The following is a 72,089-nucleotide window of genomic DNA, read 5'->3' as shown; positions in this document are numbered from 1 at the left end:
GAAAATATTAGACCCTTAAGAAACTTTGGATTGGCCATGTCACTATCAACATTGAATTCAAGATATCTAAGAACTTCACTGTCAAGATCATGCTCACTGTATAAATCATCAGATTTTTCATTATCTGATTCTATTTCAGGGTTCACACTCACATTCTCAGGCCCAAAATTATCCATTTACCTCTAAACCCTAATTCTTATATTATATGTGTACTCTTCCTGTTCTTCGCAATCATAATCGTTGTCACTGACCTCAAATTCTTCTATATCTTCAGAGAGTTCTTCCTCCACTTCAACTTCTTCATCTACTTCTTTTTCATAATTTTCATTATCTTTTGCAACTTTAGTACCTTTATCAGCCTATACTCTATCTTTAGCAACTTGTTCATTCTTTACTCCATCTTTTTCAGAACCTTCAGTACCTTCAGCAGACTCTACTCCATCTTTTTTACTACCTTCAGCATTCTCTACTCCATCTTGTTTATCTTCACAAACTTATTCTTCATCCATTGAAACTAGTGCATCTTCAACTTGTTAACTGTTTTGTTCCAAAAAAATATGCATGTATCTACTGTGATGTATACTGTTTATGAACATTATACAATCTACATCAGTCATTAATGTCCTAACAGAAGCAGTAGATAAGGCCTTGGCACTCTTCAAAAAACATTAAAAGAACCATCTAAACCTAGAGCATGGACCATATCATATACAACAAACATCGAAAATGTGTCAATATCAACCAAATCGATGTATGCTATACTTTTTGAAGTATACTTCATTATGGGTGAAGATACAAAATGTCCACCATAATGAATAACACATGTAAATTTTTCTGTTCCATGACCTACAAAGTAAAAAAATCAACCATATCAGTTAATATGTTCCCAAGCTATCAATAAATAACATACTGCATTTGAAATTGTAATTACTGCATTTACAAAACATTTAAAATGTCCACCCTAAAATATATTGTTTTGTTACAATCAAAACCTAAAAAAGCATAAAAACTAATGAACTGTAAAAAACATAAAAATATATATAAAAGCATATTTCATATACATACATACAAAAGCACTCAATCCCAATGAACCATAAAAAACATATTTCATATACATACAGAAAAACCCACTACCCCACTGAATCAACTATAAAGCTATAAAAAACAGTACCCTAACAAATATCCATGGGAAAACCCTTTAAAACCCCTCACTACAACAAAATAGAGTTTTAACGACATTTTTAGTCCTCTAGTGACGTTTTTAAGCGCTGCTAAAAACACTTGCGGTGATAAAAAAACGCTACAAGAAGCGCCGCCATACCAGCACCGATAAAGTTAGCGGCGTTTGAGAACAAAAAATGCCACAATAGGTCAAGATCTATCGAGGCGTTTTTGGAATAAACGTCGCAAAAGATTGATATATATAGCGGCGTTTTTAAAAATAACGCCGCAAAAAGTCGATAACTATAGCGGCATTTAAGTCATAATATATAGCAACGTTTTTTGAACAAACGCCGCAAAAATAGACCTATAACGGCATTTTTGGATACAAACGCCGCAAAAGATTAGACCTATAGCGGCATTTTTGGATACAAACACCGCAAAAGGTCAGACCTATAGCGGCGTTTTTGAATACAAACGCCGCAAGAAATAGACCTATAGCGGCGTTTTTAGATACAAACGCCGCAAAAGATCAGACCTATAGAGGTCAGACCTATACCACTTCAGAAAAATGTAACAAAATTCTTATTTGCCATCAGGCTCTAGGGAAGCTGCCTCCACGAACCTACCAATCATTATATGTTAGACTTTTGCTCAGTTTTAGCATGTGTGACTACTCGATCTAACAACAACAATATGCCAAAAAAATCAAATTGAAAATGTACAGACTATTCTTTTATGCCTGGACTGGATCATTGCCCGATTTGCAACAGTTTTTTTATTGATCAATGTTCAAACTTCCATTTCAAAAAGAGTGTGCCACATTAATCCCAGTGGGAGGAAAAGGAAAAATTGATAAGAAAAAACAACCTGTATATAAGAACATATTATCCCCATACCGTATTCTAAGATAGAATATAGCTCTCGATAAACTTTTACACTTTACGAGCTAGCGTCCTCTGCTTTGTTGCATGCTGAAAAACTTTTTCTTCAACAGGCAATCCCTTCCTCCGCCTAACATCATTAATGAGCTTTCTTGCTGTATTTGGAAGAACACTAGAACCATCACCAAATTCTTCTATCACCTCGATAAAGTATTTCTGAAAAAAAGATAGTTAAGTCAATGACAGTAGCAATATGGTAAAAAAGGATTCCATGAAAACAATATATTAGTGTCTAGAAATGCATTGCAAGTATAAAGAATAATTAATATATGAATAGAACAATAGACACTCACATTATCTTCATCAACCACCTCCCATAACAGTTAATGGAACTAGCTAGGGTCCCAACTCAATCTCTTAGGCTTTTGCATTTCTTCTGCAACAGTTTGAGCATACAAATCATGGATTGACATGAGAGAAATATACAATATCTCAACCTATAAAGAGTAGGGCAAAGAGTAAAGCAGACAATATACAAAATAAAGGGGTTTGAAATTCACCTGATGACTTTCAAATTAGGGATTTTATGAACATCCAGGAGCAGGGTCATCCACTGCAAGAATAATAGACTGTTGAGACACCCGTCTAGATTTACCCCTATCTCATAAATTTGGTTACTGCATGTTCCATGAAATCCAGTACACTGAAACTATAAAGCAGGATGTTATGGAATATGCAAAAGCAAAAAGTAATGAAAAGGGCCATATATGTTGGCCAAAACAAAATCAATTTTGTTATGATCAACATGTGAATACATTGATTATACAACCGGACTGAATTAAAAGGGTGAATGTAGAGATTATCAGAATTTTGAGCAAGTAATGTGTAACTGACAAGGGAATCTAGACGATAAGAAATATCGATCTGAATGATGAATGTCGTGCACAGCAGAAAGTTGAAACCTTGGAAACAATTCTGAGAATAAACGAAATGAGCAAAGTGACTCCTAATAGATGTACTGAAAACTATAGTAGTTAAGTGACCATCCAAGAGTTCATCTGATTAGATTTAAAGTTCAATCATACAAGTAATTAAATAAAGAACCATCCAAGAACAATAATTAAATTATCAAAATCTACATTACCATTTATTTATCAGAAAAAGCACAAGTCGCTATCAGCAACTCTAAAAAACCACTCACACCAAACACAAGGAAAAGTGCATCAAACAAACAAGAAAAATGCATAGATGTCTATAATCTTCATTACCCAGCACGGTATATGAAACCTAGATCAAGAATGAACCACAAAGATGTCAAATACTGATACCAAGAAGAAAGTTGAAGGAAAATTACTTTGAATGTTATTTTTACAATACTCGAAGATTCAGCCATACTTAAAATTTGCTTGACATAGTAATGGAGGGGAAGAATGTCGAAAGTATTAAAAGACTAATTTCAGTAATTTTACTTTTCAAACATATGCAAAAGGGGAAAAAATGGGGATTGTAATCAATGGAAAAGGCCAGGATTATACAAACATAAGTAATGATGAAACTTTCCACTAGATCACCTAAGGAATAATAGAACATTTACCCGTAGCTCATTATATGCAGTAAAATATTGATGATACTTTCCACTAGATCCTCCAAAGGCTTCTTGCCACGCGTCTATCAATATAAGTATCTTTTACCTAACATTCAAGTCAGGCTGCGCAATAAACCAGAAGGAAGAGTACAAGTACTAAGTTCCAGAAAGGGCCAGCAAGAAAAAATCATCAAAGTTTAGAGGAAAATAAGTCACCTTTTCCTTAACTATTTTAACCATTTCACGCAAGATATCACGCTCAACAATCTGCTGAAAAACATGCTCACCACAATCAGCAATTCTAGAGAATCTAAACAACTCCCACCAACTTGAATTTCTTTTCATAGATAGATTCAACTATATTGAAACAAATGAAAAAGAATAAATGGAAAATCTAAAGACCCATTTTGTGTGGAACATTGCACGTTTTTGAAATCTAAAGCCTCGTGCTTTTTCTTCTTAGAACACTTTTTCTTCAAAGAGGGTACTGCTTCAACAAAAGGGTTCTTTTTCAGCATGCTATCCACTCGCAATATCTTCTCTTTTCTTCTCAGTCTTCTTCTTCACAGAAAGATCTGCTGAAACACAGAAAACCCATTTAAGGGAATTGAATTTCAATGAGAAAAAGGTGGACATAAAGAGTAAAAACAAAACCTTTAGACTTGTCTATGACGAAAAGGGATTAAGTGGGAGCAGAGGTAAGAGAACCACCAGAAAGAGCATCTTTCGTGGATTTGTCGAAGAACTCATCGATGTCTATGGTGCTTATGTTAGCTCTCCATCACAAAGGGTAGAGAAAATGGGGTGAGAGCGGCGGAAAGAAACAGGTAAAGGAAGAAACGATGGAAAAAGGGTTAATGGGTCTAGGTTTGATATAAATTAATTTTTTTGCGGCATTTGTTTTGTAAAAACGCCACTAAAAGTTCAAGTCTGTAACGGTTTTTTTATACAAACACCGTTTAATTACTATTTCATGGCAGCATTTGTCGGCAAAACACCACTATAAACGTATCCTATTGTGATGTTTGAATATAAACGCCGTTAAAGTATTATTTTGCGACGTTTGTATAAAACAATTGACGTTTATTTAAAAAAACACCTCATTTTGTGGCGTTTGAATTACAAACGCTGCTATATATTTAAAGTCTATAACGTTTACTCTCCATACGCCGCTAAAAACACAAGTACAGAACAGTTTTATTGTAGCCTCTTTTTTGAAGCCATCAAAAGGAAACCCACAAATATACATTAAAAATTTAAGAAAATCTAAAAAACGAAACCAAAAAAATTACCATAAATCATTCGATTGTCCCTTGGTTTGCAAAGACGCCGTTCAAGCATCTTTGAGTGCACCTTAGTTTATGAGCAAACCCTTTTCCTTGAGAGAATCCAAAAAATGAAACCCTAAAATCAAAACCCACATAAAGAGAATCCACACCGAGAAGAACCCACACACAAAAGAACTAACAAAAAGAAAAGGAAGAGAACCCTTCGATTTTTCAGAGAGAAAAGGGCTTTTGCTTCAGAGATTTTGATTTTTTTTTTAGTTTTGGTTTCACGAATCCCTTGGTTTTCCATTAAATTGCTTTTAATTCATTTTATAATTGCAATTGTTTTCATTAATTTAATATGCCAGATTTAGAGAATCAATTAGATATGACACAAGTGACATATTACATCATTCGATTAGTTGATAAAATTTATTTTAATTTATTAAAAGTGTAATTAAATTGAAAGAATATATAAATGATAAATATTAAATATGTGATTATATCAAAATATTATATCATTTAATTTGTTAATTAGTAATAATAGTTAATACGTAATAATCACATCTTAAATAAATAAAAATAAAAATATCACTATATTTTAATTAAATAAAAATAAATATAATCATATCTTATATATTTTAAAATTAATTGTCAAACATAAATATTATAGTTAACACTAAAATTCAAATTGCGACAGCCGACGTTATGTCTTCTCCCGTTCTCAAGACTTAACTTCTGATACAATCAAGTAATTCCACAGCAGAAAACAAACGGACAGTTATTAAAATTTATGCTACATAATTTATTAATAATTTATAAATTACATAAATAATATTTCTATCAACATTTATAAATATATGTAAATAATATAAATATATCTGGAATGAACAAGATCCGCGGCCTATATGTCCCTTCATGTTTTAATCATAACATCTTTGATTTTATTTATTTGGGGTATCTTTACAATAATAAAATTAAAATAAAATATTTAAAAACCATTATCATTATTAAATTAATAAAAAAAAGACAAATATATCGTTTTTATAAATAAAATACTCCTACCCCACTATTTTTGTACTTTTTATAAATAAAAGTTCGTGATTTTCTATAACGCGGCGATATTTTTGATATATCATCGTCCACTATTTTTTTTCGATCATGCACCATTCAGACTATCTTTCTTGATTTATCATCCTTTGCAGAAAGACGCGCCCCTTACAGAGCGCTTTACGCTGATGTGGTGTCACGTGGGGTAAGGCACGCCCCCTGCAGCGCGTCTTATGCTGACGTGGTATACACGTGTATAAAGGAGGTATAGCGCGGTGCAGGGGCCGCGCCGTACTCCAGAATTTGCCACGCGTCACAAAGGCGTGCCCCCTATGACGCGCCCTCTGCGACGCGCCTTAGCTATAATTACCCACCTACCCGACGTTTCACACCCCAATCTCTCCCTATAAATACCCTCATCCTCAATCAATTTCATCACACTAAATTCTCTCAACTTCTCTCAACTTCTCTCAAATACTCTTATAATCTTTGTCTAAGGTATATTTTATTATATTTTAAATATTTTGTATTTAATTTATTTAATATTTTACGTAATTAATTTTTTTGCAGATATAAAATGGAAGACGATCTACTTCGCTTGGATGGAAATCATATATCTCGACACTTTGTTGATACGGTAACATTTTAAAGTTTTAATTTAATTAAAATTATTAGTAATAATTTGTTGATTTATGTAATGCATGATTATTAGATTAAAAATTAATTTTTGTAATTATTTAATTTTAGGAGAAGGACCGTGTATTAGATCCTTTTATTAGGAATCTTAAGTTAGTGATACATAGTCATGTCTTGCCGTATTTAGTAGATGCTGGATTCGGTTACAGAGGTAGATATCATGGTCACTGTAAGATAGAACCAGACCTTATTTCTGCCTTAGTAGAGCGTTGGAGGCCGGAGACCCACACATTCCATCTTCCGTGAGGAGAGTGCATGATTACACTTGAGAATGTTACTATGCACCTGGGGCTTCCGGTGGATGGAGATGTGATATCGGGGATCGCGCAGGGTTCCTGGACTACTTTGTGTCGGGATAATCTATGACGTGTCCCAGAAAGTTTTAACGGTGGTCGGATACCGTTAAATTGGTTAGATGCCAATTTTCGGGAGTTGAGCGAGGACGCCTCTGATGATGAAGTTAAAATGTATGCACGGGCATGCATACTGCAGCTGATAGGAGGGTTGCTGATGCCGGATAAATCGCTCAACTAAGTTCATTGTATGTGGTTGCGACATCTTGTCGACTTTCGTCTGGCCGGATCATTCAGTTGGGGCTCGGCAGTTTTGGCTTTATTATACAGGGAGATGTGTCGAGCCATTGACTACAGGAGAAATGCTATCGGCGGATGTCTCCTCCTACTGTAGTCTTGGGCATGGTATCGATTGTCCTTTTTATGTCCCGTTGTCAAGAACCCATTCGTATTTCCGCTACTCTTGAGGTAATTATAAAATTGATTTCGTATATTATTCATTTTATATAGCGTATAAAAAAATTCTTTGAAATAGGTGGTCTACTAATAGGAAAAATCATCAGGAGCTACCTGATGATTTAGAGAAAATTAGGGTGCTAATCGATCAGAAGGCTGACACACAAGTATGAATTTTAATGTTTAAAAATCGATTTTAGATTATAGTTATATAAGTATATTATTATTTTGATAAAAATTATATATATTTGTTTTAGTTTGAATGGGTGTCATATTCTAATAATGATGTAAGGACCGTGATCCCACCTGAGTTGAGGGGCCCATCAGATGTTTTGATAGCGATGGTCCCTTTGATCTGTTATGCGATCGTCGAGTGGCACTCCACTGATCGCGTGCTCCGATGATTTGGTTATTTTCAATCAATTCCGGAAGTACCTCGCAATATGGACGAGTTGCATAGCACAGATAGACGCAACAAGACCGATACAGATTGGCTGGTGAGGCATCATGAGTGGGTCGTGTTGTGGGAGGATCGACATCGACGCCTTCCCCGTAGAGAGCCCATTTATGTTGATCACTTGACGGTTGGTGATGATTATTATGAGTGGTTCAACAGAAACGGGAAACTGTTTCTGCTTCCCGAGGATGCACGAGGGCGGACTTTTTCACGACGTCGACAGAGACGTTCACCGACACATCACCATCATCCCTCGACTCAGCACCATCATCCCCTGACTCGTGGACGGAGAGCAGGTGCTTCCGGTTCATCCTCAGCTGCACCAGTAGGACCTTCACAGCAACCACCGTCTACAACGACTTACATACCGCATCCATATGTTATGCCGCTGCCATTCCCTTACCCGATGTCGACACCGCCACCATCACCTGGTTTTATGACACCGCCGCCGTCACCTTCACAGAGTTATATGACCCCTCCTAGAGGCTATTATGGGTCTATGTTTGTATATCTGACTTGGGGTTCATATGCCCACATTTTGACAGGTTCAACCTCATCACCCATAGCCGCATCACAGACACCTCCTGTACAGTTTTCACACACAGTGATGTCTGGGTTTTATGAGTTTTCCATTGATACGAAGAAATCCTCCTCGAGACCGAAAGCCACCGCCCTGCGGAACACATTCGCGTCACAGGCATCGATAGATTTTGTTTTTTATTATATTTGTATTTAGTACTTTTTACTATAGTTGTTTATTGGACTTTTTTATTATAATTTTTTATTATTTATCATTTAATACTTACTTTAATTCGTTAATATGGTTGGATTTATTTAAATTTATTTTGTTAAATTTGTTGGACTTTTTGTTAATTTATTTTAATTTATTGTAATTTGGTTATCATTTACCATTTAATACTTATTGTATCGTTAATATCAGTTATTCGTTAATATAACGCCAACGTCCAATCTCGTATAATTGTATATTTTTTTAATCTTCATCTGCGGTTATCGAATAACATTAACTTGAAGTAAATGCAAATTAAATTACAATAATTTTTAATTGATAAACAACTACATCATTTCCTCATCAATTGTTACTTGATGACAATAGAAGTGGACATGTTTTTCTAGTGTGTCCTGGGTTTCTACAATGCCTACATCTTCTGTCTTGTCTAGATCTTTCTCGAATATCCATATCGCAATGAATTCGATTGGATTTTGGACGACCACGCTCCCTCAATAAACTCAGATTTGGTACAATCAGAAGCCAATCTTGAACCTCATCCGGGTCTTTGTCATTACCTATGGGGGAACTCAAATTCGTATACCTTAAAAACTTCAGATGGTAGGTATACATGATCCATAAAATGGTTATAGTCTTGACGTGTATGCGAGCAAGCTGCTATCACATGAGAACATGGATATTTCAGAGCTTGAAAAAACCCGCAGTCGCATGTTCTATCCCTTAGATTTACTCTTAACGACACAACTTCAATCTCTTGAAGAGGTCGCTGCAACTCTGTGACACGAAACATTTCATGCCTTCTAGAGAAGCTTGTTACAGACATCCCATTTAATGCAACAATTTTTTTTCTGTAGATTTGCAACTAATCTAGGGTGATAGACATGACCGCATTCCATACAGGTTTGAGCTTGTCCCCCGAGCTTCGCAAAAAGTGCCCCAAACGAAAATATATAGTCTTTACCAAAGCCGCTATAGGTAAGTGACGTGCACCCTTTAAGGTTGAATTGATTGCCTCTGCCAAATTAGTCGTCATGTGTCCATATCGATATCCACCATCATATGCGTTCGTCCATATTTTTTTATCGATGAGGCTGATGTAATCGTATCCTTCCTCGTTCTTCGCCCGCAAATCTTGAAGCATTGATTCAAACGTTCGAGGAAGTAGTTCGTAACCTGATCAAAAAATGTATAACTTACTAACCTGATCAAAAGGATTGAAAGAAAACAAACTACATCAGTTTCACTTACCCATGCACACAAGTAATTGACGTTCATCATTCTTCTTGTATCTTCCATGGTAGTTCGCAGCAATGTGTCGGAGACAATATCTATGTTTAACAAAGGGTGGTTACCACATTGGACCCAAAGACTCCATTGCTGCTTTGATCCCAGCTCCGCGATCTGAAATGACACAGATGTTTTCCCTCGTGATAACATGTGCAAGTAAATTTCGGAGGAAAAAAACCCAAGAATCTGTATCTTCTCCTTCGACAAGAGCAAAAACAACTGGAAGAATGTTGCGATTGCCATCTTGGACAACTGTCAATAATAAAACTTGCTTGTACTTTCCATACAAGAAAGTCCCGTCGATATGGACCACAGGCTTGTAGTATTTGACAACATTAACGCACTGTAGGTAAGTCCAAAAAACCCGGTAGAATTGGTATCGATCGCGGAGAACTTGATCATTATGGTATGCATAAGAGGTTTTGAAGTCCACAATTGTCCCATGATTCAACCTCTGCACCAGCCTGAAAGTTCGTTGTAAGATGTATCTCATTCGCCATGAAGTTTGACAATGGCATTTTGTTTTGTCAACCAAGCTTTTTTATAGGAGACAGTGTACCCATACTGTGATTGTATAGCTGAAATCAACACAGCAACAACTATATGAGAGCTTGCTTTTACCATGGGCATGATGGCTTGGCATATACTTCCGAGTCTAAGTTGGGATGATCTTGATTGACCCCTCCATCACGACATGTGTGAGGACCGTTGTATAATGTTTGTTACTATATGTTGTTTTTCCTCTTCCTCTTCGATACGTGAACCATCCAATTGCATCCGTTTTCGCGTCGGACACAGTAGCATACATATTTTTCTGTCGTGGAGCGGTTGACTCTCGATTGAAAATAATTACGGATATTTTAATTTTTTATAGCCATCATCGCTTCTTCTTTGCTTGAAAACTCCATGCCTAAATATAACTCATCATTATTTATTGATGAGTAATATCCATAATCACCGAGATGAGGCATATCCGCAAATTATGGTGCATACATTACACCATAATCAACTTCATACATGTGTGCTGGAAGGTCAGTTTGTGTCACATTTGCTGGAACTTCATCCACATTGTCGTAACCGGTTTTCGTCCGGGTACGAAATATTTATTTGGCGGGAAAATTGATGTGAATAAATGGTTTTTGAAAATAATTTGGGAGTCGCCATCGGCCTTTTGGGTCAGGTAGGTCGAATACCTAAAAATTATTTTTTTTAAAAGAGTTTTAAGAAAACATCAATTAAAAAAATGAACTGATCTGCGTTTATAACCAAAAATTGGTTCTTTTTAATAAAAAGGGATTCGTGGTCGGTTACGTTTAGGGAAGGATTAGCACCCCTACAACGCCCAAAATTGGTACTTTTTAATTATAAATTGTCTTTATTATTAAAAATTTAAAAATTCAAAATATATTTAATTTATAATCCTATTATTTCAAAATTATATAAAAAATATTTAAAAATATCAGAAAAGGACTTCTAGGTGCCTTAAGACAGCTCTTTTCTTTGATATTAATAAATATTAATTTGAATAAAATTAAATAATTTTTTTTTATAATATTTAATTTTAAAATACCAGAATAGGACATCCAGTTGTATTAAGACTGCCCTTTTCTTCGATATTGACAAATAAATATTAAAATAATTTATTTAAAAAAATATAAATTATTATTTATTATATATATATATATATATATTTATGACTACATAATAATAAAAATATTTAAATATATAAACAAGTAAAATTAAAACAATAAAAATACAATTAGAACTATATATTTAAAAGCAATAAAATAAATGAAAAGATTTAAAATTAGTGACTAAAATAAAATTATATAAAATTCGGATATTAGAATAAAATAAATTAAAACATACTATTCAGATTAAAATATTAATTATTAAAATTATAGGACTAAATCTGTTATTTACCCTAAATATATTATTTTAATACAAATGACTAAAATAAATAAAATTAAAATTAAAGATTTGAATTAAAAGGATTATAAACTCGATTTAGTGACTAAAATGTAAAGCCAAATCCGGCTGGCCCTTCGAGCCATATCTCATTTCTTTTTTTTTATTTCTCTCTCTAACTGAGAGAGAAATGAAATGCTCTCCCCTCTCTCTAGCTTCCCTCATCGGAGGGAAGCCGGTCACCGGACGGCAGCCATCTGCCGCCGTGACTCTCACCGCCGGCCACTGCATCCGGTGGCCGAAAAAATATATTTTTACACCATTATGTAGATCGGACCGTCCTAATGACGGTTCCGATGCTCTTTTCTCCTAAACAGTTCCCAATCAGAGCAAATCTAAAGAAGTACCTTCGGTTTTCGAAGGTTTTGGTGACGTTTGAAGAGGTCCGGTGGCTTCCTCGGTAAGCTTCTTTCATTTCTTTTCATTTCTGTTTTGGTTTACTGCTGGTTGTGGGTTGTTGCTCTCCGTTTTTGTATCTTTGCTCTCTGTTTCTGTCTCTCTCGGTCCGGTTTTTGTTTCTCTGCAGTTGGGGTGATGGTTTTATAGCCATTACCAGTGTGGCCATCGGACCGGGTAAAAGAATACCCTTCGGTGAGTCACCGGACTCCCAGTGGTGACTCACCCCATGGCCAGAACGTGGACGGCTGGCGTTGGAACTTCTGGAGCCTTCGGTTGGGGCGTGGCAGCAGCTGGAGCGACGTGGAGCGGCGGCAGCTGGTGTAGTCCCTAGGGTATCATAACCCTAGGGTTTCGTCTGGCGCCATCTGGACCGTTGGATCTAAGTTAGATCCAACGGTGGAGAAGCAAAGCGGCGGCAGCACTAGGATAGAAAACCCTAATTGGGTTTTAGGGTTTTTGATTTGGGCCAGTCTGTTGGGCCTCGATTTGGGTTTTGTAATATTAATAAATAATATATAATAATAATAATAATAATTATAAAAAATAATAATAAAAATGGGTAAAAAAATTTAATATCTTCAGCTGCCCCTCTTTGCTCATTATTGTGTTGACAAGAATAGGGCAAAGACGAAAAGATAAAAAAAAATTTATCCATTTAGCTCCACTTGATTATGATGGAGATGTAGAATAAATTCTTCTCTTTCTTTAGATGAGTTCTTCTCATTATGAACTTTTCGCTGGGGATGATGTTGACCTATTTCCTTCTGTGATAGAGTCATTCAAAAGGTTGAACAAGCTCTTCTCATTGTGAACTTCTTCTTCCTCTTCAAATAAGTTCTTCTTATTATGAACTTTCTCTGGAAATGTTGATCCATCAAGTGATGAATTTGAACAAAAGGTTAAACAAGTTCTTCTCATTATGATCTTTTTCTTCCTTCTTCAGATGAATTCTTCTCATTATGAACTCGAACTGGAAAAGCTGATCCATCAAGTGATGGATTTGAGCATAAGGTTGAACAAATTCTTCTCATTATGAATTTCTTCTTCCTTCTTCAGATGAGTTCTTCTCATTATGAACTTTCTCTGGCAAAGTTAATCCATCAAGTGATGGATTTGAGCAAAAGGTTGAACAAATTCTTCTCATTATGAATTTCTTCTTCCTCCTTCAAGTAATGAGTTCTTCTCATTATGAACTCTACCTGGAAAAGCTGATCCATCAAATGATGGATTTGAGCAAAAGGTTGAACAAATTCTTCTCATTATGAATTTCTTCTTCCTTCTTCAGATGAGTTCTTCTCATTATGAACTTTCTCTGGCAAAGTTAATCCATCAAGTGATGGATTCAAGCAAAAAGTTGAACAAATTCTTCTCATTATGAATTTCTTCTTCTCTTTCAGATGAGGAGTTCTTCTCATTATGAACTCTACCTGGAAATACTGATCCATCAAATGATGGATTTGAATCTTTGCCAAAATCTTTGAAATTCCTGTCAAAATTCAACATGGATGAGAATGAATGAAAATGCACCTATTTTTGCAAATGCCTAAATATGATGCATGATTGTTAAGTTATTTGATTTCAGATTGGTGAACTGAATATTTCTTCAGTTGTAGAAACCCAATAAATCTTTCTTCTTCAAATCAGAGAATCTATCATCTTTGACAAATGTAGATGTAGATATAATGTCACAAAACCTCTTGAGAATAAAACTCAATAGTATAGGCTCTTGAAAAGCTTGCATTCATGCAACATGTTAATTCTGATAACAACTCATCTGATTATGAAGTGATCTTTCAAGATGATTTCACAGATATCGATAGTTCTTTTAATACCGAGAAATCTTGAATTCTGATTCTGATAACAACTCATCTGATTATGAAGTGATCTTTCAAGATGATTTCACAGATATCGATAGTTCTTTTAATACCGAGAAATCTTGAATTCTGATTCTGATGAGGAGAATAAACTGTTATACTTGACAAAAATGGGATTCTCAGAGGCTGAAGCTTCAATAGCCATGGAGAGATGTGGTCCAGATTCATCAATTGCAAAATTGACAAATTTTATATGTGCTGCTCAAATGGCTAAGGTTACTGACACATTTCTTCCGGTAAAAGATGGGAAGCCATTATGCAATGATCCCAATTACAAGAAAAGGTGAAACTTGGGCTATGATTTTTGGGAAAGGAATAAGCAAAAGAAGCTTGAAAATAAACTTCTTAATGAAGACGATCATGCAATTCATCTTTTAATTCCAATGATTGGTTCTGGGTTTTATATCAAACCAAATCAGATAACTCAAAGAACACTTCCAGAAAATGCTATGAGCACATTTATCTTTCAAATTCAATGATTGGTTTTGTGGTTCATACCAAACCAGATCAGATAACTCAAAGAACACTTCCAGAAAATGCTATGAGCACATTTATCTTCCAAATTCAATGATTGGTTCTGTGGTTCATACCAAACCAGATCAGATAACTCAAAGAACACTTCCAGAAGATGCTATTGGCACATTCATCTTTCAAATTCAATTATTGGTTCTGTGGTTCATACCAAACCAGATCAGATAACTCAAAGAACACTTCCAGAAGATGCTATTGGGTCTTCTTATTTCTACTATGAGCACATGGCACTTGCTCCAGTTAATGTTTGGACTGGAATATCATAGTACTTATTCGATGTAGAGCCAGAATTTGTAGATTCGAAGCATTTTCATGCTACTACACTGAAAAGGGCTATATTCATAATTCTGCCAATTGAGAACATATTTTCTCTTATTCTGCTTCCTCCATATGCTGGTGCTTTTCCATTGACAAAGAAATGATGGCCTTCCTGGGATCCAAGAACAAAGTTGAACTGTTTATAAACATGTACAGAAAGTGCCAAATTGACAGAAAGGATCTGTAAGGCTCTTGAAGCTTATGACAATGAGCCACCTTCGAGTGTCCACAAGTATGTTCTTGATGAGTGCTGAAAATGGAATCTAGTATGGGTTGGAAGGAATAAAGTTGCTCCACTTGGATCTGATGAGGTGGAAATGCTTCTAGGTTTCCCTAAAAACCATACACAATGATCTGTATAGAAACATGTTCCATGGTAGTATCAATGTCCTGTCTCTTTTCTCTGGGATCAATGATGCAGAGGTTGTCGTTTACTGTCTTGGCATACTTTTGAAAACAGATGTGCAAGAACAGAATGATGATCAATTGGAGCAATTGATGAGTAGTTTTAATGGACTCAACCTTATTGTCGGTGGCATCCATTGTAACAACCTTACTGGAAGAAATAAACATCATTCATGGGCTTAAAGATTTTTGTTGGTGCATTTACTTGCAATGATTGCTACAACAAACTGTCTCTTCTACTGCTCCAATATACCCCATTCTTTTTGAATCTTTGTATTCCATGCCTTTAAAAGTATTAACATAAAGTGATATTCAGAAATCTTTAACTTATTTCAAAATTATGTTAATCCATAAAAGAATAAATTGAATTTTCGAAAATAAATTGAATCTCAAATAAATTGAACTTGAAATAGATAGAACTGTATTCAAAGTTATGACAAGCATAAGAATGATAAAAATTCAAATGACTCAACAAATTATTAGCATAAGTATTTCTAAATTAATCAAATTGACACAATTTAGAGTAATGATGTAAGCTTTTGTCTGGAAGATCTCAAATGTTGTCAAAATGCTTGTAGATGTGAAGTTTCTCCCAAACTGTCAAAATCTTAAGAGAGTTCAATTTCCAGATGCCTAATATCAACATGCATTTGAGCCGCCCTTTCAGGTTTTCAACTCAAATCCTTCCTTTGGTTACAAGATGCCCTTTGCGGGTTTTCATCTTGACCCCCTTTTTCTTTTCTCTTTTTTTATTTCTTTTTTCTCTTTTTCTTCTCTTTTTTTTTCTTTTTTTTTTCTTCAAGCATAATATTTCTTGACAGAATCTGAGTTTATTGGATTTCTCAGAATTTTTCCATCCATTTCTGCCAAGATCAACGCTCCTCCGGAAAATGCCTTTTTTACAACGTATGGCCCTTCCCAATTAGGCATCCATTTCCCACGAAAATCTTTATGTATAGGCAAGATCTTTTTTAGTACTAGAATACTCTCTTGGAATTCTCTTGGATGTACTTTTTTGTCATGAGACTTCATCATCCGTTTTTGATACATCTGTCCATGGCAAATAGCTTTCAATCTTTTCTCCTCAACCAGGTTCAATTGATCAACTCTAGCTTGGATCCATTCAGATTCATCCAATTTTGTTTCTCTCAATATTCGAAGTGATGGAATCTCAACTTCAATTGGTAAGACTGCTTCCATCCCGTAGACTAAAGAAAACGGTGTTGCCCCAGTAGATGTTCGAACAGTAGTTCGGTATGCATATAAAGCAAAATGTAACTTCTCGTGCCAATCTTTGTAAGTTTCAGTGGTCTTTGTAATGATTCTCTTGATGTTCTTATTTGCTGCTTCAACTGCCCCATTCATCTTTGGACGATATGCCACTGAGTTTGCATGTTTGATCTTAAACTGTGCACAAAGTTCGGTCATCATTTTGTTGTTTAGGTTCAGAGCATTATCTGTAATAATCCTTTCTGGTAGGCCATACCGGCAAACTATCTCTTTCTTTATGAATTTGCATACTGTGGACCTCTTAATATTGGCATATGAAGCAGCTTCAACCCATTTGGTAAAATAATCAATTGTCACAAGGATGAAACAATGTCCATTCGATGCTTTTGGTGTGATTGCACCAATGACATCTATTCCCCAGATAGAAAATGGCCAGGGTACTGTCATTACATGTAAAGGAGATAGGGGTACATGAATCTTGTCTGCATATATCTGGCATTTATGACATTTCCTTGCATAATCAATGCAATCTGTGTGCATGGTAGCCCAATAGTATCCATATCTCATTATTTTTCTGGCCATGGAAAGACCATTTGCATGTGTTCCACATATTCCACTGTGTACTTCTTCAATGATGCTTCTTGGATTCGTTGGTATTTAAACATCTCAATAGCATTTGATCATTGCTTCTTCTATACATAATCTCTCCATCAAGAAAATATCCAGCAACCATTCTTCTCAAGGTTCTTTTATCAATTTCAGATGCATTTTGTGGATAACTTTGATTTTTGATATATTGCAGGATATCATGATACCATGGTTTACCATCTACCTCTTCTTCCACATTATAACAATGTGCAGGAATTTCATATACTTGCATTTTGATTGGCATCATATCAACTTTCTTAGTTGCCTAGAACATAACAGCTAATATAGCCAAAGCATCTGCCATTTGATTTTCTTCTCGAGGGAGATAATTGAAGGTAACTCTCTCAAATTCTTTCACTAATTCGAGGGTAAAATTTCGGTATTCCAACAATTTGGGATCTTTTGTTTCCCATTCTCCTCGCAATTGATACACCACTAACGATGAATCTCCATATATTTTTGAGACATTTGATTTTTCTTTCTATAGCTGCTTTCAATCCCATGACACAAGCTTCGTATTCCGCCATGTTATTGGTGCAAAAGAACTCCAGTCTACTTGTAAAGGGATAATAAATATTTTCTGGAGAAATTAACACTGCCCCGATTCCTCGTCCCAAAGCATTGGATGCTCCGTCAAAGTAAAGCTTCCAAAATGCAGATGCATCATTTGTTCTAACTTCTTCATTCATGGATATGCACAACAAATCTTCATCAGGAAAATTGAAACTCAAAGGCTGATAATCATTTGATACACGACTGGCCAGAAAATCAGCTATGACACTTCCTTTTATCGCTTTTTGGTTGACATATACAATATCAAACTCAGATAATAACATCTTCCATCTAGCCATTCTGCCTGTCAAAGCTGGTGATTCCATTAAGAATTTCAAAGGATCAAGTTTTGATATCAACCAAGTAGTATGGTTTAACATATATTGTCTGAGTCTTCGAGTAGTCCACACCAAGGCACAACATAATTTTTGTATTGGTGGATATCGAATTTCACAATCAGTAAATTTCTTACTCAGATAATAAATAGCTTTTTCTTTCCTTCCAGATTCATCATGCTGTCCCAGTACACATCCCATTGAATTTTCAAAGACCGTCAAGTAGAGAATTAATGGTCTATCAGGCATTGGTGATACTAATATTGGGGCATTGGATAAATATTTCTTAATAATATCCAAAGTTTCTTGACATTCTTCATTTCAGACTTCAGGATTGTTCTTTCGAAGTAATTTGAACACTGGATCACATTTGTCAGTTAATTGAGAAATGAACCGAGATATATAATTTAATCTTCCCAAAAAGCCTCGAACTTCTTTTTTTTTGTATTGGGTGGTGGAAGATCTTGAATTGCTTTTACTTTATCTGGATCAATCTCGATTCCTTTTTTGCTGACCACAAATCCCAAAAGTTTCCCAGAAGTTACCCCAAAAGTGCATTTTACGGGGTTGAGCTTTAATTGATACTTCCTCAATCTCTGGAAAAGCTTTCTCAGATTTTGAATATGTTCTTATTCAGTTTGGGATTTGGCAATCATGTCATCCACGTATACTTCAATCTCTTTATGCATCATGTCATGAAACAAAGTTACCATGGCTCTTTGATACGTTGCCCCTGCATTTTTCAATCCAAATGGCATCACTTTATAACAGAATGTGCCCCACATGGTTACAAATGTTGTTTTTTCCATGTCTTCAGGATTCATTTTTATCTGATTATATCCTGAAAAGCCATCCATGAATGAAAACCATGCGTGTCCTGCAGTATTGTCTACCAAGGTGTCTATGTGAGGTAATGGAAAGCTATCTTTTGGACTAGCTTTGTTGAGATCTCTGTAATCTACACACATTCGAACTTTTCCATTTTTCTTCGGTACGGGAACAATGTTGGCTACCCATTCTGGGTATTTGGCTACCTGTAGGAAACCTGCATTGATCTGTTTCATCACTTCCTCTTTGATCTGCAACAACATTTCTGGCCTCATTCATCTGAGCTTTTATTGAACCGGTTTATATTATGGATTGATTGGAAGTTTGTGCATTACTATATCTGTGCTCAAACCAGGCATATCTTGATAAGACCAGGCGAAGATATCCTTGAACTCTTGAAGGAGATTTATCAATTCTTGTTTTATCTGGATGGTCAGAGTAGTACCAATTTTCACCTCTTTTATTTCTTCATCTGTTCCCAGATTCACAGTTTCAATCTCTTCTTTGTGAGGTAGAATTTGTTTATCTTCTTTTTCTACCAGTCTTAATAATTCAGTAGGAACATCACATTCCAGTTCATCCTCACACCCATTGATTTCTTCCAGACATATGGGTTGCTCTAAATTTATCGCTTGATTAAATTTAGGAATAAACATGCTATTAACATGGTGACACCTGCAAATTTAAGTCGGACACATTTCCGAAAGAATATAGTAAATTTATGAAATAAATAAATGTAAAAATGTAAGAAAATGTAAAGAATGATTGCCATCTGAAAATTTTAAAGAAAGTTTCTTATATTTAACCTAATTTCCTTTACAAGATAACAAAAAGTTTTCATACTTTTGAGCTAAACATAAAGATTAGTTCTGAATATTACTCTGCGTTAATATTAAAAACTATGGGAAGATCTTCAGTGGTCCAATTGTTGAGTGTTTCTCCAGGAAAACATGGGCGAATCCTATCCAAATATTTGCCAGTCTTGTTGTCATTCATGATCATGTTGATAAATAATCCATTCATAGCTTCTTCAACTATGTTTTGATCTTTCGTCAACTTTTCTTCTTTAAAGGCCTCAACAAGCTGTTGTTCTACATTAATTGTTCCCCCTGATCTGAATATGGTCTTCAACTGTGGGAAAAACATGTGTTCCCAAAGGATTTCTTTCCCTATCAACCTTGCCTTTCTGTCTTCACATCTTCTTTTCATCTCTTTGTTCTTTTGCTGAAAATTGGGCTTAAATCCAAGCCCAAAACGATCTTTCTTCATCTGTATACTTACAGGAACTGAAATCCCTTGAAGATTCTTTCCTAAACCTTTCCCAACTTTAGCTCCGATGCCTAAAGTTTGTCGTACCATCATCTTGGTGCAATCAGATAATCTGGGATATGGAATTTTGCTTCCTTCTGCAATAAAGGTTGCATTTGCAAATTCAAGAGCTCGGAAAGAGCATTAAAGAGCATCATCATTGGTTTCAATATATGGAACATCACTTGTTATAGACGCAATGATTTCTTCTTCAGCTCCTACGCATATTAGTTGTCCATCAACAACAAATTTCAATTTCTGATGTAATGAAGAAGGAACGGCTCCTGCTGAATGAATCCATGGCCTCCCTAATAAACAATTATATGTAGGGTGGATGTCCATCATCACAAAGTCAATATTATACACGACTGGTCCAATTAACAACGGTATTTCCATTTTCCCAAGCACCTCTTTTTGAGTACCATCAAAGGCTCGTACTACATTCTGATAACTCTTCATGTGTGATTTATCCACAGGCATTCTTTGAAGTGTGACTAGAGGCATCAAGTTGAGAGCGGATCCATTGTCAATCAATACTCCTGGCAACACATGACCATGACAATATGTCGTGATATTCAAAGCTTTTACTGACCCCATTCCGCCTTCAGGTATTTCATCATCCGTGAACGTTATGTAATTGTCAGCGGCTATATGTCCCACAATTCTGTCAAGTTTATTGAGGGATATATCCTCAGGGATAAATGTTTGATTGAGCATTTTCATCAAAGTATTTCTATGTGCTTCTGAATTCATCAATAGATCAAGAATAGAAATTCTCGCTTGTTGTTGGTGTAGTTGTTCAACCACACTATACTCACTATGTTTCAGGAATTTCAAAAATTCTTGAGCTTGTTTTTCTGTCACAGGCTCATTGAGTGCTGGAGGGGATTCATCATCAAATACCTTCTGGGTATTACCATGGTTTTTCCTTTTGTTTTCACTTGTTCCGAGGCATTGGATGTTTCGGGAGAGTAACATCTCCCACTTCTTGTAAAGAAACCGACTTCACTCACTGCTTCAGATGTCGATGTTGTACCCAAACTCTGTATTTTCTCTTCCGTTTTTTCTAGAGAAACAGATCCTCCTACCATTGAAACATTGGTAGTATAATTCCAAGGTACCATGCGGGTATCTTTGTATGGAAATGGTAGAGGAGTGGTGATAACTACTTTCGGCTTTATCGGTACAGGAATCACCGTAGATGATTTCACATTAATGATCACAGGATCATTTGTTCTTTGACTAGGTTTAGAATCCTCTGATGAGCAAACATCATCTTCTTTTTTCCTTGGTTTTTCTTCAAAGAATTCTATCTCTCTGCTATTCATTAATTTTTGTACCAAATCCCTAAACTCAGAACATAGTTGAATTTCATGCCCCTTCTCTTGATGATATTCACAATAATTCTTGCCTTCATTCTGCTTTGGCCTGAATTGTTGTGGAATTATACCGGCTAAAGAGAGTTGTTGGAATACCCAAACAAAAGGAGATTTTAATTTCAGAAATGTCAGTTTTTGCTTTCTTTCTGTTCTCTTCCTGAATTGCATTCACGTTTTTATCTCCATGATTTGGCAATGGATGATTTGATGTAGATGGTGAATTGAATTCCAGCTTTCCAGTGTTGATCAAATTTTGAACCACCCTTTTGAATGCCAAACAGTTTTCAATAGAATGACCCGTAATTCCTTCATGGTAAACACAGTGTGCCTTTATATCATACCAAGGAGGGAATGGTGGTTGCATGGGAACCAAAGGATAGGGCCGTATGACATCTGCTTTTAACAGCGAATCATAGATCTCAGCATATGGTACTGGTAAAGGTGTAAAAGACAACCTTTCATTTTCCTTTCGAGATCCTTTGGACTCTGCTCGATTAGTGTTTGTTTCCTCTTTCTTAACCCTTGGCTGGGTTATTGTAACACTTTTCGATGAATCCTTGTTGTAAGAGTTTGCATTGTTGACTTCATTCTCTTTTTTCCGGTACATAGGTCTTTTGGAACTAGACCCCTCATTTGATTCAATTTTGCCACTTTTCAAGACATTTTCAATGAGTTCTCCAGAAATGACCAAATCTGCAAAATTTCTGGTTGCATTCCCCATTAGATGATTTAAATAAGGAGCTTTCAATGTATGGACAAATATTACTGTGGCCTCTTTTTCTGACAAAGGTGGTTGAACTTGGGCTGCTGTGTCACGCCATCTCTGGGCATACTGTCTGAACGTTTCGTTATTCTTTTTCTCCAAATTTTGGAGAGTCCATCTATCAGGGACCATGTCTGTTACATGGCGGTACTGCTCTAGGAATGCTTTAGCCATATCTTTCCAGGATCTAATGTTGGCTTTGGTCAATTGAGTATACCATTTTAAAGCTGGTCCTGTCAAACTATCTTGAAAGCAGTGAATTAACAATTTCTCGTCTTTCACATATCCTGCCATTCTGCGACAAAACATAGTAATGTGGGATGAAGGGCATGTAGTACCGTCATATTTATCAAATTCGGGAGCTTTGAACTTGATGGGGAGGATTAAGTCTGGAACCAAACTCAACTCACTAGCGTCCAACCCATAGAATGATTCAGTTATTTCCACGGATTTCATTCGTTCTTCTAAGCTCTTGATCTGTCTGGTCAATTCTTCATTTACTTTTTCTTTCTCATTCAGCTCATTCAAATATGGGATTAAATGCTCAGTATTAAAATCCCCTATTTTCACATCTGATATAAGTGGATTTTTTGCTTGAAGATGCAGGATCCACTTGTCGATTTTCATGTGGTTTAGCCTCTTGAAATGCTGATGTGCGAGCATTGATTTGTATAGGTGTAGTACCAGAGTGATAGATTGGTTCTGGTGGAAAACCTAGAGGATACATAGGTTCTTGGTCAAAAGATACAGGATTTTCATGCATTTTTCCAATGACAGCCTGCCTTTTAAACATGTCCTCTATTTTCTGCATCATGTTGTCTTGTGAATTTGCAATACTGGCTTCAATTTTCTCCAGCTTCATTCTCATTTCTGCTTGTTCTTTATTATGCTGTTCCTCAATACGTTGTATTTTATCCTCCATAATTCTCTTAGTAGCTTGTCTAGTACCGTAGTGATGTTGTATTTCTCTTTTGGCCAGAATAACTGCGATTGAAAAATCTTTTGATATTATTTTTTCCAAATTTTAATTAACAAATTTTATCTTAATAATTATATGAAATGAATAATGAATGTATGCAAAATGCATGTATGCAAAAAGGTATTGATCCCAAAAAGTTAACTGTCATAGAACAACTTTCATCGGCATACAAAAGTTTCTTTATAATATTTCATAACTACAGATAAGGCGTAGCTTTCCTATTAAGCTCTATAATTTCTTTCATTAACCATGACACCCTCTTTCCGAACTTAGAAACTGGATCAACGTGATGCTCAATTATTTTAGCTTCAACAGCTAGTTCCCCAACATATCTAGCAACTTCGCTCATTTGTACCATGGCCTCGAACACCATATTACTTCTTTCTTCACTTCTTTCAACATAGAAATCAGTTGACTTTTGCCATTGTTCATTAGTTCCTTCAAGAGTTTGCTCTAACTCAGTGATTCTGACTTGGCAATTGTACAGAGTTTTTTCAAGATCTCTAATGCGTCTTCGCAGTGAAGCACTTTCCTCATTACTTTATTTGAGATCATTAGGTCCTAGACGAACCTTTTCTTGAAATAATGATTCTTCAAGTTGCAAAATGTAAGCGTTAAACTCTGAGTTTTTGTTTCTAGACTGATCCAGATCTTCTTCAAGTTTTGTTCGTGCTTCTTGCGTTCTTTGATTAATCTTCTGGATTTGAACATTCTTGTTTCTGCATCTTTGCATCCAATTGCTAGCCACTTCTTGCTCTACCTCAAGTTTGGTGTTGAAATTCATTCTTTCCAGCTCCCATTTTTCTTTTTCAATATTGAACTCTTCAATCTTTTGGCCCCTGACTTCAAGTTCGGCAATCAACTGGTTCATTTCAGATTCAAATCCTTTGAACATGATATTTTTCTCACCTTCAAATTTATCAAAGATGTCATTTTTCATTTCTTCTAAATCTTTGGCTCGATCCCTTTCTCTTTGCATTTCATTCATGATTTCACGGTGTTCAGCTTTGTGTTTTATAATTCGCTCTCTTCTGTCAACCTCAAAATCTTCCATTTTTTGCTTTCCTTTCTCAAGGCTTTTGAGTAGACGGCTATTCTTTCCTTTCAGATCTTCAACTCGACTTTTCTCGATGTTCAATTCTCTGCTCATCTGTACTGTTGATTGTCTTGGTCCTGATGCTTTCCGGGATTTATATAACTCTTGGTAATTTTTCTTTAATGCTCTAAATTCACCATCAACTTTTTCTTTGTTTTCTCTCAACATTGCACATTGTGATGAATGAAAGTCAATATCAACACCCAACATAGCTTTATCTCGTCTCATTTGCTCTAATTCTCTTGACCAGCCTTCTCTTTCTGCTTCAAACTCAGCTTTCAGGATTTCAATGTCTGATGGAACCACCTTAATACGATCTTCCATAGAGATATCCTCTTTTTGATATGGTAGAGGAATATTTTCATTTTTCCTGACAGATCTCCATTCCTCATAATCAGGAGTTAGCATTTCTTTTGTTGCTTTAGCTCGGATACAAAAAGTTGTTTTCCAAGCTGTAACAGCTTCCATGATATTTCTTTTATAATTTTTGCTGTGGAATGCGAACTCAGATGAATGTAATCCAGCGGTGACAGGTACAAATTGACGACCTTCATACTGTCTTATGACCAGAAGTGGTGCATATCCAATTCTTCCCCATAATCCGAGCAGCATTATCCAATTGTAATCCCCACATTTGTAAAAGAATTCCCTTTGGATTTGCCACGGGGCTCGCCAAACAATGTCATTGCTTTGCAGATTTCGAAAGGCATTAATCCACATATCTTTCTTAATTTCTTTCGGCCATTCTTGCTCCAGAAATTCTTTTAATGGTGAGTAATCCGTATTAAAGCGTCGGTATGAAACCTTTTCTGTCTTCCATAAATGGCTACGGACCCAAACATATAACAACTGGGTACACCCTGAGAATCGTCCACCTCCTAGCTTTCTACAAGCATTTAACGATCTGAAGGTCTCTGCTAGAATTGCAGAAGCAGGATTAATCTTTTTCGGTAGCTGTTCAAACAAATCTACCACTGCAGCTTCAACATATCCCAATACTTTTGGGAAGATGACCATACCATACATACCCAGAGCAAATAGATCGAATCGTACTTTAGTGTCTGGATGACTCTGAATAAGTTATGTTGGTCCAAGCAATGCCTTCGCTTTCGCCTTTTTGTTTTGTACGGGATGCCACCCATTCTTCTCGTACCCCGGCAATCTTTGCTAATTTAACTCGAAAGGGTTGAGTTTTAATTGACTTTGAATAGATTCGATTCTCCAAAGCCCCTTCTATATGTAGCAAAGTTGTGTACTCTTCAATAGTAGGGACCAAGTCCTCCTTATTGAGAGTGAAGCAATTGTACCCTGGATTCCAGAATTGAATTAGGGCTCTGAGTAATTCATCATCAACTTCGACATAGAGCAAATATGGGATGTCTCCGTAAGTCTGATAAAACTGCAATTTTTTGTTTGAATCCCAACTTTCCCAAATGCTTCGCAAATCTTGTATATCATTTCTTTTTAGCGAAACTGGAGCATAACTGGCCAAGTCAGATACATAATCATCCTGCAGACTGTCTCCTCCTTGTCTTTGTAAGTCCTCAACCCACTGTCTTACTTCTGAGTTTAGAATTATTTGATTTGAACACTTTTTATCCATGGATGAAGGCTTTCCAATGAGATAATTAACACGAGGATCAATTCCTTTTATCCTGTATGATACTATGCAAACAGAAAAAATAAAGAACACACAAAAATAAATGAATTAGTTTACATAATAAAGAAACTTAATGATAATATCTACCTAAATATTTTTATTTAAACATGCTTTTAAATAATTTAAATATACATGTAATTTAATCAGTAAGAAAATAAATAAATTAAAAGGAAAGCTAGAATTCATTTCTCCTGTGTGTACACCTATTTTGGACAAAATTTCGGTATGGCTTCAGATCGGAAGAGTTTCTAGGGTTTATTATATGTAAGGTTTCAGTTCTAAGAATAAAGGTACCTGAATTATCCTTGTTAGTGCCCCCTTGGGCTATTAACCCTCAATCCTAATCCGTCACAGACTAAAGTGGATCGAGTTCAATTCGAGGGGATACACTTCTCTATGCCTGACACGGAGAATAAATTCTCACGAAGACATAGAGCATATGAACCCCGAAAGCTACTTGCTATGTCTGACACGGAGAATAAATTCTCACGAAGACGTCGCTTTCACTCCCACTTAAAAGGGACAAACTCAATTATAGAGCTTTATGTTATGCAATGCAAGTGTTGTGTGTGAGGAGAAATGTTCAAACCTCTGACAGAAACATAAATAATGAAATAAAATACTTGCAATAAAATGAAATATAAATACTATAATAAAAAGTATAATAAAAAATTTGAAAAGAAAGAATTATAAATTTAATATATGAATTTTAATTTATAATTAATAGAGACAATTTATAATTGATTTTAAAAGTTTGACCATTCCCCAGTGGAGTCACCAAACTGTCGTAACCGGTTTTCGTCCGGGTACGAAATATTTATTTGGCGGGAAAATTGATGTGAATAAATGGTTTTTGAAAATAATTTGGGAGTTGCCATCGGCCTTTTAGGTCAGGTAGGTCGAATACCTAAAAATTATTTTTTTTAAAAGAGTTTTAAGAAAACATCAATTAAAAAAATGAACTGATCTGCGTTTATAACCAAAAATTTGTTCTTTTTAATAAAAAAGGATTCGTGGTCGATTACGTTTAGGGAAGGATTAGCACCCCTACAACGCCCAAAATTGGTACTTTTTAATTATAAATTGTCTTTATTATTAAAAATTTAAAAATTCAAAATATATTTAATTTATAATCCTATTATTTCAAAATTATATAAAAAATATTTAAAAATATCGGAAAAGGACTTCTAGGTGCCTTAAGACAGCTCTTTTCTTTGATATTAATAAATATTAATTTGAATAAAATTAAATAATTTTTTTTTATAATATTTAATTTTAAAATACCAGAATAGGACATCCAGTTGTATTAAGACTGCCCTTTTCTTCGATATTGACAAATAAATGTTAAAATAATTTATTTAAAAAAATATAAATTATTATTTATTATATATATATTTATGACTACATAATAATAAAAATATTTAAATATATAAACAAGTAAAATTAAAACAATAAAAATACAATTAGAACTATATATTTAAAAGCAATAAAATAAATGAAAAGATTTAAAATTAGTGACTAAAATAAAATTATATAAAATTTGGATATTAGAATAAAATAAATTAAAACATACTATTCAGATTAAAATATTAATTATTAAAATTATAGGACTAAATCTGTTATTTACCCTAAATATATTATTTTAATACAAAGGACTAAAAATAAATAAAATTAAAATTAAAGATCTGAATTAAAAGGATTATAAACTCGATTTAGTGACTAAAATGTAAAGATTACAAGTTCAAGGGATGGCGGACGGGATTTAACAATTAAAAATTACACAAATAGCCCTCCCCGAAACGACGTCGTTCGGGAAGGGCTATTTAAAGCCAAATCCGGCTGGCCCTTCGGGCCATATCTCATTTCTTTTTTTTTATTTCTCTCTCTAACTGAGAGAGAAATGAAATGCTCTCCCCTCTCTCTAGCTTCCCTCATCGGAGGAAAGCCGGTCACCGGACGGCAGCCGTCTGCCGCCGTGACTCTCAACCCCGGCCACTGTATCCGGTGGCCGGAAAAAAAATATTTTTACACCATTATGTAGATCGGACCGTCCTAATGACGGTTTCGATGCTCTTTTCTCCTAAACAGTTCCCAATCAGAGCAAATCTAAAGAAGTACCTTCGGTTTTCGAAGGTTTTGGTGACGTTTGAAGAGGTCCGGTGGCTTCCTCGGTAAGCTTCTTTCCTTTCTTTTCGTTTCTGTTTTGGTTTACTGCTGGTTGTGGGTTGTTGCTCTCCGTTTTTGTATCTTTGCTCTCTGTTTCTGTCTCTCTCGGTCCGGTTTTTTTTCTCTGCAGATGGGGTGATGGTTTTATAGCCATCACCGGTGTGGCCATCGGACCGGGTAAAAGAATACCCTTCGGTGAGTCACCGGACTCCCAGTGGTGACTCACCCCATGGCCAGAACGTGGACGGCTGGCGTTGGAACTTCTGGAGCCTTCGGTTGGGGCGTGGCAGCAGCTGGAGCGACGTGGAGCGGCGGCAGCTGGTGTAGTCCCTAGGGTATCATAACCCTAGGGTTTTGTCTGGCGCCATCTGGACCGTTGGATCTAAGTTAGATCCAACGGTGGAGAAGCAAAGCAGCGGCAGCACTAGGATAGAAAACCCTAATTGGGTTTTAGGGTTTCTGATTTGGGCCAGTCTATTGGGCCTCGATTTGGGTTTTGTAATATTAATAAATAATATATATTAATAATAATAATTATTATTATTATAATTATAAAAAATAATAATAAAAATTTAATATCTTCACACATCATCATCATCATCGGAGTTGAATTGCGGTGATTTTGGGTGAATGAATAGTCCAGTCTTAGCACCATCTGCACCAGGCTCACGAAGCGGTTCTTCTGGTGGAGATGATGGTTCTTCCATGCTCTCCACATTTAGGTCGAAGAACCTACTACTTGCACGCCTTCCCCTTGAACTGGAAGGCATATCGACATTCAGATCGAAAAAGCTCACATTCGAATGCCTCCCCCTAGAGCTTGAAGCCATCGTGTCAAATGGAAACTGCATAGATTGTTACGTCGATGGCATCTCCATATTAAGGTCAAAGGGATTTGCAGATGAATGTCTTCCCCTTGAACTGGACGCGATGTTGCCAAACAGATTGTTTGCCGACCCACCTCGGTACATATCGTAAGGAGTTACGGATGAATGTCTTCCCATTATGGCATTAAAATCATTACACATTACTGTCGTCGGGATGTCAACTTGATCAACTTGTTTAGCCAGCCCATAGTGGGAGCTTAATGATTGACCCCGAACAACACACACTTGAATAAAATTTGCATACATCTCAATATCGTCGTCTGAATAATTATTTTGAGCTTCAACCATCATTTCAACATCATCACTTTTCAAAAGTTTGAACGCTGTATAAGTTAATAGCAACAATGATGTTGGAAATTTGTACTGCAACGATGACATTCTTCTACTACTTCCAACATGAACCTTCCTCGAAATCTTTGTTATCAGCTCCTCAAGAGTTATGTTTCTCTTCAATGATATTTTAACACGCTCATTTGATATGAAAACAACATCGGTTTCATCTTCTCGAATTTCACCATCATAATAAACAATAGCTGAAAGTCGCACCATTCTTTGAGTTTAAAAGTGCGACAATATTATATCTGCAAAAAAAAACAACTGAAACAAAACTGATTAAATAAATAATATATGAACAAAAATATAACACAATATAATTTTTACACATAAACGTAAATAATTTAAATAATATAATTTTATATTATTACTTGTACCACAAAACTATTTCGACTTATGCTCCCGCCTTCTAATTTTACAAACACAGAAATTAATTGACAACAATTATTATAATATTTTTTCAAATAATCATAATAAAAAATAAGTATGATAAAAAAATTATCACAAAATTACCTTATAACGAAAAATCGCACGAACTTCTGAATCAAATATAAGAAGATTGTTTGATTGTTGTATGAATTTTTTTCTAATCGAGAGGAGATGTGAGGAGTTACCGGGGGGAAGGGTATTTATAGCCGTGAAAAGCTACAAGACGCGGTACCTGCACTGCGCCTTACATAATTATATCATAAAGCTAAGACGCGACCCCTGGTCCGCGGCTAATATAATTGTGTTAAAGGTAGGGCGCAGTCCCTGCCCTGCGCTATACTCCAACGTGGCCTAAGGCGCGCCTCAGGGGCCGCGCTTTACACACGTGTATACCACGTCAGCATAAGACGCGCTACAGGGGGCGCGCCTTACCCCACCTGGCACCACATTAGCGTAAAGCGCGCTCCAGGGGCACATCTTTCTATAAAGAATGTTAAATCGGGAAATATAATCTGAACGGTGTCTGATTGAGAAAAAAATGATGGATGGTGATATATCGGGAAAATCACCCTATAACGCATATGTGTACCATATGAAAACATGACTTTATTTAAGGCGAAATGAACATTTATGATTTTTATTATATTTTTATTTTATCAAATTACTTCGAAAGTAATATTATCTTGGGTAAAGTATACGAATGGTCCCCGATTATAAAGTATTATTTTATTAAGTCCATTGATTATTAAAAGTTATAAAATGATCCTCCGATTATATAGTGTTGCTTTGTTGAGTTCCTCGACTATCAAAAGTTACAAAATGGTCACCCGACTATTCATTATTTCCAAACTCATCCTTTTTGGTTAAAAAAAAGACGATATTCTGAGTTGAAAGTTAACATGCTAATTGTGATATGATAAAATCTAATCCCATAATCTCAAACGACTATCACATCTCAGTCATCATGTTAACGTCCAACTTAGACAACCATCATTTTTTTAACAGAAAATGAATAGTTTGGAACATAATGAATAATCATATGATCATTTTGTAACTTTTGATAGTCAAAGGACTTAACAAAACAACACTCTATAGTTGGAGGATCATTTTGTAACTTCTAATAGTCGAAAGACTTAATAAAGCAGGACCTACAATAAGGGGACCATTTGTATACTTTACCGTATTATCTTTATATTTGATTAAGTTGATATCATATATTAATTGGATGTTAAATTAAATGCTAATTCAATCGAAAAAAACAAAAAGGTATTGATATTATAATTGTTTTATATTTTTTAGAATAAAAATGTTAGAAACTAAACACATTTATTCAGGTAATTTCTACAAAATTATCCCCCATTTTTTTTATAGCAGTACCTATCAAAACATTAAATTTAAATATCGTAGAAAATAAAAAAACTAAAAATAAAGCATTTAATATATATTTTTGGCAAAGCGTTTAATGAACTTTTATGAAAACTAACTTAAATATTAAAAAAAAATAACTGATATATAACTTAAGTGAAGAAGATAGAAGTGGCCTTTGAGAATCTTCAACGAAAGTAACTGAGAGCCATATCTCTGTTTGAGCTACAGTGTGTCTCATCCACAGAAAAAAATCGCTTCTCTTTAATGGTGACTTTTGTGGACTGAGGATCTTTCTCTCCGGATATCATCCTCTCATCTGATTGTATGTTGGTGAAGAACCCTACATGTTCAATCTTTGTAATTTCCAGCTCTTTTTAGATGCAGCTTCTCTACTTTCCATTAACTTTTTGTCCCAATCTTGTTTGCTTTCTCTGGACTATCATACAATTGTATTTCAGTATCTGTTTGATGTTTTATATGCAACTGTAGTTTTACTTTGGTTGAATCTAACTTTGAATTTTTACTACCGTTTATCTTTGATAAGCATGCATATGATATATGGTTTCGAGGCCTGAGTGAGACATTCGTCGAACACTTGGCAGAAGACCAAATATTTTGTAGATAATTTGGCATTTCGGGAGAACCGACAGCCAAAAACAGTGACAGTTTGAGAAGAAAAGAGAGACTAAAGTTTGGAGAGAAAATGAGTGGAGGGGAAGAAGGGGCAACGTTGGAGTTCACGCCAACATGGATTGTTGCAGCAGTTTGCACTGTGATTGTTGCTATTTCTTTGGCTATGGAACGTTTGCTTCATGTTGTTGGGAATATTTTGAAGAAGAAAGAACAGAAACCACTCTTTGAGGCTCTTTTGAAAGTTAAAGAAGGTAACCCATTTCCTTTTTCCTCTCTGATTTTTCATTTTTGATGTCAAATTTGATTGGAAGTGTTGAAAGGAAGGCCTTTTTTCCCCCTGTTCTTGTTGAAATTGTGTCTTTTCAAAAAGACAATCTTTTATCTTTGTCTATCTATCTTCTGTTTCCTAAAGGGGGGAACTTAAAAGTGATAGTTGCATTTATTTTTCTTATTTACAGAAGGAATCAAAGAATTAGCAAAGATGATCCTTTGAGCATTTTGAAGGGGAAAATGATTAAATATTGCTTTTCTATTATTATATGTTCAAGGATGCGAAATTTGCATACTTTTCTTTGAAGTTTATGTGAAAGAGTGAGTTTTTTATGCGTGTTTCTGTTGGGAGAATTTTTTCTATTTAACAAATTGTAGCATTGAAATGTCTTTTTCTTTTTGGCAGAATTGATGCTCTTGGGCTTTATATCACTATTGCTGACAGTATTTCAAAGTGCAATTTCTAAAATCTGCGTCTCAAGGGAAATATTAACTAGCATGCTTCCTTGTAAACTTGAAGAAAATAAAACATCACATTTTCAGAAGTATTTTGCTTCGACCCTGGCTGGTAGAACCAGGCACCTACTGGCCGAAGAACCTGCATCCCATCTGGGATATTGTGCTAAGAAGGTAGCATATGCATCCATGACCAAATCAATGGTTATTACTTTTGTTTATGCTATAAGGAAAAACAAAGAATTAAGTGCATATTTTTTCATGGTTGGGAAGCAACTCATTTTGAAAGTGTTATTATGGTTTTGATGGTTCACACTGAGATATTTGTAGCGTAGGAAATGCATCTAGGATTTGAATATGGTCCTATGCATCTTATTTAATGACAGTTATGCAGGTTTTGGCTGAATTCTTTTAATTAAAAATTAAAACGCTTTGATTAATGTATTTAGTGTTTCTTTATTTTTGTGGTTCAGAGTAAGGTACCTTTGTTGTCTGTTGAAGCACTCCATCATCTGCATATCTTTATCTTTGTCCTGGCCATCGTTCATGTGGTATTCTGTGTTCTCACAGTTTCCTTTGGAGGGCTAAAGGTAAGTAGTTGATTATGGTTTATTTACTTATTCTTCAACCTTTTTTCTGGTCGCAGTACAGTTCTTTGTTTGTTCTCAACTTCTCATAAAATGATTGGTTTATTTTATTTTATGTAGATACGACAGTGGAAGCATTGGGAAGATTCAATTGCTGGAGAGAACTATGATTCGGAGCAAGGTAAGGACTAAGGGATGTGCAGTGTACGCTTCAAAATTGGATCAAAGAAGAGTGTGCTAGTTCTTTTTCATTTTTTTTATAAGTTTTTTCCTTGGTTATTCTAGCTTATTTACTGTGTTAGTGCAGTGTTGAAGAAAAAAGTCACTCATGTCCATCAGCATACTTTTATCAAAGAGCACTTTCTGGGTTTCGGTAAAGATTCAATTGTGCTAGGGTGGTTGGTAAGCTTCTATTTAATTTATGATACTATACCTTTGCTATTCACATCTACAACAATTGAACTTAATGAAAAGGGATTGGTTCCAAAATTTCTTTATCTTCTTTTGCCAAGAAATTGCTGCTGCTTGTCATATGTAAGAATTGGCATGAAATATGTTTGTAAAAGAATTGTTTTGTTGGTCTTAGGAGTTAGGAAATTGAATGCTAATTGAGCATAGGGCGTTCTTTTGTTTGCCATTGTTGGTCATCTGTCATGCTTTATTAGTTATATGTGTCTGCGCTTATCCTTGCACTCATTTCTGCCTCTTGTGGTTGATAAAATCATGTTTGATCCTCGTAGCATCTGGTTTAAATTGTGAATGGAAGGATTAATTTTTTCCACAAGAGTTTTTACTTGGAATTGGTCGAAATGGAAGAAAATACTGTAGTATGATAAAAAGTGATGGTGTGCCTTATAAGATGCGGAATAAGAGCAAAAGTCATAGTTAAACCGGGTTTTTTTATGCTTAAAATAAATATCCTTCCCCATGCGGAATAAAGCGTTTTGGTTCTTACTGGTATCTTGATTCCCTTGTCTCCCTTTATGTTCATAATTTTGATCACTAAAAGACATTCGATAAGAAGCAATCTTAATTGAGCCTCAAACATTACTTTAGAAGCTGAAATTTGTATGCTTGTGCTAACCATGACTTCATTCTTCTTTGTTTTCTCACAGCATTCATTTTTTAAGCAATTCTATGTATCCGTGACCAAATCAGATTATGTGACACTAAGGCTAGGTTTCATAATGGTAAGTTTTCTGTGGCAGGGTCGAAGAACTTTCTTATGGCTGTAAAATCATTCTGATATCCAATTACCAAATACTTATTATTTGTATTGCAGACGCATTGCAAGGGAAATCCCAAGTATAATTTTCACAAGTACATGATACGAGCCTTAGAAGATGATTTTAAGCAAGTTGTCGGTATAAGGCAAGTGAATATGAGATTGTTTGTAAATTTTTATGTCTAGTGTTTCTTACACATGGCAATTAGGTATGTTCCCACTTCGAATCGTGATTACTTTATTGCTTCATCTTGATTTATTGTTTTTGTTTGTTTGTCTGCAGTTGGTATCTCTGGATTTTTGTGGTCATTTTCTTGTTGCTGAATGTTAATGGTACGTAAGAACATTGATCGTTGTTAGCATTATCGTGTTTTGATGTTTAATTGCTTTTACAATTTTGTCAAAAAAGTAGTTTCATCATATAATATGAACCTTTACCTTTTCTTCTTTATGCTTCTGTTGCATGTAATAGATGTTCTTGTCGAGATTACTTCCTAGCATTAATGTACCGTGTAAATGATGAAATTTTCTCAATTTTTCTTCGGCAGGCTGGCATACATATTTTTGGATTGCTTTTCTTCCTTTCATTGTAAGTAGTTTTCATATGGTTCCTTACACACGAAAATGCATATGCACAAATATAAACATTCATCTATGTACTCGAAATAGAATTAACCAATTCTGAATTGAAGAGATCATTGCATGGACTAATCCATTTTATCCGGATTCGGGGGTGAGTAACGGATACTGCCATATATGCATCAAGGGTATGCTTATTTTTTCAGAATTTATTCCATTTCCATATACATGGAGGATTGTATCCCTAATTCCTTATAACATGTTTGAATGTCTTGGAAATCTGTGTCGGAATCGGTACTTCAGTTAAAACAAAGAGGCCTTGTAACACAGCTGATCAATAGAATAATAGAATCTCATCCTGCTGGTAAAGATCAATATTGATAACAATGTCACTAATTGATCTATCAGAAAAAATAAACAAGGGAAGAATACCATTGAAACTTGGGATAAATTCGTCGACATTAAAAAATTACTTTTGTTTGCATTATGCCTTTTTTTTACTTGATTCATTTGTTTCCAGCTTTTACTTGCTGTGGGTACCAAGCTTGAGCATGTGATTTCCGAGTTAGCTCATGAGGTTGCTGAGAGACATGTAGCCATTGAAGGGGACTTAGTAGTCAAGCCATCAGATGAACACTTTTGGTTCAACAAGCCTCGCATAGTCCTCTTCTTGATCCATTTTATCCTCTTCCAAAACGCTTTTGAGATTGCATTTTTCTTTTGGATTTGGGTAAGCCTATATTTTAGTTTACTATTTTGCCATATGAACAACATAGCAATCTGGATGACATAATAACCACTTTCTTCTTCATCTGTAGGTTCAATATGGCTTTGATTCCTGCATAATGGGTCAAGTTGGTTATATCATTCCTAGGCTCATTATAGGGTAAATAATCAATGACCATTTGGTTTACCTTGCCGTGTGATGTTGGTTCGTTTTAAAATTTTTCGACTTCCGGTAAGTTGCTGGCATTTATTCTTCCGTTGGTTTCTTCAGGGTTTTCATTCAGGTACTCTGCAGTTATAGCACCTTGCCACTGTATGCTATTGTCACACAGGTAAGTTGATTTTATAAATTCAATTCCATATCCGGAACTCCAATTTACATGTCCTTTCTCTACCGAATTGAAGATGGGAAGCTCGTTCAAGAAGGCTATATTTGATGAGCATGTGCAAGGTCATCTCGTTGGTTGGGCACAGAAGGCAAAGAAAAAGAAAGGCTTAAAAGCTGGCACACAGACTGCAGCTGAAACAAAACCGGAGCAAAGCCCTTCGGTTTCGATTCAGATGGGGAGAGTGCTGCGTAATGCATCTGCTCCAGAGGAGATCCAGCCTTCACAGGGCCCTGAGGGCTCAAAATGAGCAGCTGTGAGAAGCGAAGGAGCCTTGGTAACAGCATTTGTGATGTATTTATAAGTCCGGTGGTTTGTTTTGCTCGGTTACTAGTGTGCCGTACGCGTAAAGCTACTGTAATGCTTACTGCCATGTTTATATAAATACCAGTATTATAATAGACTAATGGGTAATGTTCATTACGAACACCGTCAATAGAAACCGCCTTAGTTGATCCTCATTTCCCACCTGCGTGAAACTGCTTGCGAAGCTATGTTTCCTGCATAATTATACGTGTTACACATTTTCATTTGAACTGCATTCAAATATGAAAATGAAATATTAATCCTCAAAGCTCTCCAGAACTGTATAGAAAAGAGTATCAAATGAGTCATTTATCTGCCATGGTGAATGTATTTGATCCGAGGCCACATACATATTCGTACAAATAAACGCAACATAGTCGGACAAGAATGCTCGTACACATAAATGCAACATGGTCGGACAAGAATGCTCGTATCTGGAAAAATACATAAGCCCAAATTAGACTCGGCAAATTTATGTTATTATTAAAACAATATAATACAATCTATAAGTAAATTTAAATAATATATATATAAATAAAATTTGAATCAACTCCAACAACTTAATCCTTAGTTCGAAACGCACAACACAATTATATAAGTAATACAACCTTTTTATTTCGATTTTGAACACGTTAGATTTTTTTTTTAATTTAATATTTATTCATAATTTTTATTATTTATTATAATATATATATATTATATTTGTTCGAACCCAATACTAAAAAAACTCTACCAACAACTAGTTGATTTAGTGGGATGAGACATTAGATCCCTTAAGTAAGGTTAAGAGTTCGAATCTTGGCGATTATGAATGGAGCAAATTGGTCGGGAGGGTCGTCGTTACATTTTTAGGTGTCTACTATTAAAAAAAAGCGTTCGGTAATACATGCCACATCTATATTTTAAAAAAATATTTTTAAATATTTTTTATACACTTAATTTTAATAAAAAAAATTAGACACTAAAAATTAATTTTATGTATAATTTAAACAAATATAATTTAAACATTTATTTTTATATTAAGATTTTAGATTATCAAGGTCACTCAGTAATTCTTGTATCGTACCGGTTATAGTTAGGGATGACAATGGGTCGGGTCGGGTTTTTGGGTTACCCGACCCGAGAAGAAAGGGTTCTCCACCCGTGAAGAAAGGGTTCTCCACCCCGTGATCCGACCCTACCCGAAGAAATTAAGGTTTCACCTGACCCAACCTGACCCGAATATATGACTTAGAAACCCGACCCGACCCGAAATAATTAAAAAAATATTTTTATTCAATAAAAACAATGACTTAATTGAAAAAAAATTATATATAGAGGGGTAATATTGTAATTATCCCTAAATATATATGTAAAATTATATATATTTTTCGGGTCGGATCGAATTTTTTTAACCCTAAACCCAACCCGACCCAAATAGTGCATTTTAAAAAACTGACCCGATCAAAATCCAAAATTTTAAAAAAAAATTCGACATGATCAGGTCGGGTCAAAAACCGTCGATTCGGATTGAATTGCCATCCCTAGTTATACTTGATGTCCAACTTCAGAAAATAAACAGTACTTTCTACTTTTGGACGAAAACCCATTACCAGGAACAACTCCATGACTTCAGATTCCATGGCAAAAACTGTGGTGAAAACCTTCCTGAAAGCCCCCCATTCTCTGAAAACCAAAATCCAAGCCAAACAACTCCATGCCCAATTCCTCAAAACCCAACCCTACTCTCCTTCTTCAACTTCAATCCTCATATCCATCTGCACCAACTTCTATCTCCTACAGCACTCCCTCTTTCTCTTCAACTCTCTTGACTCCCCCCCACTCCTCGCCTGGAAATCCATTATTAAATCCTATGCGGGTTCCGGCCTTTTTGTCAACTCCTTGTCTTGTTTTGTCAAAATGCGTAGTTTTGGCATATACCCGGATCATACAATGTTCCCTTTTGTGCTTAAAGCTTGCGTCTTTTTGAAAAACTTGAGGTTGGGTGAGTCTATTCATGGTTGTATTATTAGGCTGGGTTTGGACTTTGATTTGTTTACTGGAAATGCCCTTTTGAATATGTACGCAAAATTTCAAAGCTTACAACTGAATGGAGGATGTAAGGTTTCCGCCTTTAATGTGTTTGATGGAATGCCAAAAAGTGTTATTAGATTAGATAGTGTGCCAAAGGTTCTAGAAATGATGCCAGAAAGGGATGTAGTCTCATATAACACTGTAATAGCAGGGAATGCACAAAATGGGATGTATGAAGAAGCTTTGAGGATGGTTAGGGAAATGGGGAATGCTAACATGAAACCCGATTCGTTTACTTTGTCCAGCGTACTTCCTATATTTGCAGAGTATGTGGATGTCATGAAAGGAAAGGAGATTCATGGGTATGCTATTCGGCATTTGTTTGATTCTGATTGTTACATAGGTAGTAGTCTCATTGATATGTATGCGAATTGTGCTCGTATAGAAGATTCATGTCATGTATTTAATCTCTTACCTACAAGGGATGACATCTCCTGGAATTCGATTATTGCAGCTTGTGTTCAGAATGGTGTGTTCGATGAAGGTCTGAAGTTATTTCGACTAATGTTAACAGCTAGAGTAAAGCCAAGGGATGTCACATTTTCTAGTATCATGCCGGCTTGTGCATATTTGACGACACTGCATTTAGGGAAGCAACTTCATGGATATATAATTCGAGGTGGATTTGATGATAATTTGTTTATAGCGAGTTCACTTATTGACATGTATGCCAAATGTGGAAACATCAGGGCAGCAAGGTGGATTTTTGATCAAATGGAACACCATGACATGGTTTCATGGACTGCAATTATAATGGGACATGCATTACATGGGCATGCTCATGATGCCCTTTCATTATTCAAGCAGATGGAAAAGGATGGAGTGAAACCCAACTATGTATCATTTATAGCTGTCTTTACTGCTTGTAGTCATGCTGGATTGACGGACAAAGCTTGGAGATTTTTCAATAGTATGAGCCAGAATCATGGTATTAAACCGGGCTTGGAACACTACGCAGCTATGGCTGACCTTCTTGGTCGCGCAGGAAAGTTGAATGAAGCGTATGAATTCATTAGCAGCATGCATTTTGCACCTTCAGGTAGTATCTGGTCGACACTGTTATCGGCTTGTAGAGTCCACAAAAACCTTGAGTTGGCCGAAAAGGTTGCTAAAGAGATATTTAAAGTTGATCCAGAGAATGTGGGAGCTTATGTTCTGATGTCTAATATGTATGCAGCGTCTCGGAGATGGAAAGAGGCAGCAAAGATGAGAATCTTTATGAAAAAAAAAGGCATAAGAAAGGAACCAGCTTGCAGCTGGATTGAAGTTAAAAACAGCGTTCATACTTTCATATCGGGCGATAAATCACATCCTCTATATGATGGAATATTTCAGGCGTTGAAAGATCTTCTCGAACAGATTGAACGTGAAGGCTATATCCCAGACACAAACGAGGATTTCCACGATGTTGATGAGGAGCAGAAGAAATACTTGCTATTTAGCCATAGTGAGAGACTGGCTTTAGCTTTTGGCATCATTAGCACGCCAGCTGGGACAACGATTCGAATAACCAAGAACATTCGAGTCTGTGTTGACTGCCACACTGCTATAAAGTTAATATCAAAGGTGGTTCAAAGAGAGATAATTGTGAGGGATAATAGCAGATTTCATCATTTCAAAGATGGAGTGTGTTCATGCAGAGATTATTGGTAAGAGGCTGAAACTGAAAATGATGTTGAGAGCTGAAGCCTTGATCATCTATAGGTTTAGAGATCAATATTTACGTGCAGTTTTGGCTTTTGAGAGTAGGGTAGAAGATTGCAATGAGAATCTATGGAGCACGAATCAGTTAGAACTTGTACATTAGAGATGAAAAAAAAACATATCTATTGTTAACCCAATTAGGGGTCCATATGATTCGGACTCGAGATGAGTGTCGAGTTGTATATGTGTCCAACATGGATATGTGAAATTTGCTTTTAAAGTTTTTCCATATATTTGGAGAATCGTACTCATCATATCTAAATATGTATGGGAAAAAGTATCAACCATGAATACATTAAAGAAAATAAAAGGTGCCGTAGCATTGTAGTTGAGGTAATTCAGATGGGGCAAAGAAGGATATGTATTTTGCTATCCAGCAGAGGGAACAAATACTGAGCATATTGACCAGTTAAATTGAATGATCAATTCAAATGAAAGCAGGTAAATTTCTACACAAATTCATACATCAAAGAATCCATCACAAGTCTCCACATCTGAAATATTAAATTTCTAGTACAGGAAGTAAAAAGAAAAATGTTATGCAGGACTTGACATTTTTAAAGTAGCAAGACTAACCAAATTGAAATGAAGTACAATAAATGAAACTAGTTCTTTGGTATGTTCTTTCCAACAATCTTAGCCGGGGTTATACGTAGCAGATTTCCAGGCTTGCCAGGGACAGCGCCTTTGATCATCACAACTCGAAGCTCATTGTCGATTTTCACAATCTTGAGCTTTCTGATCTTTCTTTTGCTTCCTCCCATTCTGCCAGGCATTTTCTTCCCCTTGTACACACGACCAGGTGTTGTTCCAGCACCAATAGACCCCAATGCCCTATGACTCTTGGAACCATGAGACATTTGACCTCTTTTAAAATTATGGCGCTTTATTCCACCTGTGTAAAAATTGGGGTAAAAATCATGTCAGTTATTACATTCCACCAATGGGGAATTTGAATAGCCAAACCAACAAGACCCACATTATGGCAAAGGAAGCTAAAACTTTTAAAGAAAAGCCTAAGAACTCCATATCAAGATGATAAAATCAACGTGCAAATGAGCCAAAGAACATGCTTAGAGCTTAGAAGAGAAGATACTAACCAAAAACACAAGGAGTTTGAATAATATTTGTGTATGTATGCATCTAAATGATCTAACATCAACGAAAAGAACAATAATACACCCATTTCTGAACTCTGCAATTTGACCAACATGAAATTGAAGTCTGTGACACCAGCATAGCATATATTCATGATGAAGCACTGAGCCACACAATTAAATCACTTCAACTTACATATATTCATAATATGCTCATTCATCAACATCTTCAATAATACTAAAATTAAGCAATCTACCATCAATTAATCACCTCCAAAATGCAATACATAAATAAAACCTAACCTTGAAATCCTTTCCCGATAGTGGTCCCAGAGATATCAACAAGATCACCTTCCTTGAAAATCTCCTCAACAGCTAACTTCTGACCAGTCTCAAACTCCTCCACACTCTGCAACCTAAATTCCTGCAAATGCCTCATGGGAATAATACCAGATTTCCCCAAATGGCCCAACTCAGGCTTTGTCAGCTTCTTGTCTCTAACTCTCCTATACCCAACTTGAACAGCATCATAGCCATCGGTAGCCGATGTCTTGACTTGGGTCACTATATTTCCTTCTCTGAAACCTACGACCGTCACTGGAACAACTGTGCCATCCGTTTCAAAGTAACTCATCATTCCAAGCTTTGTGCCCATCACTCCAATGCCTGCTTCCGTGCTCATCGAGACTATATGCGAAGAACACCTCTTCTGGGTAGTTTTGAAGGCAAACGAAAACTGGGTTTTTGTGGGTTTTGAGATAAAAGAAGTTTTGAGGGATAAAGTAGACTTTTGGCAGCAATGGCCTAAAGCAGGGAGAGATAAGGAAGCAACTGCCATTGTTCTTTCGGGTTTGATTCAGAATGAAGATCTGAGCAGAAAATAACTCGGGCAATTGGAGCTTCTATCCTTATAGACCGCCCTTATCCTTGGTCGCAGAACTGAGACACGGGAAGCAATCTACTGCTGTTGGATGCATAGGATAGTTTATGAGACCATTGGTTTGGCTTGAAAATATTCAATTTGAAGCCAAAATTTATTAAAATGGATAGAATTTGAATATACTGTAAATAATTAAAGTATATTATAAGTGGTATTACTAAATATACGTAGGATAGTCTTAGCCTTATCCAATTAATATATTCCAAACAAATTTTTGGTTCACATATAATGTTATTGAGATCAAATCCAATTAAGAATTGACATGTTAATCAGTTAAGAGTTTTGTTGAATTTATTTCACTAACTCATATTTAAATAGGAACTCAAAACGAGATAGCTAAACAGAAAACTTGATCTTCTAAGGGATTTTTCGATTGCATCATCGATTGAACTCTTCAATAATTGAAAGTAATTATTTTTTAGGAGTGTTTGTGATCGTTTTAGTCCCAAGATTTTATCTTTTGACTTTGTAGATAGTTATGCTACCACTACGATTAAGGACATAATTCGTAGCGTGTAACACATATCATATTTATCGTGTCGCTGTCGTTAGGACCCAATTGAAGGATTAGTGAATTTAAAGAATTAAATTGTAAAACAAAAAAGTTGAAGTACCAATTGACGAATAATGCACAATCGGTGGCAGAATGCTTTGGGAGATTTCTTTCACCAATTGTGTAAACAGTCTTATCGTACGCAATAATAACTTTATAAAACTATAAATAAACTTTTAACTTTTTTTTAGAAAAATATGGGTAAACTATACAAATGGTCATTAATGTTTGACTAAGTTTCATTTTTTTCACTGAAATTTTAAAAGTAACAAATTGATCACTAACTTTATCAATTTAAAACAAATCGGTCACTGCTAACAGCCGTTATTATGAGCGACAGAAAGCTGATGTGGCATATTAAATGCTGACTTGGCACCTTTTTACCATCATTTTGACCAATTTTTCTCTCCCATCTCCATACCGATAATGAATTGATTATTGTCAGATCCTTTAACATTGGACGTGTGTGTTAAAACTTGTGATGCTAAGATTGATGGATTAATACTTGTAATAAACAATACTGTTTTGTGTTGACTATGTTTTTTGTAGCTCCCTCTTTGTACAAGTGGTTGGTTGTGTTTCAAATTCATGATTTTTCTCATTATCCTGACATTGAATTTTGACTGGTTTTGTAATCACAGTATGGGATTTGAAACAGCCCATTTAGCTTGTGCAATTTGCTAAGAGATGAGGATTATGATTCAAGTTGTTGATATAAGGGTCTTTAATAATGTTTTGGTAAATTATAAGTTTGGTAACTCATGTTTTGAATTTATCTAGTTTTGATCATCTATTTTTTTAATAAAAAAAGTTACGTAGATCCTAACTGTCATATTTGGTATTGCCGCCGTGTGTCCAACCATCTTATCTGGTTGGACTCGGTACCAAAATTTTAGAAAATTTAAAGAATGGTGTATTTGAAATCCATAACCAAACAGATAGAGGAGAAAGAACATGTGAAACAAGATGAGAAGGTTTGAGTTACCTTCATGCACTATGTTAATCAAGGCTTGCATTCAGATCCAATTAGATGAGAAGGTCAAGTTGAAGCAGCTGTATGGTTCTATGGTTTTTTCTTTGTGTAGAGATGGGAGAGTGGAGATGGAAGATGGAAGAGAAAAATCAGTCAAAATTGTGATCAAATGGTACTAAATCAGTGGTTAACAAGCTATGTTTGTTTTCCGTCACCCGCAATAACGACTATTGATGGCGAGTGATCAATTTGTTACAAATCGATAACGTTAATGATCGATTTGTTATAAATTGATAACATTAGTAACCAATTTGTTATTTTTAAAACTTCAATGGGGAAAAACAAAGACTTACTCAAATATTAGTAACCATTTGTATAGTTTATCCAAAAAATATCAACTTAATCTATTTTTTTGAACAATGACAACCGAGTCTCATTAATAATGGAAGGAATCAAAATTATAAGACATCATAATAAAGAGATAAATTTGGAGATAATAGTCACCAAAACACCCAAACAAAAATAAATAATAAACTTAAAAATACTAAAAAAATTAAAATCTTCATTTGAGAATAACGACTAATATCAAAACCCAATAATTTTCATATAAACTCTTTGTCTCTGTCGAATGAGACGCTTGACGAAGTGATAAAGGAGTGGAGAGCGAACTAAATAATCTAGCAGGTTGTTTCGCTACACAATTCTGATTACATCGCAAACAACCTTTTACCAAAAGAGAGGATCTGACTATATGTGACCACTAAGTAACCAATCAGAAAATAAATATCGTGATGATTTTTGTGTGCCTCCAAAAAAATCTAAAATTACCATATATTTTAGATTTTTTCTATTTATTTTCCATTTAAAATTTATTTTCGTCATCTAAAATTTTATAAGTTTAATTTTATCCCCTAACATAAAATAATACATCCGTCCTGAGCAGAACTGAGGTTAAGTGATAATTATTTGTGGAATAATCGGGGTCTTGCTTTTGGGACTTATGATATACTTCATATAAAACGTAGAGATAGAACAAATGCGGCTATCGTTGCTGGGGTTGTCGTTCATTCTTAAAGCTTAAACCCAACGGCGGACCCTCCCTAGGCTTCTTCGAAGGACGACGATGCTACTCTTCCACCTATTGTTATTGTTATAGATTTACCTTTCAAATAAATAACTTAAGCTGTTTTGGCTTCACTTTCTATCCCATCAATGAGTAATTTATATTTATTATCCAATTTTAGGGTTAATTATAAGGATGATCACTTATGTTTATGTTTTGTTCACTTAAAAAATACATAAGATATAATCACATTCGTTCTTATTTAATTAAGATGTGGTCACCACAAGTTAACTGTCGTTAAATATTTTAGTATAATCACACATTTGATCCTTATTATTTACATATTCTCCCAATATAGTCATACTTTTAAAAAATTAAAATAAATTTACTGCTACAGTCGAATGATATCATTGGCATTGGTACCAGGTGTCGTGTCATGTGTACCATTCGATTGAAAGACTAATTTTATTTTAATTTAACAAAGCAAAGAAAATTGATAGAAATATAAATATAAATATATTAAATTAAAATAAAGTTAGTCCTCCAACCAAATGGTAACACATGACACTAGTGACACGTGACAATATTCGATTGGAGGATTAGATTTATTTTAATTAATTAAAAGTATGACTAAATTGAAAGAATATGTAAATCATAGGGACCAAATGTGTGATTATAGTAAAATATCATGTCATTTAATCTGCTAACTATTAACGACAGTTAACCTGTGGTGACCAAATCTTAAATAAATAAAAATAAAAGTGACCATATCTTAATTAACTAAAAACGAAGGTGATCATATCTTATGTATTTTAAATAAGTTACCAAAAGTAGATAAAACACAAGCATAAATGATCATTCGTGCAATTAACCCTTAGTTTTATTATATTTAATATTTTTTTTTCATTTATGTCTATTAGTGATTTTTTATTATTATATTTCGGTATAATAAAAACATTCACAATCATATTAATCTATATTCTTATAAATGAATAAATAATTTATTATCTGCTAATTCATACACAAACTTGATAACTATTTTTAGTTTGAACTGAATTTCAAGTGATGGCGTAGTATATTCTAGTTCTATATTTTCAAATTAGTTATAAGGATGAACCAGGGAGTGACTGGATAGTTAAGATAAAAATTATAAATATATAAAATTTTAGAGAGTAAAATATAATTTCACCGACTTCCAACTTTAAAAGCATGAAAATTTTCTTAAAATGTGAAAAAATTTGGTGATCAATAAAAGAATTGAAACTGTACAACAACAACAACAACAAAACCCAATTCCCATATGTATGGGGTAAGGGGGAGGTAGGGTAGTAGGCTACCCCCAACGCCAGGTTGAGTAGCTTCCGTGGAAGACCTCCGGCAGTCAGAAAATTAAAAATTTAGATAAAATGCAATGCATGTATAAATAAATACATAAATACATAGCTAAACAGTATTCATATGCAGTCATTAAAATCATATGTGCGTCTGTAACGGTAAATTAATCCCTGCATAATAATCCCTGCGAAAGAATCTCTGCATATAGACATAAACATAAGATCCGGCTAAATTTAAAAGAGGAAACATGGAGAGAATGATACACAGAAGTCAACGTTAGCAAGCCCAGTTCTAATCCTTCATAAATACCAATAACAGAAACGTATAAAAAGTATAAGTCATGGAAAATACTACAAAGACATTAAAAGAAGACAGAGATGATACACCCTATAGATGTGACCCACACTACTCGACTACCCTAGTCTTTAGCCTCCATATTTTCCTATCAGAGGTCATGTCTTCGGTAAGGGCTAAATCCCTCAAATCAGATCTCAAGCAGTCGTCCCACTTTCGCCTTGGTCGTCCTTTCCTTCTGGCACCGTCGACTGTAATCGACTTTACCCTCCTTACCGCATCCGACGGTAGTCGCCTAAGGACATGCCCAAACCACCGTAGTATTCCCTCCCTCAATTTTTCGGAAACAGACACCACCCCCAAGGACATCCTAATAGCAGAGTTTGTCGTCATATCCCTCAGAGTCCTACCACATGTCCATCGAAGCATTCTCATTTCTGCGGCCTCAATCCTCCTTACGTGATCCTTCTTGGTTGCCCAACATTCTGATCCATACAACAGCGCTGGTCTTATTGCCATTCTATAAAATTTTCCCTTAAGTTTTAGAGGGACCTTCTTGTCACACAGAACTCCAGTAGCGGCCCTCCACTTTAGCCATCCCGCCTTTATACGGTGTGTAACGTCATCATCTACACCCCCATCTTTATGTATCATAGACCCTAGGTACTTGAAACAATCCTTTGAGGGGAGAACGTGTCCTTCTATGCATACTTCTACATCTTCATCGTTTTGGTTCCCATTGAAGTTTGAACATAAATACTCTGTCTTTTCAATATTGATCCTTAAACCTTTTTCTTCCAAAGCAGTCTTCCAGGTAGCCAGTCTACTATTCAACTCAGATTTTGTTTCAGCAACTAAGACAATGTCGTCAGCGAAAAGCATACACCATGGTACACCGTCTGGTGTCGCACAATAGATGTCGTCCATAATCAAGGCGAAGATGTAAGGGCTAAGAGCCGACCCCTGGTGGAGTCCGATTTCCATCGGGAATGCCTCGGTGTCGCCAACTGTAGTCCTGACGTAAGTAGTAGATCTACAGTACATATCACGAATCGCCCGGATATAAGCAGTTGGGATCCGTCTCGTTTCCAAAGTCTTCCAGCTCGTATCGCGGGGAACACTATCATAAGCCTTCTCAAGGTCAATGAACGCCATGTGAAGATCTCTAGACTTTTCCCTATATTTCTCCATAAGCCGTCGAAGTAGATGAATCGCCTCCGTGGTAGACCTGCCTGGCATAAAGCCAAATTGGTTTTCCGAAACCCTAGTAACTTGTCTCAACCTAGCCTCTATCACCCTTTCCCATAGCTTCATGGTATGGCTGAGGAGTTTAATACCTCTGTAGTTACCACAACGTTGGGGATCTCCTTTATTTTTATAGATTGGTATCACCGTTGACTCTCTCCACTCCTCAGGCATCTTGGCAGTCTCTAAAATAATATTAAAGATGTTGGTCAACCACTTAACTCCCTCTTAATTTAAGTTTTAGCACGAGCCAAGCATATTGGTGGTAAATGAATTGTTGTTATTCCTTGAGGTTCTGAGTTCGAGTACCAGGAATATCAAAGGTGTGAACACTTAATGTCAAATAGCTGAGAGTTTTATTTGAACAAATATGACATTGTACTTACCTTAGATTAAATGAAAAAAACAAAGTTTTAAACGGTTTTAAGAAAAAGAAAGGGGTTAGATATAGTTATGATAATTAGTCAGTTATTTTTAATACATTAAATTAAAAATAATAACATTTTCTATCAATTACCATATTTAATATAAAACGATTTGCATTAATAACATTGCTTTGTAAAATCCAAATCCGAGAAAGTAAAAGTAAGAAGAAAACGAAATTCTTAATTAACTAATTAATTAATTAATGGGAAAACGCTAAAGTAATAGGATGAAGCAGTTTCTGCTTAACTACCAATTTTAGACTATAAAAGGCCAAATCTAGTAAGCTTTGCAATTGTATTGACATCCTCAATCTTAATTTATTTTGGAGTTTAACTTAATTAATTTAGCTGAAATCAAGGCATTGAGAATTCGCAGAAGTCGGCCATCTTTATGGTTGTTGTGCTCCTCTTGGCTGCCGGTAAAATACCATAAATCCATCCTTCCTTTATTGTGGTTTCGAAAAGAATTTTATTTTAATTTATGTAAATAATTATAATATTGTGTTGTAAATACAGGAAATGAGATAATGGCGCAAGGCAAACAAGAAACAGTGTGTCGTCCCGTTTGTGCTTCCGAAATGTACATATAATCCATGCACGAGAGCATGTGTTTGCAGATTTCCACCCAATGGAAGTGGATTGTGTCAGGGCACTTCTCTTTGTCTTTGCTTTCACCCTTGCTCTTAGATTTTAGCTCAGGAATATGTTTTTGTCGATTTAATTACACTGATTTGATTTGAATAGGAAATAAATAATATTTTTTAATTTTGGTTTAATAAAATAAGAGAATTTTCAAGATTGATATACTACATTATCGATGAAACTTTAAACAAATATGATGGGGCGTGGCGTGGCGTGGATTTTTTTTTTTTTTTTGGGAAATAAACCATACGTTGCTTTCATTAATCATTGATGGCATCATCCAGAATTACATCAGCAATAATAGTAGGGGAATCATAATATAAAAACAAAGGAAGATTCAAAGACAAGGCATATTGTGCTAAACAATGAGCTGCCTTATTAGCTGTACGGCCAATACCATGTGGTGGTGCGCTTGTAGCAGGCGACGAGCCTCCAGCAAATGAAAACCTGTAATGGACATATCAAGTTGGGTGATGGTTAATTGCCGAACCACGTTCAGTGCATCGCTTTCAACAATAACCCTTGATGCCTGCAAATCAATCGCCATTTGTATCCCTGCCCGAAGAGCTTCTGCTTCGACCATACCAGCATTACAAGGCCCCGAGAACGTTGAAGCATGACATGCGATCACCAGACCGTTATCATCCCTCGCCAACACCCCAAAAGCTGATCTAAGTGATTCGATCTCACAAGCTGCATCCACATTTATATTGGCAGTAGCAGTGGTTGGCTTTCGCCAAATATCGGAAGGTGCCGCTGAGTTCATTCAATCGGTGCTTGTTAATCCCCGTGCAGAGTCAAATGATGCCAATAGAGCCCGACTAGAACATACAACCTGCCACCCCAGCGTGAGACGATTTTCATGCGCCAAAATATTCCGACGTTCCCATAGGTGATAGAGGACAACGAACAAGAAACGCAGCTCATTCCTCGTTAAAAACCGAATCATTGACTCAAGCCAATCACCTACCGACCCTCTTGAAGCCATGACGATGGAGTCGGGAAACCCGCATGTGCGCAAAGCAGGAACCGATGCACTCCTTGACAGCGTGGAGACAAGTATCAATTCCATGTCCACATAAGGGGCATTGACCATCAGACATTCCTGCCATTTGTAACCGTCGTCCTGTGGGGAGTGCTTCCTGCGCTAATCGCCAGTCAAATAATCGAATTTTAGGAGGGACTGGAAGACGAGGCAACACCAACCAAAGAGCAGATGGGGGCATCTGAGCACGATGAATCCGCATAAGGTAAGAATAACCCGATCGCACAGAATAAACGTTTTTATATTTATTTAAGTATTAAATTATAATCCAAGTAATTAATATTTATGATTATTTATAAATAAAATATTATCATTTAATTGATGGCGGTGTAAAAGTAAGAAATTCTAATCCAAGAAGGAAATATACACATGCAAGCCTATATATACACATAGCAAGTAACTTGAATATATTCTCCAACAAATACCTCAGAAACATTGGGAAATAAGAAGATCTCGAGTTTTGATATTAGACTCAACACCTAAGAGATCAAATCGAAAGAAGGATCCATGGAAGACAACAATCTTCATCCTCTATGTGCGAATAGTTATGGTTTTTTTTTTGGTTCGACCAAAACAAAGATTTATGCTCCAAGTGTTTCAATGATTTTCTTGAAGAAGTCGAAAATAGACTGAAAATTTCAGTTCCACCGAAACCATCTATTTCAGTTGATCATTCTTCCTCATCATCTTCCGGCTCCGTTATATTGAAATCGAACAACAGATGTTATTGTTGTAATAAAAAAGTTGGTTTAATCGGATTTTCATGTCGGTGCGGGAAACTTTATTGCGGAGCTCATCGTTTTCCCGATCAACATCTAAGCGACTTTGATTTCGAAGCAACCAATCGTCGGACTTTGTCACAACAAAACCCTGTTATAAAGGCTGATAAACTAGAGTCAAGGATTTGAATTTTTATTTGTTTTAATTATATTTAGTTTCTTTTCCTGCAGTGTTCTTTCTTTCAGATTGATATCGTAGGCGCTAATTTTGATTAGTTTATCAAATACAAGTTCCATAGTATAATTTCTTAATTTCAATATGGATTTATTTAGCTATACATTGCTTCATGTGTAACACCCTAGACTAATACAACACATAGTTGACCGGTTTAAGGTGCTACACGAAACTACCGAAGTGGCTGACCAACTTTTTCTTACTTTCTTTAAATATAAAACAATCCTAAAACAAACTGAAGAATAAATAAAATCTTTACACTGAGGAGTTCCAATTTAAAATATTTACACTTTACAAAATGATAAAGACCGCCTTACTAAAACTACGACTTAACTAGACAATAAAGCTTACAAATATACATGCACTTTAAAAAATGTTGAGACGTACTCTGAATCTGCACTGAAATGGGTTGTGGTTTATCTATTGCTCCTCACCTGCTAAGCATCTACTGACCTGCACACGGAAACAATCCAAAGGCTGAGCTAACTAGCTCAGCGACACACTAATAGATGAAAGCATATTAATTGCATATCACTGAAAGGCTAGCTATCAACCTTACTGATCTGATATGCTTAGTGAATATCCTTGCGGTACTCACTCTCTACGCTAATGTAGACATCATGGTGCAACTGAGGGGTTATTGCAACTCGGAGCTCACGTACCCCTCTAGTCTACTGAGATATAGCCCCCATAATTATGCATTGGACATCATACCCCTAACTAACCCACCCCTTGCAAGTGTTAGGTCTCGGTCTTAGTTAGTCGGTTTTAAGGGTCATGCGCCCTACCTAAGGATATATCCGAATTGCATCTATACTTTCGACTCTGCTATCTTTTCTAAAGGAACTCGGGTGTCCTGGTCGTTATTTCGAGCATTCAAACAAGGCTAGTCTTATTTGTCCCGAATTATTTGGTTTCTACATTTGAATTAACATTAATATTGTTCCACTTATAGTCTTATTTGATGATATAAAGAAGTGTTGGGGTACCTTGAGTCTAATTCCTTCTAAAACTGACATTTCTGCCCAAAACAGACTGAAAGTATGATACTATCCCTGGAGTATCGCTACTCCTGTTAAAGTTTCAATACTTTATGTAAGTATCGATACTTTTTAGCCCTATGTTCTAGCAAGTTTCGATACTTGCTTGAGAGTTTCAAAACTATTCCTAAAGTATCGATACTCTTGTATGAGTATCGATACTCCTACCCAGAAAACACTCATTTTTCTTGGAACGATGAACAAGTATCGATACTATCCCTATGGTATCGATACTCCACCTGCAGAAAACATATTTTCACTCGAAAATCTCCTATTAATCTAACGCAAATACCTTAGTGAGGTCTCTAAACGTTCTTAAAGTCTCTTACGTGATTAAAGAGGAGCATAAATAAGGCTTAGAAACATGCTAAAAACATTAAACATAAGATCTACCATGGAAGGCTAATAAACACGCTCATACTCAACTTTCAAGCTAAACTTCTTTCTATTGAACATACAACTGGTATGGAAAAGTTATATTGTGTTAACTGGATTCTTTGGATGCTAGAACACTTCTTGAGTCAATTAGGGATCCACTCTTCCTTTTCCCTTGGCTTGAACTCTATCTTCAACCTCTTTAACTAATCAAGGTATAAAAATGGATTACTTACTTAACTTTGTGTTGGATAAAGCTTAGATGTTGAACTATGTTTTGATATAACAATTTAAGGCAAAATGGTTTTTGGACTTGAATTGAATTTACAAAATGTTTTTGGACTTAAATAAATTTATTCAAAGTTTTAGAAGGTTTCAAAAATAATTCAAAGTCCATTAAAATTCAAATTTTAGCAAAAATGTTATAGGGTACCGATACCCCCTGCAGGGGTATCTATACCCCCCTGAAGGCTCAAATTCCAGATTGCTCGGATGGTATCTATACCCCCCAGGGGTATCCATACCCCGGGTATCGATACCCCCCAGGGGTATCAATACCCCCTGACTGCAACGGCTAGTTTAATTTGAATTTTATTAAGGAGTACTGATACCCTATGAATGGGTACCGATACCCTCTGTTATGGGCAGCCTTTTTGAGCAGAAAAATCATCCCCAAACGGCTCCAAAACATCCCCAACGGCTATAAACGACTTTAAACTCATTTCAAGCTATAAATACAAGCTGAGGACACTTGAAGAATAAAGAGAACAACTATCCAAGCAATCAAACACAAGAGAAGAGTTTTTCATTCTTATTTCATCTTTCTCTTGTATATATTTTGTTATTGTGAGCTCAATCTTGTAAACACCTACCTTAGAGAGGTTTTCTTGTTTACATTTCTTATCCTTTTGTAAAGGGGAAAGGTTCTAGCTTAGCCTATGTAAAAGCTAGGGAAAGGTTCTAGTTTAGCCCGGAAAAACTAGGGAGTTTGTAAGGTTACTCTTTATCCTCAAAAGAAAGAACAAATTAGTGAATTTGTTGGAAAATCCTTGGTGAGGAGCCAAGGTAGTGGGCGTAGACTTTGATTGAGAAAGTCGAAGCACTATAAATCGCTGTGCAATTCTCTATCTTTCAATCTCCTTACTCCCTAAACACAAAACCGTTATGACCCCTCTTTGCAAACCGTTTCAGTTGTCAATTCGAGCGTCCGAAAATCCCAACAATTGGCATCAGAGCCTAACTCGTTAAGAAGGTTTAACCGCCTTGAGACAATCCTAGAAGACGCTCTACTAATTCCCGACACAACCGAAAAGATGACTTTCACCTCCGACTCGTTCCACATGGAAGACTCCCTACCAAACGACAAGCCTCCATACTTCAATGGAGCCAACTATCGTCATTGGAAGAAATTAATGAAGATATTCATCCAATCCAATGATCTTGATGCATGGGAGATAATGGAGAACGACTACTCTTCTCCAAAGAAGAAGGAGAAGAAGCAGAGTGACAAAGAACGGAAGAAAGCTCAACTTAATGCCAAGGCAATGCACATGATATTGTGTGCATTTGGTCTCGATATCTATGAAGGAGTGTCTTCATGTTCGAATGCCAAGGAGCTTTGGAATAAGCTCGAGGAAATTCATGGAAACAAGAAAGAAGAACCAACAAAGGTGGTGTCTCTAATAGCTCGTGAAGAGCCCGAGGTATCTTCTAGCTCAAATGAATTAAATCCATATTCTTTTGATGAGTTACAAGCTGCCTACGATAAATTATTTTTGGAGTTTGAGACTATGAACTCCAAATATAAGAAAATGATTTCAAAATATATATATGAAAACGATTTTCTTTTGAAAGCAAAAATGGATTTTGAAAACCAAAATGAAATTTTGAAAAATGATTTAGAGCTGTCAAAAATGAAAATTGAGAGTTTTGAAAAAGAAAATTTTGATTTGAAAGTTAAGCTTGAATGCTTAACAAAAGAAAAGGAAATCATTTTAAATAATTTATCTAGTTCCATAATGACAATATGCTCACATTGTCATTATCATGGTCATAAGGAACATACTTGCCCTTTGAAGAAAGGAAAACGTTTTAAAATTAAACAAGTATGGATTCCTAAGGGAACAAGGGGCATTGAAACTAACGTTCAAGGATCCAAAGCAATTGTGATGAAAGTGATTATATTCAAGATGCTCTAGCCACACTTGAAAAAGGAATGGGTAACCTCTAAGCTTAATGCTTTTAATTTGGTTATTTGGTTGCTCATTTGATTTTAAGCATGCATGAGTTTGGTTTTAAATGATTATGCATCATTTTTTTAATCTCATGTATGTTGAAAAGATGATTATGATGAACATTTATTTTTGAGAATTTTTAGTTCATCATAATGAATTTTGGTCAAAATTGATTTTAAATGCTAATGATATCTCTCTAATAATTGATATCAAATTTCAAAATACTTTGATTTTATAAATTTTAATTTTTGGCCTAAATTTGAATGTTTATGCATGTGGTCTAAATGAAAATGATATCTCTCTAAGCAATTGATATCAAATTTTTAAAATTGCATAACATTTTTGGAAAACTTTATGCAAATGCACTTAATTTTAACAATTGGTATTAATATCAAATTTCAACAATTGGTATTGCATAAAGTATTTTAGTCTTGGATATATTGAATTTCATGTGCTACTAACATGTTTGTTATTTTTTGTTGAAATTCAATTTTGTTTAAGTGTCAAGTTCTTAAAAGCTAAATTTTGTTTGGAATGCTATTATTGAGGGGGAGCTTTGATTTTTCAAATGATTTTTTAATGTCAAATTTACTACTTACTCTCCAAAGTTATTTTGAACTTCAAAGATTGAATTATTTTTTATATAACAAAAAGGGGGAGAAGTTTGGTTTGAAAAATTCAATTTCTTAATGAAAAATGGGGAGCTTAACATTTTCATACATTTTCCAGCAATTGGTAACAATTTATATCTTTTTCATTAAACATTTCATTAAGGGGGATTTTTGCCAAAAACAAAAAAATAATTTTTCAAATGTTTTGTTATATCAAAAAGGGGGAGATTGTTGAACTATGTTTTGATATAACAATTTAAGGCAAAATGGTTTTTGTACTTGAATTGATTTTACAAAATGTTTTTGGACTTAATTGAATTTATTCAAAGTTTTAGAAGGTTTCAAAAATAATTCAAAGTCCATTAAAATTCGAATTTGAGCAAAAATGTTATAGGGTACCGATACCCCCCTGCAGGGGTATCCATACCCCCCTGAAGGCTCAAATTCCAGATTGCTCGGATGGTATCGATACCCCTGATACCCCCCAGGGGTATCAATACCCCCTGGCTGCAACGGCTAGTTTAATTTGAATTTTATTAAGGAGTACCGATACCCTATGAATGGGTTCCGATACCCTCTGTTATGGGCAGCCTTTTTGAGTAGAAAAATCATCCCCAAATGACTCCAAAACATCCCCAACGGCTATATACGACTTCAAACTCATTTCAAGCTATAAATACTAGCTGATGACACTTGAAGAATAAGGTTCTAGTTTAGCCCAGAAAAACTAGGGAGTTTGTAAGGTTACTCTTTATCCTCAAAAGAAAGAACAAATTAGTGAATTTGTTGGAAAATCCTTAGTGAGGAGCTAAGGTAGTGGACGTAGACTTTGATTGAGAAAGTCGAACCACTATAAATCGTTGTGCAATTCTCTATCTTTCAATCTCCTTACTCCCTAAACACAAAACCGTTCCGACCCCTCTTTGCAAACCGTTTCGGTTGTCGATTCGAGCGTCCGAAAATCCCAACATTAGATAAACTCTCTACAACTTAAACACTCTCCTAAAATGACTTAAAACACTTTATTTCTAAAAACCCATAAAAACTCATTTCTAAAAACTTAACCAAAACTAGAAATTAATGGCTCTAATTGATGCTAAGGGAATGGATAATAAGAAAATTACCTTGGTTTCTTCAATCTAACTTGAAATCTCACCTTAGTTTGCTAATGAGAAGGAAACAAAAGAAGAAAATGGAAGAGAAAATGAAAGAGGAGATTTTTGCGTGAAATTTTCTGGAGAAAATTGTTATATAGGTCCCTCTCCTTTCTTATTTAATTTAAAACTATCACTAAACTTAACTTCTCGGGCTTATCATAGGCCCAATACCCTTTATAATTGGTCTAGAATAGCTCTAATATTTGGTTTCGGGTTGATCGAAACTACTGACTCGGGTTCCGGGGCATTACATCATGATCCTCGACCAACATAATTATCAAGTAAAATTTAATTTTAAATTATCAAAATAATATTAAAATTCAACTTAATCATTTAAACTTCTACTACAATTTAATTTTTATTTGAAGCGAGAGTTTAGTTGGACAGTAAAAAATTGAACCTATGATACTATACAAATAAATTTGATTTTTTTAATATTTTGGTAAAAAAAATGGTAGAGTCTTTCTTCAAAAATACAATTTCGGTTCTGGTGCCTATATTTTAAGACCAAAATTAGAAGTTAAAAGGATTGGACTTTTACAATCCTAATTAATGAAGGTTGAGAGGTGAGACTGCCATATGACTGCATATGGGTTACGCATCACCGGTTGTTTAGTCCATCTCCAGCTCTCATCTCTACTCTAGAACATCTCTATCTTTATTCTAAAGATGAAACAGTAATTCATCTCTAGTGTTATCTTTACCTTACTACCAACTCTACTTTATTTACAATATTTAACTATTATAATATTAATTTTACAAATAGAAAATAAACATATATATTTCTAAAAAATATCAAGATAAAAAGTATTAATAAAATATTCATAAATAATATTGCGAAAATAAAAATAAATAAGAAAATTACAAATAATAATAATAATGCTCAATTAGTGCATTTCGTAGAGCAAAATTAATATGTTTATTCATCTAATTTTAATGTATTTTTATCTATCTCACAATTTAATCTACTTGAATATATTATATTATGTTTAATATAATAAAATATAATAAAAAACTAAAACTAAAAAAAAATTATAGCATTTGCTACAGTCTCATCTCTACATGTAGCGTGCAGCTACAATTAATCTCCAAAGTGGAGATGCATTTAGCGCAACACTGGAACGTCTACAGTGCATCTCTATCTTTACTCCAGCGCAGCGCTGGAGTTGCTCTTAGGACAATATTCAAACATGAAAATTTGTTAATGTTTTGAATGACATTGATTAAAGTAATATTTAAATATTCATGAATTATTATCATATTTTGAATACTTTTAATATTAAATGCATATTTTTTCTATAATTTATTAATAGAAGATTAGGGTAAACTACACATTTAGTATTTAAATTATCAGTTTTAGTCCATTTTAGTACTTAAACTTTTAATTTTTTAAAATCATACTACGTTTAGTTTCTTTTTCATTTTAGTATCACACAGTTAAAAATTTAACGGAATTTTTGCATGTGAAATTTTTATGGGCAAATTACATCATTAATCCCTTAACTATCTTATCACTCCTATTTTTGGTCATTAAAGGTTAAATTGTTTTTATTTAACTACTCAACTTTCAAATTGCTCATGTTTTAATCAGTCTAGTTTATTTTATCAATAATATTTTGTGACATGATATTTTTTTAAATTTTATTAATATGTTTGTATAAAATAAAAAATTAAATTTGAAGGTTAGAGTGATCAAATTTGGAGTAATTTGAAAGTTAAGTAATTAAATTAAAAAAATAAACTTCAATGACCAAAATAGGAATGAGAAGATAGTTGAGGGATGAATGATGTAATTTACCCATAAAAAAGTATCAAGTTGCAGTAGTTCCGCTATGTTTTTAACGCCGGGTACTAAAATGAAACAAAAAAAATAAATGTTAGATACGGTTTTAAAAAATTAAAAGTTTAAGTATTGAAACTGACCAAAACTAATACTTTATGTATTAAATGTGTAATTTACCCTAAAGATTAATTGAATACAAAACATCGAAAATCTCAGTATAATTTATTTATTTTGATGAAGACACTTTTTCTTTCTTTTTTAGTTGCATGTGCAAACTCTAGAGCACAAGTTATGAATCTTTTTAAGTAATAATATTAGTTATTTTATCAGAGAAACATATAATTCAATATTGGTGAGTTTTAATTCGGGTTATGAACACGGATGGTCATGATATAAGGGGGCCAGGGCCGGTCCTGACATTTTAAGGGCCCTAGGCAAAAAAAGAAATAAGGGTCCTTAAAAAATAACTTAAAATTCAAGAATAAATTTCGGTAAACGCCAAACAAATTTTTTCATTAAAAATTATACGAGTAGATTCTATTACATTAACCAACATTATTTTACCAAATATATAAAGAGACATCACAATTTTTCACTCAATGTACTCCTATTATGTCTTCAATCATCTCTTAGAATCGTTTCTCTCAATCGAAAATTGACGTTTCTCACCTACAAAACAACATACACAAATTCTCATAAGAAACAGTTTCTTCTAGCATTTTGAGATACAAAGTCATTGATAATAACATCAACATCAATGTTTCCTATCATCTCCTTCTCAATAGCTAATGTTGCTAAACCATTCAACCTTTCTTGTGACATTGATGACCTCAAGTACGTTTTTATTAATTTAAGCTTTGAGAAACTTCTTTCGGCTGAAGCTACGGTCACAGGCACAGTTAATAAAATCCTATAAGCAATTGAAGCATTCGGATAACAATCTGCAGATTTGACAAACTTAAGAATTTCAGTGGCGGATAACAATTCTGTCGGCAAAATCATTTGTAAGACTTTCAATTAAGAGAAAATATCATCTAAATCAAAGCATTGAAGAGGAAACCTGGAGAAGAAGAAGCCAAAAGTTCTTAGAGAAAATAGCTAATCAAGTTCAACCCATTATGCTCAAGCATAAATGGAGAGTCAATGTCCTCTCAGAATTCTGGTATCTGTTTAATTTTATTCATTTTTGTATCTTTTATTTTGTTAAAGGCGAGGATTTTTTCCCCAATCATGTTGAATTTTATTTTGATATTTTTTCTTATTTATAGTCCAAATAATCCAGCTTTGCTAGGGGTGAACGTGGGACGTGGCATCCACGTCAAGTTAAGGCTAAGGAGACCGAACCGGGATTGGGATTTTTATCCCTTTGATCAGGTTATTGATACAATGCTTCACGAGCTTTTCCATAATGCTCATGGTCCTCATAATGCTAGTTTTTACAAGCTTTGGGATGAACTTAGAAAGGTAAATTTCATTCTTTCAGATTGTCCCTAATCATCATGTTCAGTGCCAAATGCTATTTTATGGATGGTTCATGTCTATAAAACAAATTTTCTAGTTAATGCTTAAGTTTGTACAATAACATTTAGTTTGTACAATTTCATTTGGAAAAGTTAGTAGAATTTGTTTTCTTGTGCTTGATTTCAAATCAACTATAATTGTTCATGTTTAATTTTAAACCTGAATTATAATTAAATTTTATATATACATACGATGATTAGATATATTTGGAATATATTTAATCATTTGAACAAGTATTAAGATACTTAAGTATAATTTTGTAGTAATAAATTATTAATGGATGAGATATTAATTCAATAATTAAATAAAAAATATTTAAACTTTAATGTTATGAATAAAGAAAATTAAATTAAAAAGACCACTTCGTAATAATTTTTTATAATATGTAATCTAAATTATTCAATCATAAATTAGATATTAATGACTATAAAATAGACAAGCCTGTTCTTTAGAACTGTGCACAAATGATGGATTTGACTTGTGAATGCCTGTAACCTTATGATAATTATTGACATAAGGTTTATTAAACGTGTTATTTAAAAATGGAAGGCTTGGGGATTATTAGATCGATTATGTTATATGAGAATCGATATAAAAAACTGAATTTAAAATTATGAATGAATTCACAACAATTTAATTATAATTATGAAAAAATAAATATTTAAACTATCACAATAATTATAAACTAAGTGATTAAATTTAAAAAAAATATTTCAGAAATTAAGGAAAATACTCGTTAAAATAGTACAAACAATACAAATATATGGAAAATCACACAATTATTTAATCCAAGTACTGTTCTAAAACATAATTTATGTTTTTTTTTTCTTTTATGGTAAACCAACCTGATTCCTAAACCTTAAAATATCTCTAAATTTGTAGATACAGTATAGCACAAACCTCAAATAAAAGGGGTAAAATCGCCTCTACATTCTTCTCAAACATACAAGCTATCACAACGCCACACATGTCCCAATAATAAATTAGACCAATCCAATATCCGGTATGCGTAATCTAAACCAAACCAGATTTTTATCAAACTAATAATAACCATACACGTGTCAATAAAGAAGTAACTACCTTGGGCCCCTACCCATCTGATGAAACCCGTTAGAAAATGGGAACAAGATAGAAAGTTGAGAAGAATGGGTCCCTCCAAGATGAATTGAGAGTCATGCTTTTCCTGAATATCTATTTAGACTATTTTGACGTGGGTTTGTGCTTTGCGAGATTAAAATTGTTTGGGAAGAATGAGTCCCTCCAAACCTGGGCCCTAGACGGTCGTCCTCCAGGCTTGGGTTCAGGGTCGGTCTTGAAGGGGACAGTATAATTAATCATTAAAAATAAGGGGAATGTATAATTAATCATTGATTTGAGGGGGACAAAATCAAAATAAATTAAAATTAAAAGATCTAATTTGATATTTACCCATATATATATATATATTTTAAATTACAAAAGATTTAATTTGGAACATACGAATAGTTAGGTGATACTCTACAACTAAGGGACCATTTCATTACTTTTAATAGTTAGGGGATCAATAAAGCAACACTCTATAGTTGAATGACTATTTGTGTACTTTACCTTAAAATTTATTTGATATCCTAACCGAGATATTATACAAAATAATTATTTTTTTTAATTGATCTAAGGTGATTACAAGTGATAATATTTGTTCTAAAGACCATCAACCATTGGATAATAATCATCCCTTTAACACTTCATTCATATAATTAATTTTTTTTATAGAAACCCGCTAGTTTTATTAAAAATAGAAAATATCCACAATTATAATGGAGATTTACTAGCATAACCATAAATGAAACTAAATTATAATTAAGATATTTTCCTATAACCATTGACACAAAAACTAGCCACCTAGATCACACAAAGACTATAAAAGGAAAAGGTTAAAAAACCTAACCGATGCTCGAATAAAATAAAGATACAAACAACTCTAACTATATCAACAAACGAACCACAAAAGAAGATGAAACTACTGAAAAACCACCGATAACAAATAAGCGCATAACGCATTTTGAAATCATTTCTACTAGAGAATTTACTTTTTTTCATCTTTAGGTTTCTTTCTACCCCAACCTTCAAAATTTGCCATTTTACTCATTATGAGCTCTTTCTTCAATAAAGGGTGGAAAAGATTGGAACCCTAATAATTCTAGGGTAAATTATATGTCTAGTACATAAATTATCAATTTTAGTCATTTTAGTATTTAAACTTTTAATTTTTTCAAAATCATACCTAACATTTAGTTTTTATTTCATTTTAGTACACTTCCGTTAAAATTTTAATGCGTTTAGTCAAAACTTAACATTAAATTTTGAACAGGCCACTAAAAAAACAAAAACTAAACTTTAAGTATGATTTTGAAAAAAGTAAAAGTTTATATACTAAAATGGTTCAGAATTGATAGTTTAGATACTAAACTCATAGCTTACCCATAACTCTATTAGGCAGAAAGCCAATTGAAATAATTCATTGGAGTAACGTTGGATCAATTGAAATTCTCCACTAGAAATTGATATATATATATATATATATATATATATATATATATATATATATATATATATATATATATATATATATATTGCAACCGGTCAATTGAGGAGAAAAATCGACTAGTTACGACGATTGTGGTTTTTGAAAATATTTTAATGAAAAGATGGAGAGTTGCCCTCAATCATTTTTAAGGTGTAATTAAAACACCTAAAATCAAAAAAAATTTATAAAACAATTTTATTTTATAAAAAAATTACGAGTTTCGATATGTGAAATCAGAAATCGAATTCAGGAGTCAGTTACGTGTGGGGAATGATTAGCACCCCACACCGCCCAAAAATCAGAAATCTTTTCCACTCTAACTGTAGCGACTTGAGAAAACTATCCACGAGCGCATAATGCGTATTGAAAACAATTTGATGGTCCAAAGCAGATAAGATTAGGCCTGTAAATGAACTGAACGTTCAGCGAACCGTTCATGAACCGTGCGGCGGGAAGTTCGTTTATGTGCGTTTATTTATTAAATGAACGAACATGAACAAGATTTTTTGTTCGTTTAATTAAATGAACGAACATGAACATAGGTCTCGTTCGTTCATTTACGTTCGTGAACGTTCGGTTATGTTCGTTTATGTTCGTTCGATTATGTTCGTTCGATTATGTTCGTTTATGTTCATTCATTTATGTTTACCCAATCTTCTTAAATCAATTTTGGTGACCAATTTGTTAGTATCTTAAAAATATTAATTAATATGATATTCTGATGACCAACTCCATAATTAATCCAATTTTATTTGGAGATTAAATCCAATATGTTAACCTGTGAGGCACCTCGCACCTATATTCATTTCCCCCTTTTTTTTCCCAAACCCTAGTGTTCACTAGAGAGTGGAGACGATCGCTGAAAGCTTCAAAACAAGTTATATTATAGTGCAATATGAAGTTTTACATGTTTGTTTTCATCTCTTTCTCTGTTTTATTTGGCTTAATAGTTGATATGTAAAGTTATTGCAGGTATCTTAACATCTAAAACTCAAGAAAACATCATACTTCTTTCTAGAAATAGATGGGAATATAAAGGTAACAATCGGAAGTATACGAGCATCAGTATACTTCTTTCTAGAAATAGATGGGAATATAAAGGTAACAATCGGAAGTATACGAGCATCAGTAAAGAGAAAAATATATATAATTTGCCAGAAAACAAAACAAAGGTTTCTATGCAATTTCTGAAAAAGAGTGTAATAGTGGAAAATGATTGTTCATATGTAATCATGGACCACTAAGATAAATGTTATAGCGTTAAATTAAAGTTGTGTGAATCATTTAATATCTTTAAAAGATCGATCGAAATATTTGATATCTTCAAACATTTCATCACTGCTAATCAACTCTTACGCTATTTATCACTGTAGATTTAGTTGATTTGCATTGTCGACTATTTTTCATCAAAGAACAATGGAAGGTAGGGTCTCCAACGTTTATGTTCGTTTATGTTCGTGTTCATTTATGTTCGTGTTCGTTTATGTTCGTGTTCGTTTATGTTCGTTTATTTATTAAATGAACGAACATGAACAAATTATATTCCTTAATAAACGAACATGAACAAATTTTTTTTTGTTCGTTTATGTTCGTGTTCGTTTATGTTCGTCTATTTATTAAATGAACGAACATGAACATACCTCCGTTCGTGTGCGTTCGGTTCGTTTACAGGCCTAGATAAGATCAGTATGATAACAAATAAACGTCATCTTGATTAGTCGTGGCGATGTCAAATTCAACCCTGTGAAAAATGATAAATGAAAAAAAAAAGCAAAACACCGTAAGCTACCAAAAAACAGAGAAAAACGTGTCACAAAGACAGAGATAAACGTGTCATAAAGGCAAAGAACATGTCACAAAAACATAATTATTCTTATTAAAAAAATTTAAAAAAATAAAGAAAAATATAATCAGCGGGCAACAATCAACATCAAAATCGGTGTTGCTACTGGTTAAACAAAATTAAAGAAAAAAATTAAATTGATTAATAAAATTGACACAAATTATAAAAAAAAGGGAGAGAGAGAAAGAAGAGGAAGATTCATACAATTAAATTAAATTTTAGATTTAATTTAACTGACCGAAAAAATATCATCATTATTATTGTTTAGGGACTGCGTGACTCAAAAAAAAAAATTGCTATCCGTAATTAGTAAAAATTTTCAAGAATAAGTATTGTACGTTTAAAATGTCTCGACATATACTTTTAATCTTAAAATTTTATCTTCGCACCTTGCAAATATATTATAAATGTTTTATTCATATGTAAAGCTTAAAATATTTATATAATTATTATGGTTAAATTCTATACATATTTTATTTGCATCTTTTTCATGTACATAAATATGAGAATAAAATTTATGTAGCATCTTAATGGTTAGGTATGTGGATGTGTAAGGTACAACAATCTTAATATACGGCTAAGGAAAAACGTTACAGGAAATGTTAATATTTTTTTTAATATTTCTGGTAAAACGCTACTTAAAATATTATTTTTCTATAGGAAATGTTAATATTGTGCACTACCTAAAATGTTTATCATTTTTGGAAAAGCCCTACTTAAAACAATTTTTTTTCTACATAAAATGTTAATATTGTGCGCTACTTAAAATGTTATTTTTTCTACATGAAATTAGATAGCGAAATTAACATTTCCGGTAAAAAAATAATGTTTTAAGTAGCGTTTTACCGAAAATATTAAAAAATTATTAACATTTCTGTAGGACATTTCTTTAATCATATATTAAGATTACCGTACATAACTACCCGGTTAGGGATTCACTTTTCCCTATCAATATTTTAGGGTTGACATCTAATAATATAATATATAAAAGAGAAACTATTACATATCATATCCCCGAACTATAACTTTATTCTAAATTAATTTTTAAAATTTTTATATTACCAAACTATAATCACATCAATCTTGAACCTATCAATATCATTTCATTTTGATCTTTCACTCAATGTATCATTAGTTCTACTTGTTAAAAAGTTTAATATATTTTTTAAAAAGTAATGACAGTTAAACTTGAACCCGTGAACTTCTATGAAAATATTAAATATAGATTTTTAGGTTCTAAAGAATTTTTTCTAAAAGATTATGGGTTCATAAACAAAATAATTTATAATGAGTAAAGTCAATTATATGTCAATAGAATGATGAAAGATAAAATTATAATGATAATTTAAAGATTGATAAAATATGTTTTAGTTTAAGAATTAATTTAGAGAAAATCGCCTCAGTGACCAAAAATGCCTTATAATATACAATTTTAACCAATTTTTTTTGGATTTGCCAAAATGACCAACAAAATCGCAATGCGAAATAAAAATCGTAACGCGATCCCCAGAATCGCAAATCAGTTTCAAGAATCGCAACGCGATTCTGAAAAATCGCAATGCGATAGTACAAATTCGCATTGCGATTTTTCAGAATCGCAACGCTAATATGAAAATCGCAACGCGAACATATAAATCGCAACGCGATTCTTACTATCGCAACGAGTATCCGTAAAAATCGCAATGCGTATCCGTAAATCGCAACGACAATACGTAAAATCGCAACGCGTATCCGTAAATCGCAACGAGAATACGTAAATCGCAACGCGATTTTGAATATCGCAACGAGAATCCGTAAAATCGCAACGCGTATCCGTAAATCGCAACGACAATACGTAAAATCGCAACGCGTATCCGTAAATCGCAACGCGATTTTTAAAGCGCCATTAGAATCGCTACGCGTATTTTATTTTCAAATTCCAAACACGAATATTAATTATCGGAACACTGAACCGTCCACAGTATATCCCGTAATCGCAACTCATAACCTAAAACCTAAAATCACAACTCAGTCCCATCTCCATCTCTCACTCTCTACGGCGAAATCCGTCCCCATCTCCGAAGATTTCCGTCCCCATCTCCGGCGAAATCCCTCACAACCATTCACGGTCAGAAATCCCTCACAATCATTCAGAAATGGAAAATCAACCTCCGAGGGTTAGTTTTTTTAATTATTTTTATTTTAAAAATTTTGCATTATTTTAGGTTTTTCATATTGAAACTGATGATAAGCTTACTGGTAATTTCAATAATAGATTAACCATTTAACTTAGATTTCTTATTAAATTCATTCGATTGCTGCCAATACTGCTAAACTGTTTAGTCTTTAACCCTGTGAAGTTAGTATTTGTCTTTGTTTTGTCTTTTGGTTGAAGTAATGCAATCCATTCAAGTTTCAATTTGCAGAAGAATCGCAACGAGAGAAATGAAAATCGCAACGAGAGAATCTCAACGCAAAAATGACTATCGCAACGAGAGAAATGAAAATCGCAATGAGAGAATCGCAACGGGAAACCAAAATCGCATTGCGATTTTCATTTCGCGTTGCGATTCTCTCGTTGCAATTTTCATTTCGCGTTGCGATTTTCATTTCAACCAAAAGACAAAACAGTGTTGCAAATTTTAGTTTCAAGAATAAACTACTACTCTTTATGTTTATTGTTTTTGGTATATCTTCACAGTGTAGTTTTTGGTATATCTAACTTGGTATGTTTATTGTTTTTGTAGAAATTTTTTTCGGCTTCATTGACATTAAGGAATAAAGTTAGCCTAGCCACTACAATTGCTTCGAAGCTTTCACCTGCACAAAGAAAATTGTTTAAGGAAACCTGCTTCGGGCCATGGCTGAGAGTACAACATCCGGGTGGATATGCTAATTTGACCTATTTGTGGCTTCAGACCATGACTAGCGATCTACCCGACAGTATACAACGTGGTGAGGAAGAGATATGGTTTCATTTTCCACCGGCGTATACTTGTTTTGGGTGGAAGGAGTTCTGCTTAATCACTGGTCTACGATTCGGACACGATGATGTATGCCGGTACACTCGTCATATCGCCCGCCCATCATGGTTATCCCGAGTTTTTCCTGATGAGTCAATGGAGAAGCCGAACTTACACGTCGACGACCTGAAGAAATTGTTTAATAAGAAAGATGGTTTTACTCGGATGGATGACGTCGATGTTGTCCGAGTATGCCTTCTAGTACTTTTGTATGCCGACTTTTTAGGCAGAGAGGCCAGAAAACCTATTCCTCAGGAGCTAATATTATTGGTAGAGGACCTAAATGCATGGAATCTGTTTCCGTGGGGTTCGTATATATGAAAAGCTACCTGGACTAAGTTGTCGTCTGCCTTTGATGACCGCAAAAGTTTGCGTGGCGATGGGTCGAAATACACTTTGTCAGGCTTTGTTTGAGCCTTTAAGGTAAGAATTTCTATATAATGTTTCCAAAGTTATAATTAATTATTTAACAATTACTAATGTTTGTTATTATATTATTTGTAGATTTGGATATTCGAGGCTTTCCCCAGCATGCGGACATATGCATTAAAAACTTCAAATGATATTCCTAGGGCTATTTCCTAGAAGAGGAAACGTCTGTTGGATTGGGAAGACTTAATACCATATGTGACAATAAATAATGTAAGTTAACACAAATATTTTCATATATAAACAAGTTATTAATAGTAGACGTTTAACTTTATTTGAGTTTTTATATTGTTAGGAGGCCAACACTCCATTACAGAGACTGACACCCACGGAGGATGAGCTTGCCACTGATTGGTGGCAAGCTAGTCAGCATTTTTTTGATGGCACGGATGATGAGCAGCCTCCACTTCCTCCACTTCGAGAGCCATCACCTCACCCAGAGCCATCACCTGATCGACCCGACTATACACCTCTAGAACGAGAGCCATCACCTATCCCGTCACATCATCGAGCCTCTTCTCTACCATCACCTCATGATAGGCGACCGACAAAGATTCCACGACTTCTATCTCCTTGTTCTCCACCTCCACCTCCACGGGATGAGTCAAGGGAGTTACGTGATGAGGTCAATGCCTTGCGTGAGGAGATCGGTACTCTACACGATAACGATGGTGCATGGCGTGTGGAGGTGTCTACTTTACGTGGTGAGGTTGCCACTCTACGTGAGATGGTAGTATCGTTGCAGAATAAGATTCATACTCTACGCAACGAGGTAAGTTTAAGATTTTCCATATTTAACTTTATGATAAATTTACTCATAATTTCACTTAGATTAATCATTTCACTTAGATTGCTTAGTAAATTTATTCGGTTGCTGCCAATACTGTTAAACTGTTTATTCTTTAACACTGTGAAGTTAGTATTTGTCTTTTGTTTTGTCTTTTGGTTGAAGTAAATTTATTCGATTGCTGCCAATTCTGCTAAACTGTGTATTCTTTAACACTGTGAAATAGTAGTTGTCTTTGTTTTATCTTTTGGTTGAAAGTAAATTTGTTCGGTTGCTGCCAATTCTGCCAAACTGTGTATTCTTTAATACTCTGAAGTTAGTATTTGTCTTTTTCTATTGGTTGAAGTAATGCAATCCATTCAAGTTTCAATTTGCAGAAGAAGAAATAGTTTACTTTCGCAACACGAAACTTAAAATCGCAACCTGAAAAATGACTATCGCAACGCGAAATGAAAATCGCAACGAGAAATGAAAATCGTAACGCGAAATGAAAATCGCAACGACAAAATCGCAACGCGAAACTATAATCGCGTTGCGATTTTGGTTTCGCGTTGCGATTTTCATTTCGCGTTGCGATTCTATCGTTGCGATTTTCATTTCTCGTTGCGATTCTCCCGTTGCGATTTTCATTTCGCGTTGCGATAGTCATTTTTCACGTTGCGATTTTAAGTTTCGTGTTGCGAAAGTAAACTATTTATTCTTATGCAAATTGAAACTTGAATGGATTGCATTACTTCAACCAATAGACAAAGACAAATACTAACTTGACAGTGTTGCAAGTTTAAAACATATTTGTCTTTGTTATCTGATGCATTTTGTGAACTATGATATAATAATAACTTGGGTGAATACAATGCAAGTTTGAAACATATTTGTCTTTGTTTTCACTGTTTAAATATCTTGTCTGTTTATTTACTGATTTTTGTATTTAATTATTTAGCGGCCCGATAAGGTGGATGCTCTACGTCGGGTTTTGCTTGCACGACGGAGTTCACGCATCAGACGGCGTGCACGTGCTATTAAGTCTCCGTATACCCCAATAGTACGAAGATACCGCAAGAAGAAGCCCGACTCGCCTGTCATCCCTCAAGAGTCCACGCCTATCGTTGAAAAGGCCCCTATCATTCCTCGAGAGTCCCCTCCCACCGTTCAAGAGGCCACTGTCATCATTGAAGAGGTCCCTCCCACCATTCAAGAGCCCGATTCACATGGCGTCATATGTAAGATTCTTGATAAACCCTCTGACGTGTCGGACATGATGGATGAGAGTTGGCTCTCGTATAAGTTACCGGCCAGTACCATTCCGCTATCTGAAGTGGAGAGGAAACAACTACCGGACATAATTCTGGATAACACCCTTTGGGCTAAGACTGCAGTTGATTTTTATCTACATGAGCGGAGCCAGGGGTGTTTCACTGACATATGCAAGCTCACCGATGATATCTATTTGTTGCTTGATTGGTCTTGGTGGGGCGTATTATTAGGGGTCGAAGACAATGGCTATTTCGATGGGGGGTAAGTCTTATATTTTTCTTATATTTCAATTTGATTAATTTTTTTTAAATTTATGTAAGTCACTAATATATGTCTTTTTTTGTAAAACAGCATATCGATGCGTGGGTGACACGTCTTTTAATAATTAGGAAACTTAAGAAAAATAACAGAAATACACGATATACAATTATGCCGACGTCTTTTAATGTCGTTCACTTGAAGAATCAACGAGATGAATCATTTGTGTTGGGTAATTGACAAGCTAAACTTTATCCTGCATGGTGGGAGGTTGATATGGTTAGTATTTATTTTAGATTGAGTTTAAAGGTATTCATAAATAAGTGCGCAAATGAATGAATTATTACTTATGATTGCAGGTATTTATCCATGTTTTGGAACGTAAACATTGGCTTCTCGTCGAGCTTCAGCTCTCATCCCTTAAGACAATAGTATATGACAGCCTGATAAATTACATATCATTGGCTGATTTAAGAGATATTATTAAGGGATGGAGCTCTCATTTGGCTAAATTCTTGGATGCGATAAATTATTGGACTCGTTCTGAAAACAAGAAGCCAAAGAAGCTCAATATTACAGTTATTAGAGACGAGACCGCGCCACAACAAACGGAAGGAGCCAGAGGGGATTGTGGTCCTCTCGTATGCTTGGCGTTGGAGCGTTTGACGACAGGAAGTATAAAGTATCTATCTCCCACCGATAGAGATAGAGCTGCAGTAGGCTTGTGGTTTCGGCATTATATGGCTAGATCAATATATACGAGACGCTGCCTACCTGCATCTGCGTTATAAAAATATCCATAAATAATTGGTAAGTTTATAGGCTTTTGGTTTGAAAATGTTTGGTTAAGTACCCAGAATTCAATAATTTGCTGTTTGTAGGTTTTAGATGTGTAGAAAGTGTTGTTTGAGCAAATGTTTGGTTTCTGCAGGTTAATCTCAGAAGTGAGCTGCGTGAAAATGATGTATGGCTGCAAAAGTTGATTCAATAGTAGATGAGGAAATAAGAATTATTGCTTATTTTTTGATTGTTTAATTGATTTGTAAAAGATGATTTGTAAAAGTTGATTTGTTTAATTGATGTGAACATAATTCTTATTTGTGCTTGTTTAATTAATTGAAATGTAATGGCTGATTTTGTTGATTTCAATCTGCATTATGTTGAAGGCAAAAATGACTATCGCAATGCGAAATGAAAATCGCAACGAGAGAATCGCAATGCGAAATGAAAATCGAAACGCGAAACTAAATTCGCGTTGCGATTTTAATTTCGCATTGCGATTCCCTCGTTGCGATTTTCATTTCGCATTGCGATTCTCTCGTTGCGATTTTCATTTCGCATTGCGATTCTCTCGTTGCGATTGTAATTTCCGCGTTGCGATAGTCATTAAGATGATTGCAAACGTCATTTCCGTGTTGCGATAGTCAAATGAATGCCTAATAAGTGATAACAACTGAATAACAAGTAAGAGTTGGTTAAGTCAAAATGGTTGGCCTGAGTCATTAATTCAACTGAAAATGTTAAAAGTTCACACATAAAATCCACATAATACAACGTTTGCATTTAAAAATCACCTAAGTTAACAGTCCCAAAAGGTGGAGCCAGTTGTGATTGGGATTTTAAAGATGATTGTCTTTTGCTTGACACCATATGAGCTTTGGATTTTGATGAGGATCCATATTTTGGTAGAGGAAAAGATGATTTTGATGGCACTGGTGATCCACATGTCAACCTTGTATGACCACTTTCCTTGCACCGACTACATGTCGATCTCTTCTTCTCTTCACCCTTAGACGGTATACAATCGTGACTTTTTGGTCGGCCAGGTAGCCTTCTGTCCATGGCTAGTGGCAAAACTGTTTGTAAGTCATCTGATATGTCCCACTCAGAAGGATGTGGAATAGGGTAGATAATCTCGGCATAAGTCTGTCGATAAACTTCTGTAGTGTAGCAATCCATAGCGTATGCGCTTGAATCATCTTGGTTTAGATGAAGAGTAACTTTTATAACATGGCCACACGGATAACCAGATGTTTGCCATTTCATACAACTACACGTCTTTGCATTTAGATCGACCAGCCCATTTAAGTTATTATCCAGTACCTGAAACAAAGTGTTTGAACATGGTTCAACTCTCCATGACGTTGACTTCACAACACGTTTCGTTATCTTTTTTCAGTCCATGGTGTAACACGATGTTCCAATGTTCCTGTAAATTTAAATAAACAATACTTAGTAAAATATATGATAAGTTACGATTTTAAAGAAATAATTACCTGCATGGTTTCTTTTCTTGTAGTACCACTGTTGAATAGAGGCTCGAAAAAACTCCATTAACATAGTAATAGGTAATTTCCAGGAATGACGACTTAGAGCG

General features: G+C 34.7%; 3 protein-coding genes across 5 annotated transcripts; 2 read left to right on the top strand and 1 right to left on the bottom strand.

Moving 5' to 3' along the window:
* Positions 1–31,527: 31,527 nt before the first annotated feature.
* Positions 31,528–36,777, top strand: LOC120121440 (MLO-like protein 1). 3 transcript variants are annotated; one of them, XM_039140793.1, is made up of 14 exons: positions 31,528–31,663; positions 31,944–32,225; positions 32,651–32,874; positions 33,174–33,290; positions 33,408–33,468; positions 33,595–33,689; positions 34,403–34,477; positions 34,570–34,658; positions 34,796–34,845; positions 35,061–35,101; positions 35,612–35,821; positions 35,910–35,977; positions 36,089–36,149; positions 36,223–36,777. In XM_039140793.1, the coding sequence occupies exons 2-14, from the start codon at positions 32,045–32,047 to the stop codon at positions 36,451–36,453; spliced, it is 1,503 nt and encodes a 500-aa protein (XP_038996724.1). In that variant the 5' UTR covers positions 31,528–31,663; positions 31,944–32,044; the 3' UTR covers positions 36,454–36,777. The 3 variants fall into 3 exon arrangements, with proteins under 3 accessions (XP_038996724.1, XP_038996722.1, XP_038996721.1); XM_039140791.1 differs by having other exon boundaries at positions 31,886–32,225; XM_039140790.1 differs by having other exon boundaries at positions 31,528–31,698; positions 31,886–32,225.
* A 1,314-nt stretch (positions 36,778–38,091) lies between these two features.
* LOC120121439 (putative pentatricopeptide repeat-containing protein At3g23330) lies at positions 38,092–40,434 on the top strand. Its single transcript, XM_039140789.1, has one exon. The coding sequence runs from the start codon at positions 38,115–38,117 to the stop codon at positions 40,233–40,235; it is 2,121 nt and encodes a 706-aa protein (XP_038996720.1). The 5' UTR covers positions 38,092–38,114; the 3' UTR covers positions 40,236–40,434.
* Positions 40,435–40,718: 284 nt separating this feature from the next.
* LOC120121441 (50S ribosomal protein L3, chloroplastic-like) lies at positions 40,719–42,288 on the bottom strand. The gene is made up of 2 exons (XM_039140794.1): positions 41,687–42,288; positions 40,719–41,181 (listed from the first exon to the last, which is right to left on the bottom strand). The coding sequence occupies exons 1-2, from the start codon at positions 42,219–42,221 to the stop codon at positions 40,892–40,894; spliced, it is 825 nt and encodes a 274-aa protein (XP_038996725.1). The 5' UTR covers positions 42,222–42,288; the 3' UTR covers positions 40,719–40,891.
* Between the last annotated feature and the right edge of the window lie 29,801 nt (positions 42,289–72,089).

Source organism: Hibiscus syriacus, unplaced genomic scaffold (genome assembly GCF_006381635.1).
Source record: "Hibiscus syriacus cultivar Baekdansim isolate YM2019G1 unplaced genomic scaffold, ASM638163v2 tig00110372_pilon, whole genome shotgun sequence".
Taxonomy (NCBI): domain Eukaryota; kingdom Viridiplantae; phylum Streptophyta; class Magnoliopsida; order Malvales; family Malvaceae; genus Hibiscus; species Hibiscus syriacus.
This window is presented reverse-complemented; position numbering and strand designations above follow the sequence as displayed.

What these genes read in the sequence shown, in the direction of transcription:
- LOC120121440 (XM_039140793.1), top strand. Translation starts at nt 32,045, where the DNA reads ATGAGTGGAGGGGAAGAAGGGGCAACGTTGGAGTTCACGCCAACATGG. An exon ending in CTTGTTGCTGAATGTTAATG is followed by an intron (nt 34,846 to 35,060) that starts GTACGTAAGAAC and finishes TTTCTTCGGCAG; the next exon opens with GCTGGCATACATATTTTTGG. An exon ending in TGTATGCTATTGTCACACAG is followed by an intron (nt 36,150 to 36,222) that starts GTAAGTTGATTT and finishes ACCGAATTGAAG; the next exon opens with ATGGGAAGCTCGTTCAAGAA.
- LOC120121439 (XM_039140789.1), top strand. Translation starts at nt 38,115, where the DNA reads ATGACTTCAGATTCCATGGCAAAAACTGTGGTGAAAACCTTCCTGAAA.
- LOC120121441 (XM_039140794.1), bottom strand. Translation starts at nt 42,221, where the DNA reads ATGGCAGTTGCTTCCTTATCTCTCCCTGCTTTAGGCCATTGCTGCCAA. An exon ending in TATCGGGAAAGGATTTCAAG is followed by an intron (nt 41,182 to 41,686) that starts GTTAGGTTTTAT and finishes ATTTTTACACAG; the next exon opens with GTGGAATAAAGCGCCATAAT.